Here is a 72,089-nt window from a genome sequence, read left to right as displayed (position 1 = left end):
TATGTTCCTCCACCATGTAGAGCAGACTACAGACAATATGTTCCTCCATCATGTACAGTAGACAATGGACAATATGTTCTTCCACCATGTACAGTAGACTACAGACAATATGTTCCTCCGCCATGTACAGTACACTACAGGCAATATGTTCCTCCACCATGTACAGTAGACTACAGACAATATGTTCCTCCATCATGTACAGTAGACTACTGGAAATATGTTCCTAAACCATGTACAGTAGACTACAGACAATATGTTCCTCCACCATGTACAGTAGACTACAGACAATATGTTACTCCATCATGTACAGTAGACTACGGACAATATGTTCCTCCATCATTTACAGTAGAATACTGACAATATGTTCCTCCACTGTGTACAGTAGAGTACAGACAATATGTTCCTCCATCATGTACAGTAGACTACAGCCAGACAATATGTTCCTTCACCATGTACAGTAGACTACAGACAATATGTTCCTCCACAGTATACAGTAGACTACAGACAATATGTTCCTCCATCATATACAGTAGACTACAGCCAGACAATATGTTCCTTCACCATGTACAGTAGACTACAGAAAATATGTTCCTCCATCATTTACAGTAGACTACGGACAATATGTTCCTCCATCATTTACAGTAGAATACTGACAATATGTTCCTCCACTGTGTACAGTAGAGTACAGACAATATGTTCCTCCATCATGTACAGTAGTCTACAGGCAATATGTTCCTCCATTATGTACAGTATACTACAGCCAGATAATATGTTCCTCCACTGTGTACAGTAGACTACAGACAATATGTTCCTCCACCATCTACAGTAGGCTACAGACAATATGTTCCTCCACCATGTACAGTAGGCTACAGCCAGACAATGTTCCTCCACCATGTACAGTAGACTACAGACAATATGTTCCTCCACCATGTACAGTAGACTACAGACAATATGTTCCTCCACCATGTACAGTAGCCTCCAGCCAGACAATTCGTTCCTCAACCATGTACAGTTGGATACAGACAATATGTTCCTCCACCATATACAGTAGAATACAGACAATATGTAACTCCACCATGTACAGAAGACTACTGACAATATGTTCCTCCACCATGTACAGTAGACTACTGACAATATGTTCCTCCACCGTGAACAGTAGGCTACAGACATTATGTTCCTCCACCATGTACAGTAGACTACAGACAATATGTTCGTCCACCATGTACAGTAGGTTACAGACAATATGTTCCCCCACCATGTACAGTAGACTACAGACATTATGTTCCTCCAACATGTACAGTATACTACAGACAATATGTTCGTCCACCATGTACAGTAGGCTACAGACAATATGTTCCCCCACCATGTACAGTAGACTACAGACAATATGTTCCTCCAACATGTACAGTAGGCTACAGACAATATGTTCCTCCACCATGTACAGTAGACTACAGACAATATGTTCCTCCACCATGTACAGTTGACTACAGACATTATGTTCCTCCAACATGTATAGTAGGCTACAGACAATATGTTCCTCCACCATATACAGTAGACTTCAGACAATAATTTCCTCCACTTTGTACAGTAGGCTACAGACAATATGTTCCTCCACCGTGAACAGTAGACTACAGGCATTATGTTCCTCCACCATGTACAGTAGACTACTGCCAGACAATATGTTCCTCCACCATGTACAGTAGGCTACAGACAAAATGTTCCCCTTCCATGTACAGTAGACTACAGACAATATGTTCCTCCACCATGTACAGTAGGCTACAGACAATATGTTCCCCTTCCATGTACAGTAGACTACAGACAATATGTTCCTCCACCATGTACAGTACACTACAGACAATATGTTCCTCCACCATGTACAGTAGACTACAGACAATATGTTCCTCCATCATGTACAGTAGACTACATGCAATATGTTCCTCCACCATGTACAGTAGACTACAGACAATATGTTCCTCCACCATGTACAGTAGACTACAGAACATTTGTTCCTCCACTATGTACAGTAGACTACAGACAATATGTTCCTCCGCCATGTACAGTAGACTACAGACAATATGTTCCTCCACCATGTACAGTAGACTACAGACAATATGTTCCTCCACCGTGTACAGTAGACTACAGACAATATGTTCCTCCATCATGTACAGTAGACAATGGACAATATGTTCTTCCACCATGTACAGTAGACTACAGACAATATGTTCCTCCGCCATGTACAGTACACTACAGGCAATATGTTCCTCCACCATGTACAGTAGACTACAGACAATATGTTCCTCCATCATGTACAGTAGACTACTGGAAATATGTTCCTAAACCATGTACAGTAGACTACAGACAATATGTTCCTCCACCATGTACAGTAGACTACAGACAATATGTTACTCCATCATGTACAGTAGACTACGGACAATATGTTCCTCCATCATTTACAGTAGAATACTGACAATATGTTCCTCCACTGTGTACAGTAGAGTACAGACAATATGTTCCTCCATCATGTACAGTAGACTACAGCCAGACAATATGTTCCTTCACCATGTACAGTAGACTACAGACAATATGTTCCTCCACAGTATACAGTAGACTACAGACAATATGTTCCTCCATCATATACAGTAGACTACAGCCAGACAATATGTTCCTTCACCATGTACAGTAGACTACAGACAATATGTTCCTCCATCATTTACAGTAGACTACGGACAATATGTTCCTCCATCATTTACAGTAGAATACTGACAATATGTTCCTCCACTGTGTACAGTAGAGTACAGACAATATGTTCCTCCATCATGTACAGTAGTCTACAGGCAATATGTTCCTCCATTATGTACAGTATACTACAGCCAGATAATATGTTCCTCCACTGTGTACAGTAGACTACAGACAATATGTTCCTCCACCATCTACAGTAGGCTACAGACAATATGTTCCTCCACCATGTACAGTAGGCTACAGCCAGACAATGTTCCTCCACCATGTACAGTAGACTACAGACAAAATGTTCCTCCACCATGTACAGTAGACTACAGACAATATGTTCCTCCACCATGTACAGTAGCCTCCAGCCAGACAATTCGTTCCTCAACCATGTACAGTTGGATACAGACAATATGTTCCTCCACCATATACAGTAGAATACAGACAATATGTAACTCCACCATGTACAGAAGACTACTGACAATATGTTCCTCCACCATGTACAGTAGACTACTGACAATATGTTCCTCCACCGTGAACAGTAGGCTACAGACATTATGTTCCTCCACCATGTACAGTAGACTACAGACAATATGTTCGTCCACCATGTACAGTAGGTTACAGACAATATGTTCCCCCACCATGTACAGTAGACTACAGACATTATGTTCCTCCAACATGTACAGTATACTACAGACAATATGTTCGTCCACCATGTACAGTAGACTACTGACAATATGTTCCTCCACCATGTACAGTAGACTACTGACAATATGTTCCTCCACCATGTACAGTAGACTACTGACAATATGTTCCTCCACCGTGAACAGTAGGCTACAGACATTATGTTCCTCCACCATGTACAGTAGACTACAGACAATATGTTCGTCCACCATGTACAGTAGGTTACAGACAATATGTTCCCCCACCATGTACAGTAGACTACAGACATTATGTTCCTCCAACATGTACAGTATACTACAGACAATATGTTCGTCCACCATGTACAGTAGGCTACAGACAATATGTTCCCCCACCATGTACAGTAGACTACAGACATTATGTTCCTCCAACATGTACAGTAGGCTACAGACAATATGTTCCTCCACCATGTACAGTAGACTACAGACAATATGTTCCTCCACCATGTACAGTTGACTACAGACATTATGTTCCTCCAACATGTATAGTAGGCTACAGACAATATGTTCCTCCACCATATACAGTAGACTTCAGACAATAATTTCCTCCACTTTGTACAGTAGGCTACAGACAATATGTTCCTCCACCGTGAACAGTAGACTACAGGCATTATGTTCCTCCACCATGTACAGTAGACTACTGCCAGACAATATGTTCCTCCACCATGTACAGTAGGCTACAGACAAAATGTTCCCCTTCCATGTACAGTAGACTACAGACAATATGTTCCTCCACCATGTACAGTAGGCTACAGACAATATGTTCCCCTTCCATGTACAGTAGACTACAGACAATATGTTCCTCCACCATGTACAGTACACTACAGACAATATGTTCCTCCACCATGTACAGTAGACTACAGACAATATGTTCCTCCATCATGTACAGTAGACTACATGCAATATGTTCCTCCACCATGTACAGTAGACTACAGACAATATGTTCCTCCACCATGTACAGTAGACTACAGAACATTTGTTCCTCCACTATGTACAGTAGACTACAGACAATATGTTCCTCCGCCATGTACAGTAGACTACAGACAATATGTTCCTCCACCATGTACAGTAGACTACAGACAATATGTTCCTCCACCGTGTACAGTAGACTACAGACAATATGTTCCTCCATCATGTACAGTAGACAATGGACAATATGTTCTTCCACCATGTACAGTAGACTACAGACAATATGTTCCTCCGCCATGTACAGTACACTACAGGCAATATGTTCCTCCACCATGTACAGTAGACTACAGACAATATGTTCCTCCATCATGTACAGTAGACTACTGGAAATATGTTCCTAAACCATGTACAGTAGACTACAGACAATATGTTCCTCCACCATGTACAGTAGACTACAGACAATATGTTACTCCATCATGTACAGTAGACTACGGACAATATGTTCCTCCATCATTTACAGTAGAATACTGACAATATGTTCCTCCACTGTGTACAGTAGAGTACAGACAATATGTTCCTCCATCATGTACAGTAGACTACAGCCAGACAATATGTTCCTTCACCATGTACAGTAGACTACAGACAATATGTTCCTCCACAGTATACAGTAGACTACAGACAATATGTTCCTCCATCATATACAGTAGACTACAGCCAGACAATATGTTCCTTCACCATGTACAGTAGACTACAGACAATATGTTCCTCCATCATTTACAGTAGACTACGGACAATATGTTCCTCCATCATTTACAGTAGAATACTGACAATATGTTCCTCCACTGTGTACAGTAGAGTACAGACAATATGTTCCTCCATCATGTACAGTAGTCTACAGGCAATATGTTCCTCAATTATGTACAGTATACTACAGCCAGATAATATGTTCCTCCACTGTGTACAGTAGACTACAGACAATATGTTCCTCCACCATCTACAGTAGGCTACAGACAATATGTTCCTCCACCATGTACAGTAGGCTACAGCCAGACAATGTTCCTCCACCATGTACAGTAGACTACAGACAATATGTTCCTCCACCATGTACAGTAGACTACAGACAATATGTTCCTCCACCATGTACAGTAGCCTCCAGCCAGACAATTCGTTCCTCAACCATGTACAGTTGGATACAGACAATATGTTCCTCCACCATATACAGTAGAATACAGACAATATGTAACTCCACCATGTACAGAAGACTACTGACAATATGTTCCTCCACCATGTACAGTAGACTACTGACAATATGTTCCTCCACCGTGAACAGTAGGCTACAGACATTATGTTCCTCCACCATGTACAGTAGACTACAGACAATATGTTCGTCCACCATGTACAGTAGGTTACAGACAATATGTTCCCCCACCATGTACAGTAGACTACAGACATTATGTTCCTCCAACATGTACAGTATACTACAGACAATATGTTCGTCCACCATGTACAGTAGGCTACAGACAATATGTTCCCCCACCATGTACAGTAGACTACAGACATTATGTTCCTCCAACATGTACAGTAGGCTACAGACAATATGTTCCTCCACCATGTACAGTAGACTACAGACAATATGTTCCTCCACCATGTACAGTTGACTACAGACATTATGTTCCTCCAACATGTATAGTAGGCTACAGACAATATGTTCCTCCACCATATACAGTAGACTTCAGACAATAATTTCCTCCACTTTGTACAGTAGGCTACAGACAATATGTTCCTCCACCGTGAACAGTAGACTACAGGCATTATGTTCCTCCACCATGTACAGTAGACTACTGCCAGACAATATGTTCCTCCACCATGTACAGTAGGCTACAGACAAAATGTTCCCCTTCCATGTACAGTAGACTACAGACAATATGTTCCTCCACCATGTACAGTAGGCTACAGACAATATGTTCCCCTTCCATGTACAGTAGACTACAGACAATATGTTCCTCCACCATGTACAGTACACTACAGACAATATGTTCCTCCACCATGTACAGTAGACTACAGACAATATGTTCCTCCATCATGTACAGTAGACTACATGCAATATGTTCCTCCACCATGTACAGTAGACTACAGACAATATGTTCCTCCACCATGTACAGTAGACTACAGAACATTTGTTCCTCCACTATGTACAGTAGACTACAGACAATATGTTCCTCCGCCATGTACAGTAGACTACAGACAATATGTTCCTCCACCATGTACAGTAGACTACAGACAATATGTTCCTCCACCGTGTACAGTAGACTACAGACAATATGTTCCTCCATCATGTACAGTAGACAATGGACAATATGTTCTTCCACCATGTACAGTAGACTACAGACAATATGTTCCTCCGCCATGTACAGTAGACTACAGACAATATGTTCCTCCGCCATGTACAGTACACTACAGGCAATATGTTCCTCCACCGTGTACAGTAGACTGCAGACAATATGGTCCTACATCATGTACAGTAGACTACTGGAAATATGTTCCTAAACCATGTACAGTAGACTACAGACAATATGTTCCTCCACCATGTACAGTAGACTACAGACAATATGTTACTCCATCATGTACAGTAGACTACGGACAATATGTTCCTCCATCATTTACAGTAGAATACTGACAATATGTTCCTCCACTGTGTACAGTAGAGTACAGACAATATGTTCCTCCATCATGTACAGTAGACTACAGCCAGACAATATGTTCCTACACCATGTACAGTAGAGTACAGACAATATGTTCCTCCATCATGTACAGTAGTCTACATGCAATATGTTCCTCCATTATGTAAAGTATACTACAGCCAGATAATATGTTCCTCCACTGTGTACAGTAGACTACAGACAATATGTTCCTCCACCATCTACAGTAGGCTACAGACAATATGTTCCTCAACCATGTACAGTAGGCTACAGCCAGACAATGTTCCTCCACCATGTACAGTAGACTACAGACAATATGTTCCTCCACCATGTACAGTAGACTACAGACAATATGTTCCTTCACCATGTACAGTAGCCTCCAGCCAGACAATTCGTTCCTCAACCATGTACAGTTGGCTACAGACAATATGTTCCTCCACCATATACAGTAGAATACAGACAATATGTAACTCCACCATGTACAGAAGACTACTGACAATATGTTCCTCCACCATGTACAGTAGACTACTGACAATATGTTCCTCCAGTGTGAACAGTAGGCTACAGACATTATGTTCCTCCACCATGTACAGTAGACTACAGACAATATGTTCGTCCACCATGTACAGTAGGCTACAGATAATATGTTCCCCCACCATGTACAGTAGACTACAGACATTATGTTCCTCCAACATGTACAGTAGGCTACAGACAATATGTTCCTCCACCATGTACAGTAGACTACAGACAATATGTTCCTCCACCATGTAGAGTAGACTACATCCAATATGTTCCTCCAACATGTACAGTAGACTACAGACAATATGTTCCCCCACCATGTACAGTAGACTACAGACAATATGTTCCTCCAACATGTACAGTAGAAGACAGACAATATGTTCCTCCACCATGTACAGTAGACTACAGCAAGACAATATGTTCCCCCACCATGTACAGTAGACTACAGACAATATGTTCCTCCACAGTGTACAGTAGAGAACAGACATAATGTTCCTCCAACATGTACAGTAGACTACAGCCAGACAATAAGTTTCCCCACCATGTACAGTAGACTCCAAGCAATATGTTTCTCCATCGTGTACAGTAGAATACAGACAATATGTTCCTCCACCATGTACAGTAGGCTACAGACAATATGTTCCCCTTCCATGTACAGTAGACTACAGACAATATGTTCCTCCACCATGTACAGTACACTACAGACAATATGTTCCTCCACCATGTACAGTAGACTACAGACAATATGTTCCTCCATCATGTACAGTAGACTACAGGCAATATGTTCCTCCACCATGTACAGTAGACTACAGACAATATGTTCCTCCATCATGTACAGTAGACTACAGACAATATGTTCCTCCACCATGTACATTAGACTACAGACAATATGTTCCTCCACCGTGTACAGTAGACTACAGACAATATGTTCCTCCATCATGTACAGTAGACAATGGACAATATGTTCTTCCACCATGTACAGTAGACTACAGACAATATGTTCCTCCGCCATGTACAGTAGACTACAGACAATATGTTCCTCCGCCATGTACAGTACACTACAGGCAATATGTTCCTCCACCGTGTACAGTAGACTGCAGACAATATGTTCCTCCATCATGTACAGTAGACTACTGGAAATATGTTCCTAAACCATGTACAGTAGACTACAGACAATATGTTCCTCCACCATGTACAGTAGACTACAGACAATATGTTACTCCATCATGTACAGTAGACTACGGACAATATGTTCCTCCATCATTTACAGTAGAATACTGACAATATGTTCCTCCACTGTGTACAGTAGAGTACAGACAATATGTTCCTCCATCATGTACAGTAGACTACAGCCAGACAATATGTTCCTTCACCATGTACAGCAGACTACAGACAATATGTTCCTCCATCATGTACAGTAGACAATGGACAATATGTTCTTCCACCATGTACAGTAGACTACAGACAATATGTTCCTCCGCCATGTACAGTAGACTACAGACAATATGTTCCTCCATCATTTACAGTAGACTACAGACAATATGTTCCTCCATCATTTACAGTAGAATACTGACAATATGTTCCTCCACTGTGTACAGTAGAGTACAGACAATATGTTCCTCCATCATGTACAGTAGTCTACAGGCAATATGTTCCTCCATTATGTAAAGTATACTACAGCCAGATAATATGTTCCTCCACTGTGTACAGTAGACTACAGACAATATGTTCCTCCACCATCTACAGTAGGCTACAGACAATATGTTCCTCAACCATGTACAGTAGGCTACAGCCAGACAATGTTCCTCCACCATGTACAGTAGACTACAGACAATATGTTCCTCCACCATGTACAGTAGACTACAGACAATATGTTCCTTCACCATGTACAGTAGCCTCCAGCCAGACAATTCGTTCCTCAACCATGTACAGTTGGCTACAGACAATATGTTCCTCCACCATATACAGTAGAATACAGACAATATGTAACTCCACCATGTACAGAAGACTACTGACAATATGTTCCTCCACCATGTACAGTAGACTACTGACAATATGTTCCTCCACCGTGAACAGTAGGCTACAGACATTATGTTCTTCCACCATGTACAGTAGACTACAGACAATATGTTCGTCCACCATGTACAGTAGGCTACAGACAATATGTTCCCCCACCATGTACAGTAGACTACAGACATTATGTTCCTCCAACATGTACAGTAGGCTACAGACAATATGTTCCTCCACCATGTACAGTAGACTACAGACAATATGTTCCTCCACCATGTAGAGTAGACTACATACAATATGTTCCTCCAACATGTACAGTAGACTACAGACAATATGTTCCCCCACCATGTACAGTAGACTACAGACAATATGTTCCTCCAACATGTACAGTAGAAGACAGACAATATGTTCCTCCACCATGTACAGTAGACTACAGCAAGACAATATGTTCCCCCACCATGTACAGTAGACTACAGACAATATGTTCCTCCACAGTGTACAGTAGAGAACAGACATAATGTTCCTCGAACATGTACAGTAGACTACAGCCAGACAATAAGTTTCCCCACCATGTACAGTAGACTCCAAACAATATGTTTCTCCATCGTGTACAGTAGAATACAGACAATATGTTCCTCCACCATGTACAGTAGGCTACAGACAATATGTTCCCCTTCCATGTACAGTAGACTACAGACAATATGTTCCTCCACCATGTACAGTACACTACAGACAATATGTTCCTCCACCATGTACAGTAGACTACAGACAATATGTTCCTCCATCATGTACAGTAGACTACAGGCAATATGTTCCTCCACCATGTACAGTAGACTACAGACAATATGTTCCTCCATCATGTACAGTAGACTACAGACAATATGTTCCTCCACCATGTACAGTAGACTACAGAACATTTGTTCCTCCACCATGTACAGTAGACTACAGACAATATGTTCCTCCGCCATGTACAGTAGACTACAGACAATATGTTCCTCCACCATGTACAGTAGACTACAGACAATATGTTCCTCCACCGTGTACAGTAGACTACAGACAATATGTTCCTCCATCATGTACAGTAGACAATGGACAATATGTTCTTCCACCATGTACAGTAGACTACAGACAATATGTTCCTCCGCCATGTACAGTAGACTACAGACAATATGTTCCTCCGCCATGTACAGTACACTACAGGCAATATGTTCCTCCACCGTGTACAGTAGACTGCAGACAATATGTTCCTCCATCATGTACAGTAGACTACTGGAAATATGTTCCTAAACCATGTACAGTAGACTACAGACAATATGTTCCTCCACCATGTACAGTAGACTACAGACAATATGTTACTCCATCAAGTACAGTAGACTACGGACAATATGTTCCTCCATCATTTACAGTAGAATACTGACAATATGTTCCTCCACTGTGTACAGTAGAGTACAGACAATATGTTCCTCCATCATGTACAGTAGACTACAGCCAGACAATATGTTCCTTCACCATGTACAGCAGACTAAAGACAATATGTTCCTCCATCATGTACAGTAGACAATGGACAATATGTTCTTCCACCATGTACAGTAGACTACAGACAATATGTTCCTCCGCCATGTACAGTAGACTACAGACAATATGTTCCTCCATCATTTACAGTAGACTACAGACAATATGTTCCTCCATCATTTACAGTAGAATACTGACAATATGTTCCTCCACTGTGTACAGTAGAGTACAGACAATATGTTCCTCCATCATGTACAGTAGTCTAAAGGCAATATGTTCCTCCATTATGTAAAGTATACTACAGCCAGATAATATGTTCCTCCACTGTGTACAGTAGACTACAGACAATATGTTCCTCCACCATCTACAGTAGGCTACAGACAATATGTTCCTCAACCATGTACAGTAGGCTACAGCCAGACAATGTTCCTCCAACATGTACAGTAGACTACAGACAATATGTTCCTTCACCATGTACAGTAGCCTCCAGCCAGACAATTCGTTCCTCAACCATGTACAGTTGGCTACAGACAATATGTTCCTCCACCATATACAGTAGAATACAGACAATATGTAACTCCACCATGTACAGAAGACTACTGACAATATGTTCCTCCACCATGTACAGTAGACTACTGACAATATGTTCCTCCACCGTGAACAGTAGGCTACAGACATTATGTTCCTCCACCATGTACAGTAGACTACAGACAATATGTTCGTCCACCATGTACAGTAGGCTACAGACAATATGTTCCCCCACCATGTACAGTAGACTACAGACATTATGTTCCTCCAACATGTACAGTAGGCTACAGACAATATGTTCCTCCACCATGTACAGTAGACTACAGACAATATGTTCCTCCACCATGTAGAGTAGACTACATACAATATGTTCCTCCAACATGTACAGTAGACTACAGACAATATGTTCCCCCACCATGTACAGTAGACTACAGACAATATGTTCCTCCAACATGTACAGTAGAAGACAGACAATATGTTCCTCCACCATGTACAGTAGACTACAGCAAGACAATATGTTCCCCCACCATGTACAGTAGACTACAGACAATATGTTCCTCCACAGTGTACAGTAGAGAACAGACATAATGTTCCTCCAACATGTACAGTAGACTACAGACAATATGTTCCTCCTTCGTGTACAGTAGAATACAGACAATATGTAACTCCACCATGTCCATAGATTACAGACAATATGTTCCTCCACCATGTACAGTAGACTACAGACAATATGTTCCTCCACCATGTACAGTAGAATACAGACAATATGTAACTCCACCATGTCCATAGATTACAGACAATATGTTCCTCCACCATGTACAGTAGACTACAGACAATATGTTCCTCCACCATGTACAGTAGGCAACAGACAATATGTTCCTCCACCATGTACAGTAGACTACAGACAATATGTTCCTCCATCATGTACAGTAGACTACAGACAATATGTTCCTCCACCATGTACAGTAGACTACAGACAATATGTTCGTCCACCATGTACAGTAGGCTACAGACAATATGTTCCTCCACCATGTACAGTAGACTACAGACAATATGTTCCTCCACCATGTACAGTAGACTACAGAACATTTGTTCCTCCACCATGTACAGTAGACTACAGACAATATGTTCCTCCACCATGTACAGTAGACTACAGACAATATGTTCCTCCATCATGTACAGTAGACTACAGACAATATGTTCCTCCACCATGTACAGTAGACTACAGACAATATGTTCCTCCATCATGTACAGTAGACTACAGACAATATGTTCCTCCGCCATGTACAGTACACTACAGGCAATATGTTCCTCCACCATGTACAGTAGACTACAGACAATATGTTCCTCCATCATTTACAGTAGACTACGGACAATATGTTCCTCCATCATTTACAGTAGAATACTGACAATATGTTCCTCCACTGTGTACAGTAGAGTACAGACAATATGTTCCTCCATCATGTACAGTAGTCTACAGGCAATATGTTCCTCCATTATGTACAGTATACTACAGCCAGATAATATGTTCCTCCACTGTGTACAGTAGACTACAGACAATATGTTCCTCCACCATCTACAGTAGGCTACAGCCAGACAATATGTTCCTCCACCATGTACAGTAGGCTACAGCCAGACAATGTTCCTCCACCATGTACAGTAGACTACAGACAATATGTTCCTCCACCATGTACAGTAGACTACAGACAATATGTTCCTCCACCATGTACAGTAGCCTCCAGCCAGACAATTCGTTCCTCAACCATGTACAGTTGGATACAGACAATATGTTCCTCCACCATATACAGTAGAATACAGACAATATGTAACTCCACCATGTACAGAAGACTACTGACAATATGTTCCTCCACCATGTACAGTAGACTACTGACAATATGTTCCTCCACCGTGAACAGTAGGCTACAGACATTATGTTCCTCCACCATGTACAGTAGACTACAGACAATATGTTCGTCCACCATGTACAGTAGGTTACAGACAATATGTTCCCCCACCATGTACAGCAGACTACAGACATTATGTTCCTCCAACATGTACAGTAGACTACAGACAATATGTTCGTCCACCATGTACAGTAGGCTACAGACAATATGTTCCCCCACCATGTACAGTAGACTACAGACATTATGTTCCTCCAACATGTACAGTAGGCTACAGACAATATGTTCCTCCACCATGTACAGTAGACTACAGACAATATGTTCCTCCACCATGTACAGTTGACTACAGACATTATGTTCCTCCAACATGTATAGTAGGCTACAGACAATATGTTCCTCCACCATGTACAGTAGACTTCAGACAATAATTTCCTCCACTTTGTACAGTAGGCTACAGACAATATGTTCCTCCACCGTGAACAGTAGACTACAGGCATTATGTTCCTCCACCATGTACAGTAGACTACTGCCAGACAATATGTTCCTCCACCATGTACAGTAGGCTACAGACAAAATGTTCCCCTTCCATGTACAGTAGACTACAGACAATATGTTCCTCCACCATGTACAGTAGGCTACAGACAATATGTTCCCCTTCCATGTACAGTAGACTACAGACAATATGTTCCTCCACCATGTACAGTACACTACAGACAATATGTTCCTACACCATGTACAGTAGACTACAGACAATATGTTCCTCCATCATGTACAGTAGACTACAGGCAATATGTTCCTCCACCATGTACAGTAGACTACAGACAATATGTTCCTCCATCATATACAGTAGAATACTGACAGTATGTTCCTCCACCGTGTACAGTATACTACTGCCAGGCAATATGTTCCTCCACCATGTACATTAGACTACAGACAATATGTTCCTCCACCATGTACAGTAGAATACTGACAATATGTTCCTCCACCATGTACATTAGACTACAGACAATATGTTCTTCCACCATGTACATTAGACTACAGACAATATGTTCCTCCACCATGTACATTAGACTACAGACAATATGTTCCTCCACCATGTACAGTAGAATACAGACAATATCTTCCTCCACCTTGTGTCATATAAATTACGGTCTTGCATTCGGGGCTTTCCGGTAGTGTTCGTGGTTTTCATATACATCGAGCATAAATTGTACAATTCTGAACTAACAAATATATTTTTTTGCCTGAACCAATGTATAATTAAGCAATAAAGCATGAGAAGCTGTGGTATACAGCCAAAATACCACGGCTAAGGGCTGTGTCCCGGCACTCAGCGTTGCGTCTTGCGAAATAACAGTCCTTAGCCATGGTATATTGGCCATATATCACAAACCCCTGAACTGCCTTATTGCTATTTGTAATGCCCTGGCCATAGAGAGGGGTTTTTGTTCTTTATTTTGGTTAGGCCAGGGTGTTACATTGGGTGGGCGTTCTATGTTAATTTTTCTATGTTTTTGTATTTCTTTGTTTTGGGCCGTGTGTGGCTCCCAATCAGGCACAGCTGTAGTTCGTTGTTGCTGATTGGGAGTCACACATAGTAGCCTGGTTTTCCTTTGGGTTTTTGTGGGTGAATGTTTCTGTTTAGTGCTTTCGGTTTCGTTGTTAGTACCTGACAGAACTGTCGGCTGTCATTTTGTTTATTTTGTCAAGTGTTCTCTTTTTGTATTAAAATTCATTCAAGATGAACACATCCTCCGCTGCACCTTGGTCTTTCTCTAACGACGGCCATTACACTATTATATACTGGTTACCAATGTAATTAGAGCAGTAACAATAAATGTTTTGTCACACCCGTGGCCTTCAGCCAATCAGCATTCAGGCTCAAACCACCCAGTTTATAATGACTAATATACGGCACCAGCTACACAAATATCTGATAGGGTCCATTATGTGCTACCTGGACGTTAATTAATTTTTTTGGTTGATTTTACTTGATGACATGGAATTATCCGCCGTTTTAATGATAATTCATTACACCATAATTAAGGGTCTTTCAATGGACATGAATACAAATTGTTACCTAATTAACCATTTGATATGTGTTATTTATTTCTGTACTAAAGCCCATTTTGACATGCACCTGTATTTCAGTCTACCTCAAACCTACATCACAATTTGGTTTTGTCAAGTCATTACTGGTAACAAATCACTGGTAACAAGTCATTAGCAATGGCTCTCCAATGCCTACTGTAATGTATTGATTAGGGTTGTTTCTCCTTGGCAACCTCCTGATATGATGTCACTCCAGTTCCTTCGGAGGCCAGTGACAGTGAGGAGCATGTAGAGGAGAGAGGAGACGAGGGCTGATGGACATGCAGCGTCACTGGCTCCTCCAGGGTAATTAGCCGTGCAGATAGAGGGCTGTTGACTCAGATCTCCCCTGATGACCAGACGTGTAACAGCCTGACTTGAATGGTCAGTGTCTGATAAACATCATTGATTTCTGTAGGCCAAGTTGTGATACTTGTCTAGCGAGCATCACGGCAGGAGGTCTAACACTACAGTCAAAGGAGTTGAGTCCCATATTATGCATATGGCTCATGCAGAAGATTGTAGATTCAGTATTTCCCGACAAGTAAAACTCCACACGTTCAATCTTGTAGAATATTGTTAAAGGGTAGGAAGCATAAACGTAACCTTAAGTAACATATGGATTTTCATTAGTATATGCGTCAAAAGTCCAAATGCGAAGTTACATCTCACTTTAAAAAAACTTGACTTATTACATAAAACCAATTAGAATTCCAGAGAATGCTGAAGTCATGTTGGAAAATGTTTGTCCGGGGTGTGATGTAATATGGAGGACCCAGCAAGCCAGCCTATTTGCACTCATAACTGCTCATTTCAATTACATTTTGAGCCAACTTACAAGTAAATACTTTATGGAATTATTGTTACAAATCAACTTCCAAGGTTTCTAGCCAACTAGCCTGCTAACGTTAGCCCTACCAGCCTGTTTACGTTACATTAGCATTGCATGAGTCAGCCAGTTGCTATCAACACCTAGCTTACAGCTACAGTACATTAAAGTAAACACCAGTTTGGAAATACATTACGCCCATCTAAACAGTTATCAAAAAATGTTAGCAATATGCAGTTATCTTAGCCAGCAAGCTAACCACCAAGATTGCCAGCCAGCTAATGTTAGCTATTTAGCCAACTTGTCATTAGCCTAGCCAGCCTAGCCAACCACCACAGTTATGGTCGGCAAGCCAGAGCCCAACAACTGGAGGCCAACTATAACACAACTAACACAACACAACTAAAAAATAAACACAGATCAAAAGCAAAGAGAGAGCAGAGACTTACAGATTGATGGCTGGGGCCGATTAAATGGTAAAACTTTTAAAAGAGTGTAGGCAGAGTTAGCTACTAAAGCGAGGGGGAGGCAGGCACTTCACCGGGCTGAGGAAGAGACAGTGAGGGAAATCCAATAACTATGTCAGTCAGCTAGCATGCTAGCACTAAGCCAATATGGAAAAAGCTTCCATAGCCTACTTCACAGAGAACATGCTGAAAGTTGACAAAACAAAAAGGAGAACAGACGGCATACTACACGATTACAGCAAGCAGTTATGATTTTCGCTTTAGTTTTGAGCCCACTAGATAACACATCCACAAAGTCCATGAAGAGCATGCGTATGCTAACATTAGCCAGCTTGAGCTAGCTAATGAGCTAGCATAAGAACTCGATAGCACAGAGTAGATTTTCCATATGACGTTGAGAAATACTGCGTGTTAGATTAGAAGATATCTGGAAATAAGATAATGAATATGTAATAACCGATAAACATAACTTTGTTTGTAGTTATTGGTACAAATTGTGACTACAACTCATTTACTGTCTTTGACTGCACTGTGACGTTATTTAATGAACTTTTGATAACCCTGTAAAGCTTGTGTCCATCCTTCCGCAAGCCCTATTGCCTCCTGAGTGGTGCAAATTACATGTTTGGAGGTGGCAGGTAGCCTAGCGGTTAAGAGCGTTGGACCAGTAACCGAAAGGTCACTGGTTTGAATCCCCGAGCCGACTAGGTGAACAATCTGAACAAACTAGGTGAACAACCCACTTAACCGTAATTGCTCCTGTAAGTCGCTTTGGATAAAAGCGTCTGCTTATTGACTTAAATGTAATTGTATGTTTGTCGGCAATTGTTCCCCTTGTTGTGTGGGATTGCATCCTTGCTGAGCACTTCACATTGTACTGAACACCTCTATCTAGGACGAACTGCTCACGTCCTGGCATTTAGATGAGTAGTGATTTCTACAGTAAGCACTTCTTAAATGTGTATGTTTACAGGGAGAACCTAGAAAAATAGATATGTTCCTATTGCTAATTCTAAATGGATTGATAATAGAACCCCAAAGTCTTCTTCCCTAAAATGGCCTCTACGCAAAACACCTATTTCCTCATCAAGATCTATAAAAAAAATACATCATTATCAAACGTTCATTGCCAAACGGCCGGTGCTAAATGCTAATAAAAAAGTGTGCATAATCTCTCATCACGAAGCCGAATGCCGAAGAGATGCGCTCAATCACGTCTCTGAGTTTATGTTTACCCTTTCCCGTTGGCTGCATTGTGGCGGACAGATGATTAGATGGAGGGGTTGCAAATGGTGGCAGCCTTCATAGGAATATTGAACTTCTGGGATAATGGCATGACGCACCCACACAGCACTGAGGCTCGGCTCTGACGGACGCCATGTCAATCACCTCCGGTGAGACAAACACAATGATGTCACACAGCTGGTCCTGCTAGGCAGCTGATGGAGATGGCAGACACCCGGCTCATTTTCCCCTCTTTCATTTGGTAGCATTATTGCAGAGGTAATGGCTATGAAACAAAAAGGCCTTAATCTAATCAAACTGGGGGCAAAATTAGGCCTTTCATATGGGAGTGTTTATTTCTGTAATTAATCTTACTTTGTACTGAGTCTATTGGATCGTCATTTTTTTTTATTTGGTGGTTTTGTGATTTTTCTGTTATTTTCCATCATTCCCTGAGCCCACTTTTTGGGGAAAGTGTGTTTTCCTGATCAATCAATGCCATAGCGTATACTCACAAAAATACACCCACTCACAACCCCCCACCCCTCCCATTGCCCTTACAAACCCACCCATACAAATGCAGAGCTAGATGACAACTCCTCTTCTATGTCGAGTATGTGGCAGGCACCCAGCTCTCCCAAACGGCAGGCAGTAGAGTGAAGGGTGTACAATAGGATTCAAATGAAGACTCCTCCACTCCCATGGGTGTAATCTCTCTTTGTTTACTCCGCCACAAGGTTATTTCCCTGTCTGTTTATGGATGACATGGAGTGTGTTAGAAAAACAGAGACTCCCACAAAATGTAATGCACCTCAATCAGTGGTGTCGGTAATTCAAGGACATCAGGTTCTATACTAAGTGTTCAAGTGACGACGCATAGCTATGGCTGTATAATATACTGCATCCTTGACTGTTCTCAGAACACTGTTCGCTCACAGTATGGCGATAAACACTACACTGTGAAAATGCCTGAATGAATTTGTGTGTCTGTGCGTGTAGGCTACACCATCAGGTGGTCTAGAGATGTCTTTGTATGTGGACAATGGACAAGTCTGGAGATGAGCACAGTGATATCAGGGTATCATATAACCCTTTGAGTGTGTTGCTAAGGTGCAATGGCCTTGATGGTGAAGAGGAATAAAGAGGAGAGGAAAGCTCTCCCTCTTTAGGCTCTCTGGGCAGACACTTACCTAATAGAATATGATATGATTATATTGAACAAAGCGCCGGTGTCAAACACTGTTCATTTTTCTGCCTACAGCCACTCCAGCAGTACAGATAGGCAAATGGGGACGGATGGCTGTCTGCTAGGCAGAGCTGAGATCGGGCTGGTATTCATTAAATCTCCTTACATGGTGCATATTTTCATTATTCACACAAAGGTACGTGTCGGCTAATCATGGCAAAATCGCCCCGCGTTTAAAAAGCCAACAGACAGACTCCATCCATTACGTCAATTATGAATTAGCACCTCTCCACGATCTCTCAGCTCGGAAACGTCTAGTGCTGTCTTAATTAGGCAAACACTGGGCATCAATTCCTTCTACCAACGCTGTCTCCGTACACTGCCCACTACACACAGACACTCACACACACACACACACACACACACACACACACACACACACACACACACACACACACACACACACACACACACACACACACACACACACACACACACACAGACACACACACACACACACAAAGGCACGTACGTACAAAACACACACGTCTGCACGCACACACGTGGAGAGCTCAGATTTGAAATGATGTGTGGGGACATTTAATGAGACAGTCTCTCATGTTTTGTCACGGTTTGACGATACATTACCGATCTTATATCTTCGCCTGTTTCAAGTGTAATATATATCACTGGGTGGCTTCTTGGAACGCCTTCACCGTATAGAACAGTCAATGTACTAATGCAGTGTTCCATACAGCAATGCACACTGCACCAATGACTCACTAAGTCTCACTAAGTTTTCTAGACTGGAAATGTATCTAATTGAAAGGGACAGTACTGATGGGTGCTGAGAAACATGCTTTTTTGTTGCAGATTTTGTAACATCTGAATATATACTGTACATAATTAGCTGGTATCCAGAAATATTCATTCATATTAACTAGTAATCACAACACATGGTTACTTCCCTGGCATTCATATCCACATCCTCAACAGAGTGGGTATTCATACTATGATATTATACTGTAGATGAACAGTGGTTGTGGATAGGACCTTAAGGTTCAAGCATGGGTCAAATTCAAAATATGATGAACTGACACTCAAATAAAGTTCATTGGTATTTTTTCCTGTTCACCTCTTCATTGTGTCACCCTTTCATTACCCTTTCATTACTGCGTGTACAAAAAGGCTGTCATGTTTGGGATACTGTCACTTTAAGATGAACCGCGAAGGACCCTCCCTCTCCCTCCCACCACCACGGTTACAGCCAATGAACATTGGGAAGAGTGACACGATCACGCTCACTTTCCATGGTTAATCCCTAGACTGGGTTGGCCTCTCAAGCTGCTCAATGAGTCATTGGATTGTCATCTACCTACTGCACACACTGAGAGGAGAGCAAGAGAAAGAGAAGCTTAGAATACCAAAAGAAGAGGAGGGAGAGAAAGAGAAAGGGCAGAAAGAGAAACTGGAGAAAGAGAAAAGCTGAGAGGAAGGAGGAGGAAATGATTGACACGGAGGAAGGGGGGAGGAGAGTGTCAGTGGTTGAGGGAAAAGGAGGAAGAATGAGAGGGAGGGAGGGGGAGAGAGAGAGAGAGAGAGAAAAAGAGAGTGAAAGAAGAAATGGAGCCTGGAGCGTTGTCTGCTGAGGATGACAGGCAGTCACAGAGCTGAGCCCCCGCGCAGAAATAAGTGAGTTAGAGCAGAGCTGCTGGCTCTGTAATAAAGCGTTTAATGGACAGACAGCCTCTCCTTACCTTCCTCGGGGTAACACTAAATCCCTCTTTATTGTAGTTTGCACAGATGTTAGTGAGTTATCCATTTCTCTAATCACACTGGATGCTGGCACATCTGTCTTGGTTTGAAAAACAACCCTTTCTTCCCTCCCTCTCTCACTATTCACAAACATGGTGTCTTCCTCCCTTCTCTCCCTCGGTGGGAGAAGGCAGTGAGTCATCCTAGGGTCACTCTCACCAATACAAATTGAATTCAAAACAATATTGCGGGCTGATTGAGGCTTCATAAAATTGTTGTCCCCTCTGGTCAAGTTTGCTTGATGGCAGAGGTAGTTTTGTTGGGTCTGGGCGTGATATTGCCGAGCAGTATGACATAAAGACACACATTGTCCTCAGGCCTTCATCAAAGTAACACAATTCACTCCTGTAGAGCACAGACTTCGATGTCAGATTGTCATTTGAGCCCACCGAATTTCATAAACCCCGGCCACAACATACACAAGTAAACACAATTAACTCATTGATACACAGCAAAGCCAGGTTGTAAAGTAAATATGAATTACTGAAATCCATATAGACCTCAAATACTGCCTGGAGGTAAGCCAAAGTAATCAAATTCTCAACAGAGAGATAAGAATGGGGGAACACTGAACATCATTTCTGAAAGGGACTACAGTAGGTTACCTCTGTCTTCTCAGAAATAGTTGAAAAACTTCTCCTCATACATAATAGAGTCTTGGCTCTTTTCTTTTAAATGTCTCAAGGGCTGTAGTTGTTTTTTGTTAATTCTTCCTTGTCTATTTAGTTTTTGTCTGTTTTTAGAATCGTCTCTTGACCAGACTGATGAGACAGGGCGTCACTGACGTTAAACATGTGATCAGGACTAACAGGGGGAGAGAGGGAAGAGAAATAGCGAGACCGATTCGGTATTCGGCGAAACGCAGACGCGTTGAATCTGGAACCATGACAAAAATGTGTCCGGCCTAATGATGTCAACTAGTCTTCTCACCGCCCCTCTGGCGAGAGTGGACGCCTGGGCGATTCTGCAGTCCTGTGATTCTCCTTGTCCAATCTGCTCCCACAGAGGCTCCACCTCTGCAGAACAGGGAAAGACCGAAACAGATACAGAGACACACTATTGTGTACTTTTAATCTCGGTGTTTTTTTGCCTTTCAAAAAGAACATCTCCAGGTTTCTGCCCATCCCTTCTGTCAAGAAAAAATAAACATAGCATACATGAAGAACATTTTCCATAAAAGAAAAATGGCAACGAAGAGTGAATTAAAAAGACAAATAAAGGTTGTGCTGTTGCTTTAAGCCTAACTAGGCGCTAAGGACTGGAAGTTGCAGAGGAGCGTCTGAAAGGTCATAGAAAGTTCAGCGTAAGGGATGAGTGATGGCCGTGGCGAGGGGGCTCTGTTGCCGGGCCTTGTTCTTTTCTGCGCGGCCTGTCGGCCCTCACAGCGGTAGCCTGCGTCTTGATGGATTGGCAGCCAATGAAAGGAAATGTCTCCCCTCTCCTCTGCCGCTGAGGCTTCAGCTAAAGCTGCTAGGCCCTCTCCCTCCCTCTCCACAACCTCCACCCCCCTCTGGGCAGGAGCAGGGGAGGCGGGGGAAGCAAGGGGAAAACAGAGGGTAAAGGTTTAAGAGCAGGACATCCCATGACCAGGTCAACGATTGAGGACGCCCAGTGTGGTTTGTTCGGGAGCTCAGGGCTTGTTATACCTGGCTGGACACAAAAGAGCCCTGAGCAGCAGGGGTGGGCTACTAAAATAAACATGAAAGGAGCAAGAGGGATGCGCCTCTGCCCTTTTGTTGCCTGGAAATGTAGGGCTCCCCCAGGGGGAGTGTCCGTGGTAAATGAGATGGTATGTCTCAGGCGCGCTTCCTGCTGAAATAGTTTTGATAAATAAATCACAGGGTTCGACGTGTTAACCGCTTAGCGACCTGTGGTCTACTGAGATAATCGAAACAGTGCTTACAGGGTTCTTTTCATTTTTTCTGTCGAGGGGTAGATCTAGGAAGAGCAGGGTAGTCATGTGACCCACTGTTTTGAGTAACTGTTCCCCTAGATTATCTAGTTCATATAACAACAAATCCCTAGATATCTAACAACAAAAAAACAGAGAATATGATGATCATAAATCAATATTACTAAAAGACAGTAAAATACAAACAGAATATTCTGAGATCGTGATGTAGACTGAACCTGAAATTCAAACAGCTTTGATGTGCAACAATGGAACTGACTTTCAACTGAATCAAATAGAGACAGCATAATATGTTTATTTGTCTACCCTCTAGCCTCTGGTTTAGTCTTTCCTCTCACTGAGGAGCGCCATTCGGGGCCCTACACGTCTCCTGTGGTGTCTCTCCTCTTGTGATGTTCAGAAAATGATTACGGTGTGGAAGTTGGTTTGTATTTCTGTTTGTGCAGGTCCCTTTAGACCTGGGTAATTGCCAGACATGATTGGGTAAGAAACAAGTGAACTGCGTATTAAGGATGTAGTGTAGTGATATCGAGACTAGTTCTGCTATGAATGAAATTAGTGGTGATATGTTTTCTTTGTTCCAGTAAATGCTGACCTGTCAAATATCACATCCGGTCGGTGTATGATAGCAGCAGATCTGATCAGTAGCAGTGTGTGCCGGTACATACAACAAACAGCAACAACCAGGTCTGTGAATCCCTAGTAGTAACTGCTTTTCAGTCGTCATTAGCACTGTCTGCATTATTCATGTGCTGTGTGCTTGGAATCAGACCGGCACAGGAAGAGTGAGGTTATAGAAGGTGTGTCTGATATTAAATGTATGTCTGTGGTCACATGGCCTTAGTGTGTGTGTGTGTGTGCACCTAATCTCTTTGTGTGTGTGTGTATGTGTGTGTATGTGTGTGTGTGTGTGTGTGTGTGTGTGTGTGTGTGTGTGTGTGTGTGTGTGTGTGTGTGTGTGTGTGTGTGTGTATGTGTGTGCACCTAATCTCTTTGTGTGTGTGTGTGTGTGTGTGTGTGTGTGTGTGTGTGTGTGTGTGTGTGTGTGTGTGTGTGTGTGTGTGTGTGTGTGTGTGTGTGTGTGCGTGAGTCTGGGTGTGCATGGATGAGGGGACAGGGATGGGGGAGGGAGGGAGGGATAGGGGGAGAGTGAGGGAGATGATTATGCCCATCTGTGGCGTATGCCAGGTGTGCATCCCCCTCCATCTCTCCCTCCATCCCTGCACGATTGTGATGCTCCGCTCACCGTCCCCCCATCACACTCCATCAGTGCACTCCAGCTGGCAGGAAACGCAGCAGCCACCGTTCTAACTGGTACCGAGGGGCACTGGAGCATCTCCTCACAGCATACCCCAGCTTAACTGTTCCAGCATTTCCTCACAGCATACGGCCACTGAAATGCTAGTATTTCTTTCTATACAGTCAAGACCCTCCCAGGCGCCATAGTGTTCGACACATCCAAGAGTCATAATGAGGTGAGCAGGCTTCCCACGGCCACCCTGTACCTCACAGCTGATCTGCTGGTAGTGTGCTGAGCAGGTACAGGATCAACGTGACCTATTTTCACATTCCGTAAGGAAAGCTATCATCCCAGGTACGTAACCTAAATTGCCCCAGTATAATAGCCAAGTCTATAATTGAAAAATATAAACTATGGTAAGCCGCCCCAGATAAGGGAACCAGCTAACCAAATAAAAAAAATGATTTGTTCAGGTTTACTCTGAATTATTATATGTAGATTCCCCTTTACTGGGAGCTATCACTGGGCTCTCTGCTAGTGGCTGTGGCACTTGGAGTGACCCTTTAGTATTTCTGAGGATAGAGGAAATTCTAGGCTTTCCTGGTGACAGTTAATGCACCTTGCCCTGGAAACGTACAGTGGATGTCCCCAGGTGTATGGTTATATTTGCCCATGCCTGGCCTTCTTGGACACCATGATACAATACTGGTCCTGGGCCACAGGGAAAGGAAATTCGTTTTAGAGGTCATCCCACAGTCACAGACACTTTTTCATGACGTCACTTGTGTTTGGTGATGCCCCCACGTGGCTTAGCTACAACATGGCACAAATAAACACCTACAATCACACAAACACATACACCTTGCAGCCGCCCCCACATCGAGAGGACGAGGCTCTTAAAACAAGCGGCGACGGGCAGATTGATCCCAGAGTGAAAATGGGCAATATTCCCTCCGCATCGATATCAATAAACCTCTCAGGCTTGAGGCTTTGCAGGCCTCTTTTTGTTTCTCTTCCGAAGAGAGAAGAAAAAAATCTATAGACAATTGATGATGTCTGGAAGAAAGGCTCTATTGGAGTATATCAAACCAGGCTATCGGAGGGGGAAAGTTTGCCCTGTAAATTAGACTGTTTGCTCCAAGTTCAGTGATAAAGAGAACAGCATAAAAAGGCCTTTTTTGAAACGATGGTCAGGGAGGAGCTAGGGACAGCCCAGAGAACACCCTTTGTTTTGGAGGCTGGTGACGCCTTGTGATTATTACCATTTTCATATGTTGTCATCTCTTTCCCGTTATATGGACAAGCAGAAAGGAGAGGGGGATATGCCAAATGAAATACAACAACCAGTGACCCTGAAAAATGTCTGACGTTTCTTTCTTTCTTTTCATTAACAGAAAGCTGCTCCCCCCCCTCTCTGTCTCTCTCTCTCTTGCTTGTCAGCTGATAGAAGAGTCTCTCTGACTCTACATGAAATAAGGTCAATCACTGATATAATGAGCAGGGTAATTTATCCCCAGAGAGAGGAGCTTTGGGCTCTCATCAAATTAGCCAACCCTTTCTACTGATTTACTCTACTGCTCCCCGCCCCTTTCTGACCCCACCCCTCTCACCCCCAAAACATACCTCCAGCCCTACCATTGCGCTACAACAATACAACACCCTGACATATTGTAGAACCACCCCCCAGGCCAATCTTAACCCAGCCTAAATGTACAAATTGGGTTGGGAGTGTATGGTTGTTTTCATACATGCTAAACAATACACCGGTTAATACAGTGGCTGAAAGACGTCATTTTTCTTCAATTTCTCGTCTCCTTCTTTTCCTTTAAGCTCTCTGGTTTGATGAGACCTAAGCGGGCCATCCCCAGGATAATTCTTCAAATACCAATCAAAACTACCGTCTAATTGTAGTCTGGGCTCCTAATTATGCATTGCTTTGTTTTCTAGGCATGCATTTCAAAGACACATCAAACACTTTGTGTTATGTAAAGAGTAGAGCAACAAAAACACACAGACCTACTTAAGACCACCAAGATCTATGCGTTGTTTTGGCATGATAATAAGGATACGGAACAAAATAGATTGTGAGACGGAGAATCAAAAAAGCAGACAAATAATGATATATGAATATGTTATGTACAGTGTGTAGCATCTATACAGTAGACATCATTCATTAGTCAGTGTCAAGCCTACATTCTATAGATAGAGCAAAAGTAAAGGAGTGTTAATGTAAATGATGTCCTGTATGAGTTAAATCAGAGGCAGGCTAATAAACACAACCACATCCCTACTCTGACACGTCTGCACACGGGAACAAAGACTCTGCTTTATGCAGGAGGACAGGTAAAAACCGACAAATGCAAGCCAAACACTTAACATAATTGGACCTGACTCCTCCATATACTGAGTCTATTTCTTATATCGAAACAGCTAATTGGACTTTACGGTTATTTAAACCACTAGTGAACTCTCGGGAAACGCGGTGCCGTCAAACTCAAGCCCACAGTGCCGAGTTGTGTTTTGGTGGCTTGGGACTATCCGACAGGTAACATTGAAGATGATGACAAAAATGAGAACTAAATTGGTAGCTCCAAAGCAGCGCGGTGACATGCTCATGCATGGACAGGTGTGGTGGCGTCTCTCGTCGCTGTTTCAATGGGCTTTGAACGCAACCGTCACTGTAATTCTCACTGCCGATCTCTTCAGGTTAGCATAAAATGTTGACGTTTTTGTGAGAAGTGAATCGGATCTGGATAAAATGAGGGATGAACTGTTTTCTGTTTTTGTTTTTTGACTATAAAAAAATATACCCCCCCCTCCCTCCCCCACACCCCCACCACACCCCCACACCCCCAACACCACAGGCATACAACACACATCTCTCTATTGCACCTTCACTCAGTCCCCTCTTTGCTCAAACGTCTCTACCACTTGACCCTTGACCTCTTCAGTTCAAACACAGCACCCTCTCTATATACAGTCATATACCATTCTATATACTATAGCAACTTTCCCCATCTCTGCCTGCCTCCCCAAGCCTTCAGCATGATTCCATCAGCACAGCCTCTAATCCACTTACTTAATGAAATACATAATTAACATATTATAATTGCAGTAAAGATGGTTTTGACAGAAATCATTTCCCGTATCTAATACCATGATAATTTAATCTGTTCCCCACTCTCTGACACGACCCCTCATGATTAGGTTTCGGCCGTTCATTTTTGGTATGTCCGTCTCTGTCTGTGTGCCTTTTTCCTCTGCGCTGTCTGTTTTGTCATTGTTAGTATTCTCCATTGTTCTCGGGTTGTGATTGATTGACAGGGCCTCAGAGGAAGGATATGTGGCAGAGCTCTGAGAGTCACATGACACAGCAGATGGCTGAGGAGAGATTCAGAGTGTGCTCTCGCCATGTGTGGTCCCGCTCTTCCTCTGCAGACATATTTACCCGAACACTGCCTCTGCAGGGAGGTAGGGGTGATGGGGAGAGAGAGAGAGAGAGAGGAACAGAAAGAGAGGGGGGGGTGAGGGTTATTTGAATTGGGACTGATGAACTGCACTGTACAACACGTCATTTGCACTGCACTTGTCCGGTGTACAAACATGTTAGTAAGATAAATACGTCCATTCATCTGGCTGATCTAGTCCCCATGCCTTTGAGGAGGCCAAAGTCGTCAAATAAAGTGAATATGTAGGTCTCCTACAACAGTGAACTAAGATGAGCCTCGAGATGCATTACAGCACAGATACTGTAGACTAACAATGACTGATTATTGCAGTAACAACCTGCCAGCTCGAGGGGATGTCCGTAATGCGATTTCTTTGGACTGCCATCTATCCTGACCAATAGACAACTGACCCTGCTATGCCCCCCCAGGTCACTGAGAGTTCAGGAAGCAGAGAACAGGCATTAGGTAACAAATACATGCACAAATGACTGATTTAGAGGATTATTGTTCCTCTGTATTAAACCTTCTGCTACTGTAGTTAAGTAGATATTTGATTTTAAATGAAGCTGGGACTGACGTACTGTACACAGAGGGGGGAAAAGCAGGCTGTGCATAGACTCACCCACTACACGGCATCCTCCAGGACCCCAAGACAGACACCAAAAGATATTAAGAGAAAGTGAGACAGTGTGTGTGTGTGTGTGTGTGTGTGTGTGTGTGTGTGTGTGTGTGTGTGTGTGTGTGTGTGTGTGTGTGTGTGTGGAGATTGTGGCGTGCGTGCGTGCGTGCGTGCGTGCGTGTTGTGTGTGTGTGTGTGTGTGTGTGTGTGTGTGGAGCGAGAGGCAAAGAGGGAGAAGGTGTAGTGAGATGGCAAGAGAGAGAGATGGAGGGAGAGATGGAGAGAGGGTGTAGTGAGTAATGAGCACTGTGCTCCCAGAACAATCACTGGCTCCAGAATGCTGTGTGTTTTCACCTGATGTATCGTCTCTGTTGTGGGAGGGCTTGTAATAAGACCATTTGGGCCTCTCATTTGTGAGCATTAGAGGCAAATATCTTACAGTGCCCTTAAAAGTGCCTGGAGGGCTAAAAAAAAACAGCAATTCTACTGCTCATTTGTACAGGGTGACGTGAGGGAAAGTCACAGTCACCCCACTGATTAGACTTTAAAGAGTAGAATCACCTCACTGCTCCTCTCAGGAGTCATGGTCTGGCCCCGGACTCTAAGCTACCCTGGTGTTTTAACCGGCTGCCTCTGTTTTACTGTAAGACTGATATGTTAAATAGTGTGCTATCTGAATGCTTTGTCAAGCTGTTTACCTAGTCTGGCCATAAATTAATAGCATATGGATTGGTCAAATACAATGTCATGACAAAAATGTTTAATGAAAACTATGGATACATGTGCACACTGCAGAGACATACCTGGTTATGTTGCTTGTTATAGCATCTCTTTATTTTGTATAAGCTTGACTGATACTATGTTATGACTTTATCATGGAGTCTCCTGACAATACAAAAGTATACCAAATAGCAGATGCATAGATGATGCAAATCAGACGTCTTGTGTTTGCTGTGCAAAAAAAATATGCAAATATTAGGACCAAAGAGTGAGCTAATGTTTAACGTTTCAGAGAAGAAATGGGCACTTTAGCAGAGATCTCTGCAGGGAAAATCTGTTCTCTCCAAAACATAACAACGTAATCAGCCGTGTGTCTCTCCTCAGGATAGAGAGAGATTCACATTCACTTTACTGAAAAAAGGGCCAATTTCATGGAAAAATAATCTGTCATGGTGTTGAAAGATTATGCTTATGGCTGAGAAAAGGGGTATTATTATCAACAACAAACGCATCTTTATAAATGCACACATGCTTACACACACACACACACACACACACACACACACACACACACACACATACACACATACACACACACACACACACACACACACACACACACACACACACACACACATACACACACACACACACACACACACACACACACACACACACACACACACACACACACACACACACACACACACACACACACACACACACACCGTCATCCCTCCCATCAGGGTCATTCAGCGGTAGTTTAATTCTGCCTGTTCCTTTACTCCCCTGCAGAGGACTGAGAAGGAAGGTGTGTGTGTCTGTGCGTGCATGTGTGCTTATGCGTGTGTGTGTGTCTGTGTGCGTGCGTGGAAGGGGGGTTAAGGGAGGGGGATAAGGACTCTGTGAGTGGCAAGTGTACATGAATACCACCACATCAACTGCCAATATGTTAGGAAGCCTTGGTAACAGCTTGCAGTCTCCGGGGAGCGCTGCAGCACTTCAGCTGAGTATCAGATGGAGAGGAAAACAATTTCTGGTGCCAATAATATAGCGCAGATGAAAAATGTTTTAATATTTGCAGCTGCTTTATGGCAGGCGCAGTGACAGTGATGGAGTCAATGTCAGCTTTTTCCCTTTAAATGTCATGCTCTGTCTCTGCTCTCTCTGTCTCTCTGTCGGTCTCTGTATGTGTGTGTGTGTGTGTGTGTGTGTGTGTGTGTGTGTGTGTGTGTGTGATGGTGTGTATTTGTGTGAGTGTATACGCATGATTGTGTGTCTGAACGTATGTGGTTTTGTGAGTCTTTGGCATGTATTGATGTGTGTGTGTGTGTGTGTGTGTGTGTGTGTGTGTGTGTGTGTGTGTGTGTGTGTGTGTGTGTGTGTGTGTGTGTGTGTGTGTGTGTGTGTGTGTGTGTGTGTGTGTGTGTGTGTCTGTAGCAGTTGAGTGATCAGACTGCTCCACGTCATTGATCACTATTCTTTTGCGTAATGGGAGGCATGCTTGATGCCCAAATCTGAGAGTAGACTGCCTCTCCCTCCCTGTGTGCGTAATGAAACATTTGGCCCTAAACCGCCCCTCATTGTCGCCTTTGCTCCATTTTTTCTTCCTCGTCTTTCTTTCTCTCTCTGTCTCTTTTCTCTTCTTCTCCATAAAGATACTGCTCTCAGCTGTCAAATAAAACTCCCCAAACCCGGCAGCCATCATTTAGATAATCATTTGCTGCTTTTTCCATTTTATTCATATTTGATAATTTTTTATATGCAGTGAGACGGAAATGATAAATTATATAGCATTGTCTGCTTCTCTGAAATAAAACATGTTGCTATATTCCCCGAATCAGCACAATGTTAACAAATAATACTACTCTACTACTACAACTACTACAACTAAACTCAGCAAAAAAAGGAAATGTCCTCTCACTGTCAACTGCGTTTATTTTCAGCAAACTTAAAATGTGTAAATATTTGTATGAACATAACAAGATTCAACAACTGTGATATAAACTGAACAAGTTCCACAGACATGTGACTAACAGAAATTGAATAATGTGTCCCTGAACAAAGGGGGGGTCAAAATCAAAAGTAACAGTCAGTAGCTGGTGTGGCCACCAGCTGCATTAAGTACTGCAGTGCATCTCCTCCTCATGGACTGCACCAGATTTTCCAGTTCTTGCTGTGGGATGTTACCTCACTCTTCCACCAAGCTACCTGCAAGTTCCCGGACATTTCTGGGGGAATGGCCCTAGCCCTCACACTCCGATCGAACAGGTCCCAGACGTGCTCAATGGGATTGAGATCCGGGCTCTTCGCTGGCCATGGCAGAACACTGACATTCGTGTCTTGCAGGAAATCATGCACAGAACGAGCAGTATGGCTGGTGGCATTGTCATGCTGGAGGGTTATGTCAGAATGAGCCTGAAGGAAGGGTACCACATGAGGGTGGAGGATGTCTTCCCTGTAACGAACAGCAACGTTGAGATTGCCTGCAATGACAACAAGCTCAGTCCGATGATACTGTGACACCTCCCCAGACCATGACGGACCCTCCACCTCCAAATCGATCCCGCTCCAGAGTACAGGCCTCGGTGTAACGCTCCTTCCTTCGACGATAAACGCGAATCCAACCATCACCCCTGGTGAGACAAAACCGCGACTCGTCAGTGAAGAGCACTTTTTGCCAGTCCTGTATGATCCAGCGACGGTGGGTTTGTGCCCACAGGCGACGTTGTTGCCGGTGATGTCTGGTGAGGACCTGCCTTACAACAGGCCTACAAGCCCTCAGTCCAGCCTCTCTCAGCCTATTATGGACAGTCTGAGCACTGATGGAGGGATTGTGCGTTCCTGGTGTAACTCGGGCAGTTGTTACCATCCTGTACCTGTCCCGCAGGTGTAATGTTCAGATGTACCGATCCTGTGCAGGTGTTGTTACTTGTGGTCTGCCACTGCGAGGACGATCTGCTGTCCGTCCTGTCTCCCTGTAGCGCTGTCTTAGGCGTCTCACAGTACGGATATTTCAATTTATTGCCCTGGCCACATCTGCAGTCCTCATGCCTTCTTGCAGCATGCCTAAGGCACGTTCACGCAGATGAGCAGGGACCCTGGGCATCTTTCTTTTGGTGTTTTTCAGAGTCAGTAGAAAGGCCTCTTTAGTGTCCTAAGTTTTCATAACTGTGACCTTAATTGCCTACCGTCTGTAAGCTGTTAGTGCCTTCATGACCGTTCCACAGGTGCATGTTCATTAATTGTTTATGGTTCATTGAACAAGCATGGGAAACAGTGTTTAAACCCTTTACAATGAAGATCTGTGAAGTTATTTGGATTTTTACGAATTATCTTTGAAAGACAGGGTCCTGAAAAAGGGCTGTTTCTTTTTTGCTGACTTTATTGCTACTACTACTACTACTGCTACATCTACCACAACTACTGATTGATCCTTGGTGGCAAATTAGTAGAAATCCTGATATTCCTTATTGTCCCTTAGACCAACCTCTATAAGCATATGTACTGCATTACTTGTTTGTTCATAAAGGTCTCTAGGGGTCATCTTTAGTGTTTAGTATTGTAAGATGACCCCACCCAGTTCTCTCTGACCCAGACTTGCACCCACTTAGGAAGTCGAAGGGTATATCAGCTGCCATTGTCGTCCACTCTGTAGCTCTACCTCCTGTTACTAACCTCATGCACACTAGAAACAGGCATGAAGTCACACTGACACATTACAGTACATAAAGGGAGACCCGTATGTGCAGATATCTCCAGGCTATGGCAGGTACATTGTTGAGGGACTGATAGGAAGTCAGACATTCAAGTAGAGTAATCACACAGGACACTAGGGGCAGTGTTGACAAGCGTGATAACAAAAACATCCCTGACCTTTCTCACAACAAAGCTGAACAATGCTCAATTGACATTAGGTATGTGCAGCCATGCTGTTTTCTATATAGCCTACTGTATGTGTGTGTATGCGTGCGTTCGAGTGTGTGTGTGTGGTGGTGGGTGTAGGGATGTAATAGTACAAGCCCACATGGGTGGCCTAAGGATGAGAAAAGGTCTGTGTCTTTCATTGACAGAGATTCAGGGGACTGTATCAGTAAACAGAATAGCCCTGCAGTACCCATACAGTATTTACCAGTCCTGCTCTACAGAGATATATGTTCATACGGAGGACAAGCAGTTTGAATCCAGAGGCGCACACAGCAGAGAGGGAACGGGGGAAGGCTAGGAAGGGGGATTGTGCCCCCCTGCTGAGTAGCGGATGGGGGGGGGGGGGGTGTTATGTGTGTAATCCAGTCCCTGGCGTCACAGACCAGCTTGGACTTCTCACCTATAATACCATCCTGTTCCCCAGTCCAAAGACTCCCGCTGGAGGTGTGAGAGACCCAACAGCGGTGGCTGCAGTGGCTCAGTCAGTGAGGTCATTAAACATCATTTTCACCCAAAATATCCCACCCAGTTAGTTGTTTTGTTTGCTTCGAAGGTCGGATCTGCCTTTCTTACTTTGAGATCCTGCCACTCTATTTACCTGCTTGGGACAGAGCATTGAGACCATCCATCAGTGTTTAGATAGACGTTGACATGCTCTCTCTCTCGATACCACAAAAGGAGTGACATAACAAAACAGGAGCAACTGAAGGATCTGACATTCTACAATGTATTCTCCTGTCTTCCTCCATCTTAGCTTCAGAGTCTGCGCCACTACACAACTGGGTTTAACTAAACCGCTTAATCAGTGAACGACTTTAGCGAACACAGTTAAAGGGGAATAAAACAGGTAGGAGTAATAGCAGAAGGAGAGATGGAAATGCTGAGGAGACTGTTTGGAGCCTCTCCTGTGTAAAATAAAAGCAGGAAGAGGCCATTAAAAGTGAACAGAGGTAAGTGATGTACTTGTTTCCATTCTGTTGCTGAGGAGTTAGCCAATCATGTTCTTCGTAGAGATTGAAAACGGAACATCTTCACAAAGTGGCAAATTAAAGCCTCTCTGTTGACAAACACAAAACAGAAAGCAAGTAGTACAGTGCATTCGGAAAGTATTCAGACCCCTTTTCCACATTTTGTTACGTTATAGACTTATTCTAAAAGGGATTAAATAAAACATGTCCTCATCAATCTACACACAATACCCCATAATGATGAAGTGAAAACAGGTTTTTAGATTTTTTTGCTCATTTATAAAAATATTAAAACAAAAATACCTTATTTACATAAGTTTTCAGACACTTTGCTATGAGACACTAAATTGAGCTCAGGTGCATCCTGTTTCCATTGATCATCATTCTACAACTTGATTGGAGTCCACCTGTGGTAAATTTAATTGATTGGACATGATTTGGAAAGGAACCCACCTGTCTATATAAGGCCCCACAGTTGACAGTGCCTGTCAGAGCATGAGATCAAAGGAATTGTCTGTAGAGCTCCGAGACAAGATTGTGTCGAGGCACAGATCTGGGGAAGGGTACCAAAAGAATTCTGCAGCATTGAAGGTCCCCAAGAACACAGTGGCCTCCATCATTCTTAAATGGAAGACGTTTGGAACCAACAAGACTCTTCCTAGAGCTGGACGCTGAACTGAGCAATCAGGGGAGAAGGGCCTTGGCCAGGGAGGTGACAAAGAAACCGATGGTCACTCTGATAGAGCTCCAGAGTTCCTATGTGGAAATGAGAAGGTACCTAAAGGACTCTCAGACCATGAGAAACAAGATTCTCTGGTCTGATGAAACCAAGATTAAACTCTTTGGCCTCAATGCCAAGTGTCTCATCTGGAGGAAACCTGGCACCATCCCTACGGTGAAGCATGGTGGTGGCAGTATCATGCTGTGTTTTTTTTCAGGGGCAGGGACTGGGAGACTAGTCAGGATCGAGGGAAAGATGAGTGGCTTTGGTACAAGTCTCTGAATGTCCTTGAGTGGCCCAGCCAGAGCCCGGAATCAGATCTAACATCTCTGTAGAGACCTGGAAATAGCTGTGCAGCCACGCTCCCCATCCAACCTGAAAGAGCTTGAGAGGATCTGCAGAGAAGAATGGGAGAAACTCCCCAAATACACGTGTGCCAAGCTTGTAGTGCCATACCCAAGAAGCATCAAGGCTGTAATCACTGCCAAAGGTGCTTTAACAAAGTACTGAGTATAGAGTCTGAATACATGTAAATGTAATATTTCAGTGTTTTTATTTTTAATAAAGTTCCCAAAAATATAAAAACCTTTTTTTGCCTTGTCATTATGGGGTATTGTGTGTAGTTTGATAAGGGGAAAAAAACGATTTAAACAATTTTAGAATATGGCTGTTAACGTCACAAAATGTGGAAATTTCAAAGGGTCTGAATACTTTCCGAAGGTATATTGGAGTGACTGGTGCAATAATGTCACTCAGTATCTTCTGTCTTGAGAATAGATTTTGAGACACTCTTTAGACACTTGAACACCCCAAGTGAAATCATATCACGCTAGAATTGATGCAAATTCTCAGTCTCTGAAGCATAGGAATAACAATCATGACGAAACAAGCGTAATGCATGATGGGAGGGGACAGGTTTGGAAAAGTCCAGCCTTCAAATGTCAAGGCAATACACTGTAACGGTTAACGGTCTTCAGATGAGTTGTTTTGGCTGTGAAAAAGCAGTGTTTTTTTCTCGTTCAAGGTATGAGTAGCTTAAGCCAGAGGCTTTGTGAGACATAAAACAGGCCAGCGTTACAGCCCCAGCAGGGTAATCGCCTCGTATCTGCCGAGGACAATTCAGCTCCACGCCGTGGGGTGCCTCTCCGCTCCCTGTCTTTGGCTGCATCCCAAAACGAATCAGGCTCATCTGCTGGACACCGTATGGGAGAGAGAGAGGAGGGCCGCAACACACACAGAGGACGAGAGGGAAAGAGAGAAAGAAAGAGGGAGGGAGGAAGAGAGAGAAATGAGAGGGAGATGAGGGATATAGAGCGAAAGATACAGAGGGGGAGGAGTGGAAGAGAATGTGAACGAGATACGGAGACAGAGGGCTCAAAGCAGTCATCATCTGGTGGCTTCCAAGAGGGAGGAGAGTGTGGCTGCCACAGGGATTTGTGTGTTTGTAAGACACACTGACATCACAAGATTGTCTTTAAAAGAGACACACACACACACACGCAACTCTGTACGCAGACACAAACACACAAACACGAACAGCACAATCACAGTCTCAGTCCCTTGGAGAGACAGTTAAAAAGCTTTAGAGTCCCAAGCCAAAGTCCATCAGCCAAACATCAGCAGCTCTATCCTTCAGGGGCCTGGCAAGACATTCGGCATTTCGAGCTGTGCTTGATTGTTAGCAGTTGGGTTGTGCTTGTTCTTTTGATGCAGTGTGAATTTATCTGTTCAACACTGGGGGTAACAAACAGAGGACGTGTTTTTGATGATTGAATACGAACCAGAGGGGGTTTAGTTGTCAAACTAACTAAGCGCCATGTTTTGCTGTTGAAACAGAGTCTTATTTTGGGTTGTACCGTCTTCGATGACTTCTCATAAGACACAGTCTAATCAAAATAGGCTGGATCTTCAACATTAACATCGATGGACAGCAATAAGCGTATAATGGTGGGTGTTTGCGTGTATGTGTGCTCGTCCACTGTCTGCTGTTATATTTGCCTTTTTATGCCGTGTATGTGTGTGTGTTGCAAACGCTGAGGGGGACTGAGTGTTTTCTGACGCCTGTCTGGATCAGGCTGTCTCGCTGGGGCATGAAGGTGTCATCAGCCTAGGCCTCAGCACCACAGCCCGTCAGCAGGCTGGACCTGTACAGCGTGATGAGCTGACAGCTGGCTTAAGGCTGTCTCAGGCCTGCCCAACGAGAGAGCGAGAGAAACACCTGAACAGCACTGCCCTGTGCCACATAACACCCACCCTCACAGATATCACAGTGGGTGCAAACTTTATATTCACTCAAGCAACTTTAATAGACTTGCAGAGAGATGTCTACTGCTCTACTCTATGATAGATGTGACTGAGTGGAAAAGAACAACAGAAATGATCACAGGTCCAAAATGAACAACCCAGCTGTTACAGTAATAGCCTTGGATCTCTATCCTTTCTGGTTTTGGTTAACATTTTTTATTTTATTAGGATTATATACAAATTATTACACAAACAGTTGGTCTTGTAAATACATTTTTATCGTGAAAACTTCAAAACAAGGACTTGTATCCTTCCAGTCTGTGTGGCCCTGGGTTTCAGTATAAGCTGGTGTTAGGAGGAATCCCACCACCCCCAGTATTCGCGCTCACTTCCTTCAGCAGTATCATGTTCATTTTCTGGGTGGCAATAAATATTAGAATAAACTCAAGTGGAGCTTGGCTGGCTAGGGCTTCTGTTTGCTGTCTGCTCTAGTTGCCACGGCAGCTGAGTGACAGACCAGCTGAGGGGGGTTGGATGAGAGGGGTGACGGGGTGAAAAAACGAGGGCCTCTTTTTTCATCATTCATTTCTTCTTTTTTTTCATCAAGTACATTTAGCCGGGGGAAGGATGAACATCACAGAGCAGCAAGCCCCGTTGCGATTGTTGATGCACGTCAATAAATCTGATTTTTAATTATCGGACACATGACAAGAAGCCATGACAGCATCCCCCATCCATTCCTTAGCAGCCCTCAGTTCACTAGAGAGCATTCTGTCAGCTCAACTCTGAAACAGAACAGCGCTCTGAGACTAGAACCAACGCTGTGTTAATAACAACAGCCCTGTAAAAATATATACACATCAAAATGTAACTGCTGCGGTGTCGGCTGCATGAGCACATAGCAGACATGGGAAGTGAACAAGCTTTTACTAATTCTCCTCACAGAACACAGACAAGCTTCAGTGTTTGTTTGACTGTTGCAAAGCTGGTTGGGTGCACAACCAATGTAAGACGTTAGACAGGATGGGTGGAGCCACTGAGGGAGCTTGTCTATCCCACTCTCCCGTACAAACAGAACAGGTTTGGGCTTAGAGACCTCAGATCCAAGTCAAAAGCAGGGAGGTAGAACTTCAATTGATTTAAGATGCACGTACACACATTTTATGTTAGCCATAAAAGAATAATAACTTATTTCAATGCAGTTGAGTCTGATGTATTATGGAAAAAGTAACCCTCAAAACAAGACTAAACATTTGTGCATTGAACTGAGTCCAGGAATCTCTCAAAGCCCTCATATGTTAGCGTTTTTGGTCAGTTTTAAAAGCTCTCCCCTTTGAATCCCCTTTCATCTAGGCTCTAAACATCCACATGTATGCCCTGTTTCCCTAATGGCGGGTAAGTGTGAAGCTTCATTTTGGGCGTGGGTAATGTCACCCAAGGGAGATTCCTGCACCAGTTTACCACTAACCTCAAGCACAGACAACACCGTGTAAAGGTGAAGTTAGACTACGCAACTTTGTTGTCTTCTTCTGCCGTTAGTAAAAGTAGTAGAGACTTTGCACTTTGATAAGTAGCTTATGAAACAATAATGCTGACGTCAGGAAGCAGCTCAATCATTCTTAGAAATAAGACAATGTTTAGAAAATAATTGGACAGCACAAAGATTTGACTTAAAATTATAATTTTATCGAGACAGATAATTTCATAACAAGATAATTTCATATACTGTAATTGACAGTTGACAGTAATGAATAGTCCTTACATTACAGTTGCATCACATTTCACAAACTGAACTAGGGACCCAGAACATAATTTGCCGTTGTTAGCATTGCCATGTAGCCTGAGGTATTGTGATATCAATTAATACCTTGGTTGTTTAGCAGATATCAAGTGTCCTTTTAAGAATGTCATAATAGGATTTATGATTCCTGTCTGTTTCTGATTGTAGAAATGAAACACTTGGTCCACTGATGGGAAAGAATATCTCTTTTATCTTCCACAGTGCTTAGATAAACACCAGATGAACTTCTTATTTTTTCTTCCTCAGACTCCTAACGGCACAATGTTCTTGCACTCGATCACCCTGTGAAGATTTACTAGTGCCCACCGATGACATGTGTCTGTGCCTGTTCTCTTTCTCTCCCCCCTACTCCGCCTCCCATCCCGTCCCGTCCCACCGCACGGTGATCTCCCCCTCCATGTTTTTCCCCTCTCAGCTACAGGAAGAGAGATCTACAGGCCAGGTGATTTACGAGTGCTTAGCTCACTAATTCTTTCCTGTACAGGCGAGAGGCATACATGTTTTGTCGACAGTGGCTGGCGTTAGCTGCAGACCCTGATGCGTCGTAGTACATGTACAAGGTGCCTCTGTTTCCCTCAGTCGAATTTATGGACAAACACAGCCCTCCTGAGCCCATATCTGTCACGACTTCCGCCGAAGTCGGCCCCTCTCCTTGTTCGGGCGGCGTTCGGCAGTCGATGTCACCGGCCTTCTAGCCATCACCGATCCACTTTTCATTTTCCATTTGTTTTGTCTTTGTTTTACACACCTGGTTTCAATTCCCCAATTACATGTTCATTATTTAACCCTCAGTTTTCCCCATGGGTTTTGTGCGTGTTTGTTTTATGTATTTCGGTCCTTGTGGGCTTGGTATTACTACATGTACTTGGTAATTTTGAGTAAAGTTACTTTTATTACTCATCTCTGCTGTCCTGCGCCTGACTCCTCTGCACCAGCTACACCCAGACCTTTACAATATCTCAGTGGTGAGTCCAAGCTAGCAGCCCCCCCCCCCCCCCCCCCCAATGTAACATCAGCCCCAGGGAATGTATACTTTAACTGAGGACAATGGGAATAGTACTGAGCGGTGGTTCTGGCCTGAGATCAGTTAAACTATCATAAAGCATTATAACCACAATGACGCTATTTGAAGTGAACTTGTGTAACTCGGCTTCTTGAAGATGGCAATATCAAAGGTGTTATCAATTGTTTTTGTAAATTTGGCATCATTACTATTATAATAAGGCACTGCGTTGTTTTATACAGCAACATCACTGTAGAGGGAGAAACATTTCAATTGGATTACTAATTAAGAATACAAAATTCAGCTGAGGCCTTCACTCATGTGATTTCAAAGGCTCAATAACTCAATAACTATGGCGTTATCAGTGTGTGTTCAAAGAGACTCATGCCTATCAAGGCTGTAACATGTGAGTGTTTTTGATCAACACTCAAGTAGAAAAAACATGTTTTTAGCTAGATTTGGAAGACATCCAGCTCTTACAGATGAGAGGGGGAGAAACAAAGAACACGAGAGAACGTAAGATGTGCTGTATGTCTCAATTCTCTGGTACATTTCATAAATGTACCAGAGAAATGTGCCAAGATCCAGCTAGAGAGGTATTACTTTGAGTCAGGCTTTATATTCGTTCTGCCTGCCGTTCGTAAATGTGAAGGGACACGTGAGAAAGAGCTAATTTTGCACAATTGACTGGCTAACCTTTTTGGATCAGTGGAATTATGGCCTGGTTAATCAGTCATGATTACCATTTACTGAGGCCTGTGGAAGTGGGCTCCTAGTGCCGCTTATTTATTTATATATTGGAGTTTTCTTTTCCTGGTTTGTAATACATTAAACTGTCAGTCTTGTCATGCTGACGGGGTCACCACCGCTATTCATTAACGACTTGGGAAAATGAGTAGATGTCTGCCCCTGTTCTCTCTCTCTCTCTCTCTCTCTCTCTCTCTCTCTCTCTCTCTCTCTCTCTCTCTCTCTCTCTCTCTCTCTCTCTCTCTCTCTCTCTCAAGATTCCACAGTTCTCTGGCCCTGTAATTGTGGCGGGTGGCCCATGGTGGCAGTGCTGTGCTCTCTTTCTCAGGAGTTTTGCAGTGGTGGAAATATGGATGTCGGGAGAGAATGTGGCAGATGGCTGACAAGGCATTTTTACCCATAACGCCCCAGTAAAACTTTAACTCCCAAGATTTAGTGCTAGCGCTCTGCACTTAGCAAGCTGCAGCCGCGGGCATATTTTTTCAAAAGTCCCAAACTGATGGTTCTGCAAGCTGCACATGAACATGCTTTATTGATTGCGTTGTTAAAAGATTCAAAGGGTCAGTATCATTTAGCAAAAGACAGTTTTAGAGGACAAATAAAAGCTAAAAATTGCTCAAACGTTGTGGCGGGCATCATTGATTTTTTAAGGGAAAACAGACTACAATTATTAATCGTGTCATAATATTGACTGATGACAATTTTGAACAATAATTTAGAAATGGCAAGGTTTCTACGCAACTACAACAATTATGGCGTCTAACTCACTCAGGAAATGTCTCTCAGAGGACCAGGCCAAGGTAATATTTCTCTCTGAGGCTATGCAAATTAGTAACAGTCCATTTTTCATTTTTAATGACCACGCAATAGTGGTGTCTGCTAGAAGTTGTGGCACTAGGATTGGTAAGAAAATGTTATTTGGTATTCTATGTCAGGAACTCTGAAAGATGTCTTCAATAACCATCTACATGGGGAAGTTAAAATGAACTACTTCACAAGGGCATGCAAATAGTCGCTATCACTGACAATGACTAACCACAAACCTATCATCTAAATACCAAGTTTATTAAAAACCTTTCATTTGAATTCATTATTTGTACCAGTTATGTGAAATGATCTCCTAGATAGGCGGTGTGGTGGTTATTGAGCCCATGATGACTGTAGTGGTGGAGTTGTCACATTGTGCTGGATCGGAGGACAGTGAACAGAGCCAGGGACAGAGCCAGGGACTCACCAGGAGAGTCATCTCCATCTCAGCAGCAGACGCCAGCCTGGTCCGAGGGGCCACATGGAGGAAGGGAACGAGGTGGCATTACGAGGCTCAGGTGACAGAGGCACACATCTGCACCCGGCAGCTAGCGCTTGTAGAGTTTGGGTTGGGCGGGCGTTGGGGTGAGGGGATGGAGGTGGTGGGGTAGGTTCTGTTGTTTATGACACACAGCTGCCAGTGTCTCTACTAGGGGACCAGTAAAAACTGGAAGAGGAGACACAGTCGTAACTTGTGAGAAGAAAATACTGAACTCCCTGACTCCCTCTCTGTCTCATTCTCTTCAGTTCTCTCTCTTCCTCTGTCTGTGTGGACTCTGTCTGGTTGGAGCTCTGCTCTGTTAGAGACCTACAGACTGCAGTTACCCAGCCTTCTCTCTCGTCACTCGTCTGTACGACACTTTTCACCTGGACCGTTGCTTAACTTTTCCACATACTGGCTGTTGTCGATCAACTCAGTTTGAAATGACATACTACAAGCACGCTAAATGACCTTGCAGATACTCAGTCCGACATCTACCCTTACCACATAAAATAATTTCATGGAAACTTCATTACGGAAATGTGATCCTATCATAAATCAACTTCTCCCATAGTGAATTTAAACTCTCAGTGATTCAGTGAATCAGCCCCCCCCTCCCCCCCCACACACACATTGTTTACTACTCATTCAACAATGAAAAAGTAAGACAAAGTAAACTCTGATTTCTATCAACCAATTATAAGGACAAACGGCTGATAAATAGCCTAACGTGGAAAAGATCGAGCCAGAAGTGTCTTCACGCTATCCAGTCCCCACTCAGCCCACACAACCCCCTTAGCACTATTATCTGTGCATGCCGTTACATTGGAACTTACCTGATGTCTACACTTCTGGAGCAACTCCATCCATTCACCCTGCGACATAGAAAAATGGGGCAGCCTGTTGGCCTGAACACACACTGAATTCACCAGTTTATCTCCTCACATTAACACGATTGAAAATATGAATACCTGAATCTTATCGTAGGTCCACTTTATAAAAGAATCCATCATAAGATGCGTGACGTATTTATCACGTCAGGGGGGATAGGTGGCATGCCTGAGATTTCATTTACCGTGCATGGTCAGTGCAAACCTGGCCAGTTACATTGAAGTTGTTTTTATATAAAAAGATTTTAAAAAAATTCCATCTAGCTTTTCTCCCCCCTTTGTTGCCAAGTCATTCTTGAAATTAACTCCCACTCCTGAGAGCCAGAGTCTTAATCGGATAAAAAAAAATAATGACATCATTGGGATCAGCAACATTTACTGTATATAGTCACCGTGTGTGGAGGTGTGATGTGCAGACTGATAAATGTACTGAAATTACTAAATTCTTTCTCTTTTAATAAGTCTGTCATCTTCACAGGCCATTTGACCATTACGCTGTTGAAGTCATTTTTTTTGTTGAAAAAGGTAATATCATCAGTCGTTATAATCATTTAATACATCTTTTTACATCCTTATTCTTCTTCGTTGGCTTGGACCTTGTGCCAAAGCCCATTTCTACCATTCTCTCATGGTAAATACACTTTACTGGAGGGCAAGGTAATGGGACTGTTGCCACGTACCTATAGGTCGATGTGGGTGGTAGAAGGGTGTTTACACAGCCAGTTGGGAATTTACAGATGGAGCATTAGTGTCATTAATCCGCCATGTCTGGATCTTTCTTCAACTGATTCATTGTTTTATACGCGGGAGAGAATTAACAATGGTTGTTGTTGAAAAAATGCTGTTTGCCTTATGAATGAACTACACTACACTTTCTACTCTAACAATTATGTATCCCTGAATCAGAAAATACTATACTCACGTGCAATGGGATTATTGACAGACTTTTGAAAATGTCGGGAGAAGTCCGAGGTTATTATGACATTCATGTTTGACAAAAGGCCAATGATGAGATTCAGACATACCTCCGCCATTTAGTCCTAACCATTTGTCTGAAAAAAAGAAGAAGTCAAATCAAATAAAATCACATTTTATTGGTCACATACACATGGTTAGCAGATGTTAATGTGAGTGTAGCGAAATGCTTGTGCTTCTAGTTCCGACTGTGCAGTAAAATATAACATGTAATCTAACAAATTCACAACCACGACCTTATACACACAAATACACACAAATGTAAGGGATGAATAAGAATATGTACAAATAAATATATGGATGAGCGATGGCGTGCGGCATAGGCAAGATGCAGTAGATGGTGTAGAATACAGTATATGCATATGAGACGAGTAATGTAGGATATGTGAACATTATTAAAGTGACGTTGTTAAAAGTGACTAGTGATACCTTTATTAAGTCTGTTTATTTAAGTGGCCAGAGATTTGAGTCTGAATGTTGGCAGCAGCCTCTCTATGTTAGTGATGGCTGTTTAACAGTCTGATGGCCTTGAGATGGAAGCTGTTAAACAGCCTCTCGGGTCCCAGCTTTGATGCACCTGTACTGACCTCGCCTTCTGGATGATAGCGGGGTGGTTGTTGTCGTTGATGATCTTTTTGGCCTTCCTCTGACATCGGGTGCTTTAGGTATCCTGGAGGGCAGGCAGTTTGCCCCGGTGATGCGTTGTGCCCTCTGGAGAGCCCTGCGGTTGAGGGCAGTGCATTTTCCGTACCAGACGGTGATACAGCATGACAGGATGCTCTCGTTTGCGCATCTGTAAAAGTTTGTGAGTGTTTTAGATGACAAGCCAAATTTCTTCAGCCTCCCGAGGTTGAAGAGGCGCTGTTGTGCCTTCTCACCACGCTGTCTGTGTGGACCATTTCAGTTTGTCCATGATGTGTACGCCGAGGAACTTAAAACGTTCCACCTTCTCCACTACTGTCCTGTCGATGTGGATGGGGGGGGTGCTCCCTCTGCTGTTTCCTGAAGTCCACGATCATCTCCTTTGTCTTGTTGACGTTGAGTGAGAGGTTATTTTCCTGACACCACACCCCGAGGGCCCTCACCCCCTCCCTGTAGGCTGTCTCATTGTTGTTGGTAACCAAGCCTCCCACTGAAGTGTCGTCTGCAAACTTGATGATTGAGTTGGAAGCATGCAAGGCCACGCAGTCATGGGTGAACAGGGAGTACAAGAGAGGGCTGAGAACGCAACCTTGTGGGGCCCCAGTGTTGAGGATCAGCGGGGTGGAGATGTTGTTTCCTACCTTCATCACCTGGGGGCGGCCCGTCAGAAAGTCCAGGAACCAGTTGCACAGGGCGGGGTCAAGACCCAGGGTCTCGAGCTTAACCTCTATGGGCTAGGTGGGACGAATTCGTCCCACCTACGTAACAGCCACTGCCAGCCTGTGGCGCGATTTTCAAAACCTTAAAAATCCTATTACTTCAATTTCTCAAACATATGACTATTTTACAGCCATTTAAAGACAAGACTCTCGTTAATCTAACCACACTGTCCGATTTCAAAAAGGCTTTACAACGAAAGCAAAACATTAGATTATGTCAGCAGAGTACCAAGCCAGAAATAATCAGACACCCATTTTTCAAGCCAGCATATAATGTCACCAAAACCCAGAAGACAGCTAAATGCAGCACTCACCTTTGATGATCTTCATCAGATGACAACCCTAGGACATTATGTTATACAATACATGCATGTTTTGTTCAATCAAGTTCATATTTATATCAAAAACCAGCTTTTTACATTAGCATGTGACGTTCAGAACTAGCATACCCCCCGCAAACTTCCGGGGAATTCGCTAACATTTTACTAAATTACTCACGATAAACGTTCACAAAAAGCATAACAATTATTTTAAGAATTATAGATACAGACCTCCTCTATGCACTCGATATGTCCGATTTGAAAATAGCTTTTTGGTGAAAGCACATTTTGCAATATTCTAAGTACATAGCCCAGGCATCACGGGCTCGCTATTTAGACACCCGGCAAGTTTAGCACTCACCATAATCATATTTACTATTATAAAAGTTTGATTACCTTTTGTTGTCTTCGTCAGAATGCACACCCAGGACTGCTACTTCAATAACAAATGTTGGTTTGGTCCAAAATAATCCATCGTTATATCCGAATAGCGGCGTTTTGTTCGTGCGTTCCAGACACTATCCGAAATAGTAAAGAAGTGTCGCGCGCATGGCGCAATTCGTGACAATAAAATTCTAAATATTCAATTACCGTACTTCGAAGCATGTCAACCGCTGTTTAAAATCAATTTTTACGACACTTTTCTCGTAGAAAAGCGATAATATTCCGACAGGGAATCTCCTTTTCGGCAAACAGAGGAAAAAATCCCAAAGGCGGGGGCGGTCGGGGTCACGCGCATAAGGCCAGTGTCCCTTGATCGGCCACTTGAGAAAGGCGATAATGTGTTTCAGCCTGGGGCTGGAATGACGACATTCTGTTTTTTCCCGGGCTCTGAGCGCCTATGGACGACGTGGGAAGTGTCACGTTAGAGCAGAGATCCTTAGTAAATGATAGAGATGGAAAAGAAGTTCAAGAAATGGTCAGACAGGCCACTTCCTGTAAAGGAATCGCTCAGGTTTTGACCTGCCATTTGAGTTCTGTTATACTCACAGACACCATTCAAACAGTTTTAGAAAATGTAGGGTGTTTTCTATCCATATGTAATAAGTATATGCATATTCTAGTTACTGGGTAGGAGTGGTAACCAGATTAAATCGGGTATGTTTTTTATCCAGCCGTGTCAATACTGCCCCCTAGCCCTAACAGGTTAATGACGAGTTTGGAGGGTACTATGGTGTTATATGCTGAGCTGTAGTCAATGAACAGCATTCTTACATAGGTATTCCTCTTGTCCAGATGTGATAGGGCAGTGTGCAGTGTGATGGCGATTGCATTGTCACTGGCCCTATTGGGGCGGTAAGCAAATTGGAGTGGGTCTAGGGTATCAGTTAGGGTGGAGGTGATATGGTCCTTGACTAGTCTCTCAAAGCACTTCATGATGACAGAAGTGAGTGCAATGGGGCGATAGTCATTTAGTTCAGTTACCTTAGATTTCTTGGGAACAAGAACAATGGTGGCCATCTTGAAGCATGTGGACACAGCAGACTGGGATAGGGATTGGTTGAATATGTCCATAAACACACCAGCCAGCTGGTCTGCGCATGCTCTGAGGACGCGGCTAGGGATGCCGTCTGAGCCGGCAGCCTTGCAAGGGTTAACACGTTTAAATGTTTTACTCACGTTGGCCACGGAGAAGGAGAGCCCACAGGCTTTGGAAGCGGGCCGTGTCAGTGGCACTGTATTGTCTTCAAAGCAAGCAAAGAAGTAGTTTAATTTGACTGGGAGCAAGACGTCGGTGTCCACGACGGGGCTGGTGTACTTTTTGTAATCCGGGATTAACTGTAGACCCTGCCACGTACGTCTCGTGTTTGAGCCGTTGAATTGCGACTCTACTTTATCTTTATACTGACGCTTTGCTTGTTTGATTGCCTTGCGGAGGGAATAGCTGCACTGTTTGTATTCGGTCGTGTTTCTGGTCGCCTTGCCATGATTAAAAGCGGTGGTTTGCGCTTACAGTTTCACGCGAATGCTGCCATTAATCCACTGTTTCTCGTTAGGGAAGATTTTAATGGTCACAGAGGGTACGACATCTCCGATGCACTTGCTAATAAACTCACTCACCTACTTAGCATATACATCAATGTTATTGTCTAAGGCTATCTGGAACATAACCCAGTCCACGTGATCGAATCAAGCGTGGAATCCGATTGGTCAGAGTAGCATTTTATTGACCTGAGCACAGGCGTTTCCTGTTTTAGTTTCTGTCTATAGGCTGGGAGCAACAAAATGGAGTCATGGTCAGATTTGGCGAAGGCCGGGGAGGGCGTGGGAGGGCTTTGTATGCGTCACGGAAGTTCAAGTAGCAATGATCCAGAAAGGTACCAGCTCTTGTCGCGCATGCGCATTCGATATGCTGATAAAATTTAGGAAGTATGGTTCTTAGGTTAGCTTTGTTAAAATCCCCAGCTACAATAAATGCAGCCTCGGGATGTATGGTTTCCAGTTTACATTGATTCCACTGAAGTTCTTTCAGGGCTGACGAGGGACCTGCTTGCGGGGGGATATACAAGGCTGTGACTATAATCGAAGAGAATTATACCATCCCTGTCGGCACCATCTTGCTAAAGACAGTTTTAAATATATTAAGAAATACCATGGTGTAGTAACATCGCGATGCTTCCCAGATATCTCCATTGTAGAATACAAATAGAGTAAACACACCCAGCATCATCAGGATTAGCACGAGGCAAAGCCATAACAACAAAGGTGATAATATGTCCGAATAGAACGCTGGAAGCTTGCTTCTCGATAGCCGTGAATGAACTGTACTGAGTTAAGCTTACACTGCATCCCGGGTGGTTTCATTGTGCTAACTAAATACAAGGGGACTTAATCAAGCTTAAAAATAACAAACAAACAAATAAAACAGGGGTCCTCTGAGAACTCATTAGAGCCCTTGTCGAACTCCGAGAGACTACATAATTACTTACCAAAATAAAAATGCAAAGCTATTTTGTTTGTATTTCATTCACTTTCTGATTACTGATGAACGAAGGTCATTGAAACTTAACTTTTATTTGAAAAGTTTGATTCAGAAAAGGCATTATTGTGAGAAAAGGCATCCCATTCCTCCTGCCAGAAGAAGTGAAAGGCTTGCTTTTGTACATTGCACAAATGGAATATGAGTCATTGCTTATGTTGATGTTCTATATTGATTGAGTAGAAAAGGGGAAGAAATACATGTACTTACTTCCTTCATTAAAAGACAGAAAATCAGACATACTGACAAGGAAATGAAACAAGTTCAACCAGATTTCTATAAATAAATCTTTTTTTGTCATTTTAATTACTGGATCAACAGCGCCTCAGATGAGTGGCCTAGCCATCAATCTTTAATTAAAGTCACGCTTTGCAGATTGCCACGATGCTGTGCCTGATTGAAAAATAAGCGGAATGATATTTCTATTAGAGTTTGTTTTATTAATAACACGTCAGAGGTTTAAAAACATGTCCAAAAGGGACCCAATCAAAGGGAAATGATAGACAGTCTACATTTCAGACTAAGCAGCGGGAGTTCTTTTTTTCATTTTAAAAAAAAAATTCTTAACCCCATCAACCCCTTCAAATGTTAAGGCCTTCAACATGAGGGAAATTCATCTGAAGTACTCCAGTCTAAGCGTCTATAGCTGTCAAGTAATGAGAAACATACCAGCAAGCCAGTCGAGTTGATTATTTCAGTGGTACGCATACCACTCTACTTCTCTCTCAATCTATCTCACTCTCTAACACACACACACACACACACACACACACACACACACACACACACACACACACACACACACACACACACACACACACACACACACACACACACACACGCGCGCACACTCGCACGCACACACACAGGGTTGGGTAGGATACTTTTTAAATATAATCCGTTACAGTTACTTGTTACCTGTCTAAAATTGTGATCTGTACCGTAACTTTTGGATTACCTAAACTCAGTAACGTAATCTGATTACTTTTAGTTACTTCATCCGTAAAACACATAAGAAGAAAAAAAAGATAATTGCCAATTTAACAACATTTATTGCAGGATGTTTGAGCCACTAAGCAGAGTCACATTAGAACACATCACAAAACATTGTGACAAAAATGTATTTAAGCCCTGTATACCTGCCTCTAACATGCGTCCTTCATCTTGATCTTGTCCATATACACCTGTAAGATCTGATCACAGTCAGACTACAATGCGTTTTTTAATCGTGTACACCTGTCTAAAAATGTGGGTGCAAACACAATGTGCAGGACAAAAGATGCATGTTAAAACCAGGTGTAAGTAAGGGCTTAAGTAACACAGCAACATGGATGGTGCTAAACACTTATCCCACGGGATACCAGTACAAAAAAGTATGAAGATATATGCATTCACTACTGTAAATCAGTCTGGATAAGAGTGTCTTCTAATTGACTAAAATGAGAAATAGAAATATGAAGATGTTTTTTTTTACAACATGCACAATGTAATCACACATTTAGTCCACCAAGTAGTTTTTTAAGTTTACGCAAAAAAAAGTGCAGCTAGATGCAATAACCCACATATCAGACATTTGATTGCAGTAGGCCTATTCTGAAGCCTAGTCAGATGATTGAAGGCAGAAATTGCTGTGTATCGCAGCAAGAGAACATGCTCTAGATGAGCATCAGACATCCTGTTTTGATGAGGGGTAAACAGCTTTCCAACATAGCTGAAAAGGTGCTCAACTGGGGCACTGGATGGCAGTGTAGTGTTATACTTCAGAAACAAGTTCCGGACTGTGGGGAACGATTTCAAGGAGTCCAAAGACTTGTCTTTGTCTTCGAGGTACTTCCTCACCTCATCCTCTGCAGTGCTACTGGCCTTGCTGTAGCACCTCCAAACACAAAAACATTGTCTTCTGACTCGTTCTGTGCTCCCTCGTCAACATTTTCGGAGTGTGTATTCTCCATAGAAGCTGCGATGTAGTTTGCTGCTCACAACCAGGTCTTCACAGCTTTGCCCCAGCTGGTCATCTGTGAGGGCTATGAGTTTGGAGATGGCACGATAATCTGAGCTCCATCTTCTCACATGATATAGTTACTTTCATGCTTGCAATGTCCTCTATTGTCTCTGAAGCTATTGTGGATCTGTGTACTTTGTTCCAAATGCTGGAACATTTTGACATTGCACTACTGCACAACTTTTGTGATGGACCTTGGGATGCAACTTTGTCCACCTTATTGGTGGCGATGAGGTTGAGGGTGTCTGCCACACAACGTTGATGTGGAGGGAGAAAAAAGTTCAGTTCTTGCTCAACCTCCTCAAGAATCGCACCCACATCATCAAACCTCATTCCATCATCCGTCTCATCTTGCTCTGCAGTATTTCCACTGAACTCCCGGAATGCCTTTACAAAGATGCTTCCATTGTCTGTCACTGTGGCCCTCACTTTGAGCTGAATTTTAAAGTCTGCATGTATTTCACTTAATTAACGTGGCAGCAATCACATCGTAGGTATGACGTCCTCTCAGTCTCGCACAAGCCAAAGCAGCTGACTTCCTCTCCAAGGTGTCCTCCTTGATCCAGTGGCATGTCATGCCGAAGAAGCTTCTGTTATGGGCAGACCAGATGTCTGCTGTGGTGCAGACTGACTTTACGCTCTGCAGTTTGGTGGAGAGAGTTTTTTTCATAGACTCAACTTCCCTTTCAATTAGTTGCATCAAAGTCTTTCTTAATATGACCTTTCTCCCACCACTGATTCCTTCTACTAACTTGCGGATTGAAGACACCTTTACTAGTGAAAAGGGTTGCACATCCTCTATGATGAAGTCAAATACCAGTTGATTAACCCGGCTTTGTGAGATTTCCCTTTTTGGCCATCTGTAGATGGCTGTGCATCTCTGCACTCCTCCATGTCATCTGGCTGCTTTTTCCTGCTCAGGGTCTTCCATTGATTGTTATGCATCCTCTGAAAAAACAAAATGTAATTACTTAACTATCATATACTTACTGTCATGCCTTGATCTGTTTCACCTGTCTTTGTGATTGTCTCCATTGCCCTCCAGGTGTCACCCATCTTCCCCATTATCCCCTGTGTATTTATACCTGTGTTCTCTGTTTGTCTGTTGCCAGTTCGTCTTGTTTGTCAAGCTTATCCGTGTTTGTCCTGTCAGCTTCTGTCTTTTCCCAGCCTCTCTTTTTCTTGCCCTCCTGGTTTTTGACCCTTGCCTGTCCTGACCCTGAACTCACCCGCCTGAATACTCTGCCTGCCCCTGACTCTGAGCTCGCCTGCCTTCCTGTACCTTTGCCCCATCTGGATTTCCGACCTCTGCCTGACCTGACCCTAAGCCTACCTGCCTGCCGTCCTGTACCTTTGCATCTGTTGCTGTAATAAACATTGTTACTTCGACACGGTCTGCATCTGGGTCTTACCTTATCCTGATAACTACAGTATAAATAAAATAACAGTGGTGAGCACGTTGTTATTGTTTCAATGAAGGATTGTAGCTTTACCCAACTTTTGTCCGCCCTTTTTTTCACTTTCTATAGCCTGCCCCTGTCTGATAAACACAGGGGTGGGGTTGGAACATGTAACCAATCACACATGGACAAAGCTGTGGATGCAAGGATGTCTTTGGTGGTTTATATTGTTTGTCTAGAAATACTCAAATATATATATAAAAAAGATGGACTAATACAGTATAATATTTGAGTTATGATTGAATAATACATTGATTTATTTGGGTTGAAAAAACAATTGAACAGCAGAAAAACTGCAGTGTGGCAATTTTTGATTTGTGTAGAATGTTACTCTGAAACCATAGCTAGCTAGCTAACTAAGTTAGCAACAACCCTGACAGTGAGCATCTTGTTATGTTGGGTTACAGAGTGCAGCTAGCTTTCAACAGTTTTTTTAATCTTTTGATTTAGCTACGGTAGCTAGGCTATGAAGCCCAGTGAATCTAACCCAACTATCTACAACTGATTTATCTTAGTTAAAATAGATTTAATTTGTGAAATTGTTAACAAATTAGCACAATAGCATACTTGCTATGATATCTTGCTAACTACAGTAGCTAGCAACCGACAGAGCAAACTTAAGTGACCACTAGTCCACATAGTGTAGGAGAGTTGGCAAGCAAATGAGCAAACTAAACAGGCTAGCTAACTAGAAATCTGACTAACTCGCTAGCTAGTACTCTCTGAAATCTCCGACCTATGCTGGAACACTGGTAACATTGTAGAGACAACCTGTCTGTCTCTAGAGACTAGCAAGCTAACCAAGCTAACGTGCCACACCTGCCAATCGTCATCAGTGTTTCTTCAGGTTCGATGTTGAGTCTCTGGATGTTGACAGCAGCTTTACAGAGGGAAAACATAGTTTGCATTGAACTGTTACATTCCTGCCCTCTTCTTTGAACACAAATTGTTCTTTGAAACGCCACCCAAAAAATGCCCTGTGTCCACGCGCCGTACCTTTCTATTTTGTGACCGTGTATGTTGCTCAGGAGGGAAGATCAAAGTAGCACTTTTTCGGTTGACGTTAATATGAAAGGTAATTAAGAAAAACAGGCAATTGATTCATGGACATTTTTTTTCTGCAAACATCCCATCTAAATTTGAAAGTAATCCTAGAAGTATTTATCTATTTTTTCAAAAGTATCGGTGACCTGATTACAATATTTTTGCTTGTAACATAATGGATTACAGTTACAGGTTTTTTGTAATCCTGTAACGGATTACTCCCCAACCCTGCACACACATATAGAGTGCCTTGCAAAAGTATTCATCCCCCTTGGCATTTTCAATTTACTAGTTTAAAAAAATTATAAAGAATAAAAATCGGAAAAGTGGGGCATGCATATGTATTCACCCCCTTTGCTATGAAGCCCCTAAATAAGATCTGGTGCAGTCAATTACCTTCAGGGGTCACATAATTAGTTAAATAAAGTCCACCTGTGTGCAATTTAAGGGTCACATGGTCTCAGTATATATACACCTGTTCTGAAAGAATCCCAGAGTCTGCAACACCACTAAGCAAGGGGCACCACCAAGCAAGCGACACCATGAAGACCAAGGAGCTCTCCAAACAGGTCAGGGACAAAGTTGTGGAGAAGTACAGATCAGGGTTGGGTTATAAAAAAAGATCCGAAACGTTGAACCACAACAAACCTCCCATCGAGGGCTGCCAACCAAAACTCACAGACCAGGCTAGGAGGGCATTAATCAGAGAGGCAACAAAGAGACCAAAGATAACCCTGAAGGAGCTGCAAAGCTCCACAGCGGAGATTTTAGTATCTGTCCATAGGACCACTTCAAGCTGTACACTCCACAGAGCTGGGCTTTACAGTAGTGGCAAGAAAAAAAGCCATTGCTTAAAGAAAAAAACAAGCAAACACATTTGGTGTTCACCAAAAGGCATGTGGGAGTCTCCCCAAACATATGGAAGAAGGTACTCTGGTCATTGAGCTTTTTGTCCTTTTTGTCCATCAAGGAAAATGCTATGTCTGGCACAAACCTAATACCTCTCATCACCCTGAGAATACCATCCCCACAGTGAAGCATGGTGGTGCCAGCATCATGCTGTGGGGATGTTTTTCATTGGCAGGGACTGGGAAACTGGTCAGAATTTAAGGAATGACGGATGGCGCTAAATAGAGGGAAAATCTTGAGAGAAACCTGTTTCAGTCATCCAGAGATTTGAGACTGGGACGGAGGTTCACCTTCCAGCAGGACAATGACCCTAAGCATACTGCTAAAGCAACACAATTTAAATGTCTTGGAATTGCCTAGTCAAAGCCCAGACCTCAATCCAATTGAGAATCTGTGGTATGACTTAAAGATTGCTGTACACCAGCGGAACCCATCCAACTTGAAAGAGCTGAAGCTGTTTTGCCATGAAGAATGTGCAAGAATCCCAGTGGAAAGCTTGTAGAGACATACCCCAAGATACTTGCAGCTGTAATTGCTGCAAAAGGTGGCTCTACAAAGTGTTGACTTTGGGGGGGTGAATAGTTATGCACGCTCATGTCTTCTGTTTTTTTGTGTTATTTCTCGTTTGTTTCACAATAAAAAATATTTTGCATCTTCAAAGTGGTAGGCATGTTGTGTACATGAAATGATACAACCCCCCCCCCCAAAAAAAAAAATATATATATATTTTATTTCCAGGTTGTAAGGCAACAAAATAGGAAAAATGCCAAGGGGGTGAATACTTTCGAAAGCCACTGTACACCTCTCTATTTCTCTCTCCCACACGTACACTTCAATAAAGTGATTCATGACTTTCAAATCCCTGAAATGATTTTCATAACCCCTCTCTGCACTGCCCAGGAAGGGACAAGGACAAGTCCCCACAATACACCCCAACAACACAACACCTGCACATGGACAGACAGCCAGCTGTCTGAGAGAGGGAAGAGGGAGGAGGGACACGCTAGTGGCCTGACCCTAAATGCACTCTCATTCTCTTCTCATCCATATTTGTTTAGTATGATTAGAAGTTCATTGCCAGCATTGATGTCTTGTGAACTTGTATAAATGCATTGGCTCGTTGAATGAACCTTCCTTCACTTATTGACATTATGCCAATGATCATCACCTGAATAGTGATACTTCTGTTGCATGTCTCATTTGATTGTCTACAGTGTTTCTTTATCCTGGTCCTGGGGACCCAAAGGGGTGCACATTTTGCCCGAGCACTACACACCTGATTTCCCTAATTGAAGGTTATTGGAATCAGTTGATTATTGGAATCAGGGTCACAAAGACTAGGACGAAGAAACACTGGTCTACAGTATATCATTCATTAGTGTCCTCATTTACCGCAGTAACATGTCTCTGAGAGTCAAACAGCAGAGTCACTGTGATGCCTCTCTTTTAATCTGTGGCACCTGTTTTTTTAGAGGAGCTCAACAATGCTCTTGACCTCAATGCTGCATGTTTGTTGTGTTTGGTAATTCCTCTTCCATCCCTCCCAAGATGAACCCTCTGGTTTATTTTTAAGTCATCAATTACTCAAACTTCGCCAGGCTATCTCTCCCCTACCATCTGGGCTCCATACCCTTCTTTTAAAGGCTGCTCGAATAATGACAACCTTCTCTCTGCCATTAATTTATGAGCCTAGAGAGCTGTTTTTCATGCCTTATCATGCACCTCCATTTGATCTCGCATATCTTTTTTTCCCCCTGCATCTGCACACCCGGCTACATAAATCTCTCAGTCTCACACCCTGTCACCATGCCAAAAGATGCACGGGCAGAGAGTCTTTAGTTCCCTTACAAAGCAAAGGAGGAAAATGGAACAATAGTGACCTCAGGTTCTAAACATTATCTCAGAGGCAGCCAAAATGAGAGTTGGAGACATAGGGTACTGATTCACTTATTATGCTGATGTTGTCTGTCGACGTGGGGGTACATGATGCAGTCTGGCATTATGCTTACTGTGCCCTGTGACCTCACTCAAAACCTCAGCTGACCCCTAAGTGGATGAGACTGAAATAGAGACTCATACTTTTATTTCCCTATGATAACCATTGCTACTTTTGTTTTAAGTTTTCCAACTAAAAAAGGATAAGATCAATGGAAACAGAATACAAGAAAGCACCTGCTGCACCTGGTCAGTGCAAAAGGAATATGTAAAGGAGTTATTCAGTAAGAGAAAACAGGGAATGATTCTGAACCCCTTAAGGATTGTTAGGCCTGCAGTATGTACTTTGTGTCAGTGTTGTGTATGTGCGCCGACAATACCCGGCGCTTTGCATGGACTCTATTTTCATATTTATTTTGCTCCTAATGAAATCATGAGCAAATCGCCCAAAGTGCTGACAGAAGCTCAAGACCTAAAAGCCAATCCTCTCAGGGCCTCGTTTAGAGACGGGCTGAAAGAGACTCTCAAACAAGCTTTTATTGTGTTGTGCTTCTCTTCTCTGTCTTCTGTGTTGCTGCCTCTCGGAGGGATCTCGAAAACGTCGCCTCAGCTTTCGAAACCAGCGGCCAATACACTATTGACTTAATCTAAGCCTTGCTAAAGGGTAAAAAAGTACAAACAATATTGTAAACTTCTTTGCATCTCTCGCAAACGACGGGCCATATTTTCTTCCCAAAATGACACTTTAATTAAACAAATTACTGCGCCATGGGAGAAGGACCTTCAAGAGCACGATAAGACTGAGGAGATAAACCTTTAAAGGGAGTGTTTATCAAAGACGCAGGGGTTTAAACCTTTAATAGGTAATGCCGAGATAAGTAAGCCTTTGTGATGTTACTGGTGCAGAGATATTTTTAAGCGAGGGGGCTTATTGCAGAGAAAAAGGAAACGGGATCAAACCAGAGTCTTAAAGAGTCAGTGATTAAGAAAGGCAGAGGGGACGACCGGCGTCCCTCTCAACTGTAGCCTTCGTCTTGTTGCTATTCATGGACCTTTTGAGTGTGAGTTCCGATTTCTTTCAAAATAGCGTTAGCCTCAGCTGCTGTGTATTCTTATTAATAAAATTGCTTTTATGATAAGGGTATCAGCAATTTTCACGGATTAACAAGAGCCCAAACATTGAATAGTGCGCATTGTCGTGGTAGCTTAACCTGTCATACAACATTGGCTCATGCTGAGAGTGCAAAACTTTTTACCTCTTGAATTTATTTTCTGACAATCTATAAAACTCCCTCTCGGAGTTCACCAGTAAATCAATAATCTGTTTTGGTATTGTGGATGTTTTTTTTGCTGTTGACTTTGAACCCACGTATAACTTTGTAATGGAAAGAACATTGGTGCGTTTGAGTGCGTTTTTACAGTCCTACTCATCATAGGTTTCCATTCTCTATGTTCATCACTCACACAACAACGTCCAGAGACCCCTTCACTCTTGTCGTGTCACAGACCGAGACATGCTTTGTTGTAGTGCTGTTATATGACATTCACTTATATGACTGTTGTTCTTTTGAGTGTGTAAATACAATATGCTTACTCAAACAACATGATTCATCAGCTGTTTGAAAACTGTCATAGACGGCCTCCTATAAAGCTAAGAGTACAGTGTCATTGTTCCGAAATCCAAGAGAGAAAGGGTATTGTACACTGAGTGTACAATACCAGTGTACAAAACATCTCTTTCTATGACATAGACTGACCAGGTGAATCCAGGTGAAAGCTATGCTCACTTATTGATGTCACCTGTTAAATACAATGCAATCAGTGTAGAAGGGGTAGAGACATGTTAAAGAAGGATTTCTAAGCATTTACATTTAAGTCATTTAGCAGACGCTCTTATCCAGAGCGACTTACAAATTGGTGCATTCACCTTATGATATCCAAGCCTTGAAACAATTGAGACATGGATTGTGTATGTGTGCCATTCAGAGGGTGAATGGGCAAGACAAAATATAGTATTTAAGTGCCTTTGAATGAGGTATGGTAGTAGTTGCCTGGCCCACCTGTGTGAGTGTGTCAAGAACTGCAACGCTGCTGGGTTTTTCACGCTCAACAGTTTTCTGTGTATGGTCCACCACCCAAAGGACATCCAGCCAACTGGACACAACTGTAGGAAGCACAGGAGTCAACATTGGCCAGCAGCCCTGTGGAACACTTTTAACACCTTGTAGAGTCCATGCCCCGACAAATCGAGGCTGTTCTGAGAACAAAAGAGAGTGCAACTCAATATTAGGTGTTCCTAATGTTTTGTACATTCAGTGTATATACCATTAATCATTGTAATTCTTCATCTCTGTATATTCATTTTGTGACTTTAGCTGGAGTGATTTAGATTGAAGTGATTACATAATTCATAATATCAAGAAACAACAAAAAAGGTAAAAACTGTGATGATGTAATGGATATTTGACTTTTGTGTAAACGCAGCCACATTTAATTAGGCGTTGCAGGGCTCCAATAGGGTGCATGGCTTAGGCCTCCTTAAATGACAGGACTGCATGTGTTTCAGGTTATGTAAGCATGTGTTAGGCTGCAGCTCCGAGACGCCACTAACCTACCCAATTGTCTGCACCGCGGCCCAGGAACTGTCTCTGAAGAAAAAATTGGAAAGAGAAAGAAAGCAAAAGCTGTGAGCCTTTCATTCTGTCTTGGGCTGAAACTATTCCTCGGCAGGGAGGAGAAACAGTGTCATAACCCCTTACACACACCAACCACCACACACCACTGCAAAGGAACATACAAACTTAACAGGACCCTGGTGGGGGAAAAAGTGTTGTAGACCTAAAGTTCACTTCCTTTACATACTGTGGCCCTCATATTTCCCTGTAGGAGGGGAGCAACCTTTTCAGAATGCCTCTGCAGGGGTCACGGACCACCGTAGCGTGTGTTCAAAGCGCGAGTAATGATCCGTTTCTGTAAATGTTTTGCTTTCTTTTTTAATCATGCAGAACACTGGCTCTTTCTCTGAGCTATTATGGGAGATGTTGGACTACAGAACAAGCTAAAACCATGAATATGACAATAGAATACAAATGATGTTCCTAATAATATGCAAATGATAATTTACACATTCCTTCATTTCACTCATGGACATCAATCCAATCTTCAGATAAGAATTTCCTTTATAACCAAAACTATTATTCAGACACAACAGCACAAAAAAAAGCTTTCTTCATCAATACCACTGTGATCCTAGCCTGTCAGTTACCTGCGTTTGCCACTTCCCTCCAGCATAAGCAAGCGTGAAATGTTTACCTGAACACATTTCTGTGGGGAAGCATGGAATAGGAGCTGGCACAAGCTGCATAGGAGGTACATGGATGTGACAGATATATAAAACAGGGTGAGAGAAACAGAAAGAAAGAGAGAGAGAGAGAGAGAGAGCGAGAGAGAGGTGTGTGTGAGAGAGAGAACTGCCACTTGCCATTGCGGCAGCACTCAGCAGAGGTATGTCTTTAGAGAGGGATAAATTCAACCTGATTTCCCGTCCTTTTGCCTTCAAAGCCCTGGCATTGCCATGCTGTTCACGACACACACTAGCTGTCAAACTCTTCTTTCATCTCCAAACATCAAAGAGGCCGATTGATTACTCTAAATGGCCATTACCAAACATCCGTTGCTTCCTCACTGAGAAGCAGACCTGACAAAGAAGAACACAAAATCCCAGGCTGGAAGAATGAAGGGACAGAGAAAAGCTCATTCAAAACCCACACAGAAATAAAATGACCTACACTGTATGTTCACAAATAAGACACCCTTGTCTCATCCGTGGAGGGACCGAGATCTCAAAACTCAATCCCCTGAGATTCCCCCTGTGATTACAGAGGAGTTCTCCTCGTTGTCAATGGATCCCAAGCTGAATTTGCCCTCACATCTCCTTCTGTGAGACACTTGAACGAGGAAAGCATGCGCTCCGAGCTCCACAGCTCTCTTCATCCACTTGAGAACACAGTTTGGGTGGGTGTGATGTGTTAGCACATAGACAGAGAGGACTAGGGCCATGGTTGCGATTAAATCACTGCGAAGACTGAACTGCACTACCACAGTCCCGCCCACTGATGACGTCACGCTAGCAGGCTGGAGCAGTGGGGCTGTATGGATGCAGTGGGGCTGGGTGGATGCAGTGGGGCTGGGTGGATGCAGTGGGGCTGGGTGGTTGCAGTGGAATCTGAACAGAATATTCAGATTCTCATAAGCGAGATTTACATTTACATTTACATTTAAGTCATTTAGCAGACGCTCTTATCCAGAGCGACTTACAAATTGGTGCATTCACCTTATGATATCCAGTGGAACAACCACTTTACAATAGTGCATCTAAATCTTTTAAGGGGGGGGGGGGGGGGGTAGAAGGATTACTATCTACCTACACTGTAACAAATTGATGTACTATTGTAACAAATGTATGTACTATTACAGCAGAAATCTTAGTTAGCTACTAGAAGTCTATATTACAGTACAGGACTGTAAAGAGCAATGCATTGTGGGGGTTCAATGGCATTTTGACACACTGTTAGCAATTGCTGTAATTCTACATGACAATGTTACAGTAAAGTACTTTATTAGTACTGTTTGGCTGTATACACACACGCACGCACGGACACGCAAACACACATTGGTCATCAGAGAGACATTTCCTGTGCAGGAGAGTGTGCTGCTGTCAGCCTCCTCCATCTCTGTGGCAGAGAGGAAACAGATTTATGACCAGCCATTAAAGTGTGTCATTATGAAGTGCCCTGTTCTCCTGTTACAGAGCACCAAACAGACACACCACTGGTCAAATGCTTCCTACACACCAGGCAATTGTTTAGAATACTACTGTCATGCTTGTAGAGCTCGACTCGGCTTGGGTCTAAAATAGTAAGCACAACCTGTTTCGTAAGTGTCTCACCGAAGATGGTACTCATTATTTTCCGATTATGTCAAACATTATGCAAATTGATCTGTATACCATGTCTGCTCAATGCCTGCCCTCACAACCCACACATGTACGCACACACACTCATACACACTGCAGAGAAACGAAACCCAAAGCTAAGCACTCATAAAACTTGAATAAAACATCCATTTCCTTGAAGACGCCTTTCTTGTTTTTCTCTGAGACAGATGGTGGAGCAGGCATGTGTATATTCGACATTTTATCCCACCCAGATTGAGGCCGGGGATACTAAAAAAAACCATAAAAATATAAGATGAGCGGATAGAGCTAATAATATAATCATTGGAAACACCTGCAAAGCGTGCAGATGGGTGATTTGAGGCGGCTGGTCCGTCAGTACCGTGGTCCCGCCTCCCCATATGGAGCGTTGTGATGGCAGGGCATCAGACGCTCAGCCTGCTTCCCTCACACAGTCCTCACACAGCCTGCGAGGAGCATATGCATAGAGCACTGGGGTGCGCTGCCATGTGTCACAGCCTATCCCGGCCCCCCCCCTGCTGAATCAGTGCAGGTACTGTCCCGCTCACCACACCGCCTGCTGTCAAGGATGTGTCAGGCTCCCTCCCCCTCTCTTTTTTATCTCCCCCTCTTTCCTTCTCTCTATCCACCATATATGTCCGTCCTATTCCCTTCCGCCCTCACCCCACAACTGCTGTTGGAATTTCAAGGGAAATCAATGCTGGATTTCAACCTTCGTGAATTTCATTCCAGCATGTGCTTTTTCATGCCGTCAGGGGTCATTACACTGTGTACCACACACCCCCGCAACTGTCGAGGTCACCCTAGATGCAAAGTTCTCACAGCCTCGTTGCAAAATGTGTAGAATAGCATAAGATTAGCTATAAAACTGCAAACCGATTGGGGCTACTCCCTGGCAGATGATTACACGGGTTGCTTTCTATAATTAACATTCCATTCTTTATTTTTCCATATTTTTTCATTGTTTCTGCTTTATGCAAGGCAATTGACAAGCATTAAAAACTTTGTGGATGGAGCCTCGTGAGTGGCGCATCGGTCTAAGACACTGCATCGCAGTGCAAGCTGCGTTGCTACAGATGTGGTTTGAGACCCGTGCCGGCCGCGACCGGGAGACCCATGTGGTGGACCAGGCGCATGCACGCTGACACGGTCACCAGGGTTATTGTGTTTCCTCCGACACAAGATGTTTTTTGTGGATGGGTATAATTTGTATGTATAAAATGTGTAATAGTAATATTTAAAATTACTAAATTGGGTAATTTTGTATACATTTAATTAAATTTGCATCTGGCTGCTTCTGGGGGGATTCTGCTAAGATGTCGATTCAATCAATTCCGCCCAAACCCCCCCCCCCCCCGAAGAGGGCCGATACCTCATTGCTGGCTGGGCACATTCCTCTCTTGCTAGATGCACAATTAAAGGGGAATTACACTAAACAATCTAAATTTGTCAATTTATTTTTCCAGACCTCAAAAATTGTCTTCTGAAGTCAGAACATCAATTTTCGTTGTTTCTCTAGGAATAATTGTAATATTGAGAGTCAAAAATAAATAAAACCAGGAAAAATGAAACAGAGAAAACATAATTCTGGAAAATACAAAATATAATTGTATGAGGCCCCCTTAGAGTTGTTTATTAACCATTATTTTACCAGGTATATTGACAGAAAACTAAAAATATTTTGGACCCGGGAAAGAGTTGCAGGGTACAAGAGAAGAGAAGAATGTGCCTATTTGAAAGCTAAAAAATGAGTAGCTTGCGATATGTGTCTTTTTTTTTAAAGTAGCCCGCATGCTAGAAAAGGTTGTAGACCCCTGCTTTAGATGCTGTAACACCCTGTGGAGATTGGGCCTGGGTGATCAGGTTACTGTAAACTTGGTATCGTTTCATTGGTCAATGGTGATTGGTTTAGGTTTGGAAGAGTTACACCCTCAGATCTTATAAATGGAATGATATCCCTTTGTTCTGTCTCTTATCCTGTATCCAGTCCATGGAGGAAGGTTGTCTGATCAATTTTCATTTCCTAGGCTTCTAGGCTTTTGGCCCTTGTTAATGTTTTGTCTTCTAAGTTAACTTTAGGATGTATATGCCTAGAAGTATGCTTCGTTAATGCCAGTGTTGCCTTGAGATTAATCTCTACGCCTTGTATGCGACTCTATTCATTTTACAATGATATTAAATCTACTTGCTTTGATATTCGATTCTCATGACCATTCCTTGATCTTAGTCAGCTAAACACATAGTACTTGTTTAGTGGAGTCAGATAAACATTTTAATAGGCACATTATGGGTTGCATGTGCGGTGTATATAATACGCATATATATCAAATATTACCCCACTACAGTAATATGTGTAGAATTGCTGGAAATGCGTTTTAAAATGCAAAATTCTCTCGGCCTCCTTGCAAAATGTGTAGAATAGCACGAGATTAGCTCTGAATCTGATACGCTACTGGGTCATTACGGCATTCAACGCCGACAAGAGAACAAAGGAGAAAGATTAAAACACTTGCCATAGTAATATTTAGTGACGCAAATGTGATATCATGACACTGTTTGAAATTGGAATTGAATCCCTTGGAGAGAAGAACTATTGATATACAGTACCTGCGTTGTTGATGATGCGTCATGACGATCCTGTTTCACCTATGGACCGGTGAGTGAGTCGATAGCCTAATCTGTTGTTTGTTCCTCACTCGCTGTAATAGGTTATGCTTTCAATATGTTTCTACGTGTAAACCTTCTCCCCCGTTATCTCTCCTGGCTACTCAAACAAGCCTGGAGAATATGGAATAAATCTCCAAAATGAGAAACGTAGGTCCATGACAAGCCCGTCGGCCATTTGTCTAACGTCCAGACTTACTCTACAATCGCCTGTAAAAGACCCCCATGAGTTAATCTCCCTCAGATCTCACCAGAGCCTGATTTATACCTTTATTTAATCATCTTTTAGAATGCAATTACTAAGTTGTTTTCCTGCAGCCCACACGAAAATATATATATACACTCTGAAGAGAAATCCCTTTGAAGATATCAGAAGAAAGTGAACACAACTCAGCGGTGTCATCAATTTTATGGTGAGGCGATATTTTGTTTAAGGAGTCACAAAGAAGAGACACTCCTGGCTGTTGCTGTCACAAAGTGATAACTTTGGAGGCGTCTCAAGAGCGACTGACATTGAGATGCACTTTAAAGAGGGAACCAGGTTATTTACACTCGTCTGTCCTGCAGACAGTCAACTTCCTTTAGTTTATAGAGGAACTTTGAAGGACCTCTGGTCACCAAATAATTGTACTCCATAATATAACATTATAACACTGAAAGCCAACAGATCCATATTTGATTGTTGAGACAATTGTAGTATGTTCCTGTTTTTGAGTTTTGAGTATGACAAACACTGTACCAATTATTGCCATTATAATTTAATTAGGATTGCATTTGTTTATGGATTGACATGTTTTCAGCCATTATCATACATTTTCTGGTAAACACAAAAACATAAGTTCAGACATGCAGTGACATAATACACTTGCATACACACTGGCACACACTGGTACACACTGGTACACACTGGTGACACATGGTACTGTAGTTGATTAGTGCCTTGTTGCAATGTTCAGATTAGATTTGTCTTTTTTCAAATTTTGACGATTGGATGCAACCTGGCCCTGTCGTTCACGGACCAATAACAAGCGCGGTCGTCAAGGACGGTGCTGTCGCTTCACATTAAGTGACACGTAAATCCACAGTTGGTGGAGAGACTCTAAATCGGAGGCATGGGCCTGACATAAATTCACCATGAAAAGTCTCTGTCTTCAGCTACATGGTCCAAAGGACAGTCCTACCTACTGTGGCTGTGAAACAGGTCTAACTATCTACACGCATGCCTAAACAAACATGCACGGACGCACGCATGCATGCACACACGCACGCATACATGCACACACGCACACACGCATGCATGTACACACACACACACACGTAATACGTTATTGAGTTACATAATGCAAATATATGGCGGACTGGAACAATCAGGTTTGAGGAACGTGTAGATCTTAATTGTACACTTGGATTAAATGAAACCATGTTTTCATTACTTACAAAACAGTTGCATTTCATAAACAATGCTCTTCCTACTGTACATGTGCAGATGTGCACGCCTTGTGATTATGATTATAAAGAAAAGGGAAGAAAACATAATTGTCTTGAAGAGAACTTATTGCATGTGACTTCCATATAAAAGCGGATATTGATAAGGAAAAAAAGTTTTGTAAATACTTTAACTCATTTAAGTGTAATGTGGAAGAAATTGCCTCTTGTGTGCTGGAAAGCTTTTCATTTAAATCAGGAGGAAAGGCAGCCATCATAATATTTAAAATTAGACTTTAATATTTCATTCTCGATGTGAGGGTTTATTCTCATTAAACAGCCGAGGCTTGTTTCTGCGTCTTCAAATGTCAGAGAGGGAACGTGAGAACGAACTACCATTTACTCTTTAGGAGAAGCTCTTAAGATGATTTCCTATGTCAAATATCCTCACGTGTGTCATGTGGTGGCTTTAGAACATAGGCTAAATCATACATACATGGTTGTACATTAGTAATAGGAACGTTTTTCAGTGTTCTCGTTCACAGCGGAATGTCCTCGTTGCAGATTTTGCTTTACCAATTTAGTCGCAAGAACCGCGTAGAGTTATGTGAATCACCGATGAGAGGTGAAGGATCCTATCAAGTTTGTTTGATGTTCACTTTGCAGCTCTACATGTGTACTTCAGTGTTATCCGCCATATGGTATCTGTTTAAACGTCCCCCTCCCTCTCCTATAACACATTGATAGCCCACACAAAGACCCCCTTGCCCACTGGGAATTGAGCATTGCTATTGGTTTATCACTGTCCAGTGTGCAATGGCCACAGTAATTAGAAAAGCTTGGACATGCATTTGCAGTGTCCTGGTTAGGCCCGGATCACCAATAACAGCATTCATTGTTTTCTAATCAGGGGCCCTTTGGCTGCTCCGATCAGTCAGTAAATAATGGAGATGTCAATACTTTCAGCCCAATGTCTCACAGCCCCCGCTCCCTCGCACCATAAAAACCCTCATTAATCACACATTACGTTTGAAAAGAGTTCAAACTGTCAAGCTCTGAAACCGCGCTCCCAACCCGCCCCCCTTTAACACCCGGCTCCCACTACATTAGTGGTCAACCAGCCAAAATCTCCTCTCGTCATGTAGGCACTTCCATTGATTAGCACTTCTAGCCTCTGTTCTGGACCAGGAATTACCCTTCTAATCTTGTAGTGAGTTATTTGCTGGAGACCAATCACCCTGTTCAGGCGTATTGCCCTCGCTGTAGCAGTGTGAACTTGATGTCCTGAGAGCACCCGCTTTGCCATTTTTCTTATTCAAGATAATCCATAAGGACAGGGTTCATTGCATATGATCGCTTTATCCATGTCAAGTGTTGCAAACTAGATTTTCGAGTTCATTGTGCTCCAGAGGCACTGCAATCCAAGATAAAGGTCCAAGCACAGGCTCTGGCAACTCAACATTGGCTGACTGCCATTATGTCCAGTGAAGAATCATGAGCACTCACCAACAGGATTATCCCAATTGCCACTGTTAGCAAATAACACTGTAATAACAGTGATGGGAAACTAGCTCAAGAAAACTAGCACAAGGATCATGTCATTGATTTAGAAACTAAGGAAATGTAAAGCTAGTCTGCTGAGGGAAAAGACAGACATACTAGTCGTCGTTTTTATTTTAACACTTTCAGTACTGCTATATATTACTTATTGTGTGCCTCAGGTTTTTATGTTGTTTCTAATGCTCCAAATGTTTCCTCATAATTAGGTTGAGAACCACATGAAAGCTATATGTTACTGTACAGGAAGTGATTCAACATTCTCCCCTGTCAAACATCTTCCTCCTTCGCAGCTCTAATGAGATTTAGGGTTTAACATCAACTTGAACATAAACTGTTGTTTAGATTGGTTTCCCTCCATTTGGCAAGCCTTTGAAAAAAAATAAATGAGTGACTCCCCCTCTATGTCTGATCTCTGTCTGTAATTTACTTACTTCTCCACATCATGAACTTGTTAGTGATCTGCTTATAGTACAGGATATGATCTGGGATACTGGAGCCCATGTCTGTGACGACAGTCCTACAGCAGCCATTTTGGAGCAGCTCAGGTCTGAGAAAGTTGATTATCTTAAAATCATTCACTCAACCCTTTTGCCATGATTTTGAGCAAGATAATAGATGTTTCAGTGGCTGTGTCCAACCCTTTTTAAAATTTCCGCCTAAAATGACATTTGAAATGCAAGAGAAAGAAACAGCAGGGGTTCAAACTTTAGAACCCAGTTTAATGAAGCTGCCAGTTGAGGAATTGTGAGGCATCTGTTTCTCAAACTAGACACTCTAATGTACTTGTCCTCTTACTCAGTTGTGCACCGGGGCCTCCCACTCCTCTTTCTATTCTGTTAGAGACTGTTCTGTGAAGGGAGTAGTACAAATTGTTGTACGAGATCTTCAGTTTCTTGGCAATTTCTCACATGGAATAGCCTTCATTTCTCAGAACAAGAATAGGCTGACTAGATTCAGAAAAAAAGTATTTGTTTCCGGCCATTTTGAGCCTGTAATCAAACCGACAAATGCTGATACTCCAGATACTCAACTAGTCTGAAGAAGGCCAGTTTTATTGCTTCTTTAATCACACAACAGTTTTCAGCTGTGCTAACATAATTGCAAAAGGGTTTTCTAATGATCAATTAGCCTTTTAAAATCATAAACTTGGATTATCTAACACAACGTGCCATTGGAACACAGGAGTGATGGTTGCTGATAATGGGCCTCTGTACCCCTATGTAGATAATAAATAAAGAATCTGCTATAATAGTCATTTACAACATTAACAATGTCTACACTGTATTTCTGATTAATTTGATGATATTTTAATGGACAAAAAAAAAGTTTTTCTTTCGAAAACAAGGACCTTTCTAAGTGACCCCAAACTTTTGAACAGTAGTGTAATTATCTGTTCAGCACTTTTGAAATGTACAGCAACAGAATTCAGAACATGGGGCGTTCTTACAGTATTCTCCCTGTACACCAAGTCAGAACAGTAGGATGAACAAAGGGGTATTTAAGCAGACAATGAAAGCTCTACAATATTCAATGATTACATTTACCTAAAACAGGCTGTAGGCTACATGTGCACCACCAAGTCAGAACAGTAGGCTAAGTTATGAGGGGAAAAGGGACCAAATTATTAGGGTGAGGGTCATGTGCTACTGACAGCCTACTACACAACATACACTTAGTATTACTTTGCTCAAGTATACATAGTATTACTTAACTCCAGTATACATAATTCCCTGGCATATTACATCATTTATGCAGCAGCATACAACATTTTTGGACTCACCTTGTTGTGCTGTGCTCACTTGAACAGGAAGGTGGGGCGGCGGTCCTTCGTGGGAAAATTTCTTTAAGACCACTGGGAAATTGGAAAAAAACAAGGTTGAATCATGACGTTACTGATCTTCAGATCAGAGCTCTAGAAAGAGGCCAGAGTTCCCGACTTAGAATTCCGAATTGGATGACCATTCAAATTGTATTTTTCCTGTCGGGGCTAATTTTGTTCGGAGTTCCCAGTTGCTTTGAACTCACTGAAGTCTGAGATTTCCCAGTTCTGAGTTTCCAGTTGTTTTGAAAGCGTAAGAAGTCATGCTGGATTGACAGCATGGCCATTGTTGAATGCTTATCCTTTAAAACTTGGAAAAGAGATCCTTAAACCCAGACTTGGACCGCACATCCACTCCACTGAATATCAGGCTAGTGTGATTGCTTTCTAATGCTTGCAGTTAGCCACCGATTCCTTCCAAACCTCTCATTGTTGAATTTGCTATTTCCAACTTGTTGTTTAATGTTTATGTCCAATGACCGATGAGCACCGATATGTTTTATCTGTACTTTTTCTTAAAGATTTCTCTTCATATGACAAGGATTGAAAATAATTTGCCAGTAGATTGTCGACTTGATTCATGATGATTCATGATGATGACTGCTAGCTATGGTGTTGACCTGGTCAGTCCAATTAAAGCTACTGTAGATATGTGATTTGGCGTCATTCTATCTGTGGCCAATGACCTTGAGCCTTCTTGGGTGGGCACTTATAATGTAACTCTATGGCAGCACCCAAAGGGCTTGAATTTTTGAGCTCCCCTGTTGATTTTGCAGTCACGTAGTGTCCCCAGGAGTGACAGAACATTGAGCCAATCACGGCGCAACTACAAAACATTACCAACCCCTACACTCCGTATTTTCAGCTAGTTGCCCCACCACCACAGAAAGTGGGCTAGGCTGAAACACCTGCACTTTAGAACTGCCTTACTCAAGAAAGCAAAAAAGAGACAATGTTTGTATGCGGCTTCATTAACTCTTTATTTTTAATATTTTTTACATTGTTTGTAAACTGATATGTGACAGTTAAACAAGGGTGTCCGCTGTCAACACATCTATTCATCATGGCCATCGAAATGCTAGCTATTAAAATCAGATCCAATGACAACATTAGAGGATTAGAAATCCAAGGCTTAAAAACAAAGGTGTCCATGTATGCTGATGACCCAAGTTTTAAATTAAGTCCGCAAGCTAGATCCCTGCAATGTCTCACTGAAGATCTAGATAACTTTTCTGTACTCTCTGAACTAAAACCTGTGTACAATATTATGTATTAGATCTTTAAAAAATACAACTTTTATATTACCCTGCAGTTTACCTATAAAATGGGCTGATGGTGAAGTAGACACTCTGTATTCATATCAAAAAATATATAAATAAGTTCTCCATAATGAATTTCAATAGAAAATGTGTAAAAATAGACAAGATCCTGCAACCATGGAGAGGTAAATACCTGTGTATTCATGGAAAAATTGCCCTGATTAACTCCTTAGTCATATCTCATTTTACTCACTTACTTATGGCGCTGCCTGCTCCTGATGATTCGTTTGTGAAATCATATGAGAAACAAATATTTTGCTTTATCTGGGACGCTAAATCAGACAAAATAAAATGTGCCTATCTATATAATGAATATGAATTGGGTGGGTTGAGATTATTAAATATAAAAGCGCTAAACCTCTCTCTAATAGATTTACTCATTCAAAAGGTTTATTTGAACCCTAAATGGTTCTCAAGTAGATTACTAAGAAAGCTCATCCATTGTTTAAAAATGGCCTTTTTGCCTTTGTGCAGATTGCCATGTCTCATTTTTGATTAACTGAAAATGCTACTTTTTTCAAAGTATCTCTCTTTTTCAAACAAGCATTGCAGAGCTGGCTACAATTTCAATTTCATCCCCCTGAAAAGATAGAACAAATATTACAACAAATATTATGGCTGAACTCAAATGTGCTGGTTGATAAATACCTGTATTTATGGGAAATATGTTTTAAAGGGGTATTTTGTTCTTAAATGATATTGTAAATTGGAATGGTAAAGTTATGTCCTTCATGGAGTCATCAGAATTGTACGGGAAGGTCTGCTCAATCCAAGACTACAACCAATTGATTACAGCATTACCCTAAAAATGGAGGAGGCAGGTGGCATTGGGAGGAGGTAGGGAACTGGTCTGTCTGCCCAATATAAAGTATCAAAACTGGCGGAGGAATAAAAATAGCATAAATAGGAAAGTATACCAGTTTCATTTGAGGACAAGGATGTTGACAACTGTGCCATTAAGATTTCAAAATAGTTGAGGAGAGATTTCTGATGTACCGATTCCATGGTACAGGGTGTGTGAGTTGATATATAAAACAACGCAAGATTCAAGACTTCGTGCTTTTCAGCAAAAATTATTATATAGAATTCTTGCCACCAACAAAATGTTGAATATTTGGGGCATAAAGTCATCGAAGCTCTGCAGATTTTGTTGTGAGGACACAGAATCAATAGACCATTTATTTTGGTATTGTCCTCAGGTAGCTTGTTTCGGGTCTCAGGTTCAGGAATGTCTGAAAATGCATAGCATTGATCTAAAATTGACCCTAGATATAGTACTGTTAGGAGATCTGGAGAGACCGGGTCAGTCAATTACTAATATACTAATAGTCTTAGCAAAAGTATTTATCTTTAACTCGCAATCTGTGGATTCTATTTGATTAGATAGATTGAAATTGTACATTAAACATCACATCATAGTTGAAAGATATGTGTTGCGTAGAAACCCAATGTGGGTGGCCAGCAGAGATAGGTGGGATGGGCTGAGGGAAGCTGAGGGTTGGGATGTGGAATTGGAGACAAGTGGGAGTGGAGTTGCTGTATGGGAGATAGAATGATGGTCAAAGATAAAAGTTTAAATAAAAAATCATAATAAAACATAATAAAAAGTTAGTTTGAATGACACTGAGGGGCAGTGTTTTCACAACTGAGGCTGATGCCGTGTTTGTGTTTGTATACATGCATATACACACACTCATTCAAATAAACACATAAAATAACACACACATACATGTAATAATGCGAGACATGCACACAAACATATATAGTTGGCATTGCTGTTATGATTTTAGTTGTCCTTGATGTCATTTGTTTTACATTTATTATTTTGTTTTATAATTTTGTTTCATTGTTGTTTGCTGTTTTCTTCGGTCTTTTCCTTTTTTCTCTTTAGTTCATTCTCTTGGTTGTTGGTGCATTGGGGGATTCTTGCAGGTGGGGAATGGAATTAATTGTATTTTTTAATTGTTTATTTTTCTTCTTAGGGGGGGCTGTGGGAAGGGTCTCGAATGGTTGAGGGACAGCTATTGGGGAACTGTGGGGGGGATCTTGGAGGGTTCGGGTTCACGTTTTTTGGCCTGGTGGTAGATTTGTTAGTGTGTCCTTGAGCTGGGCATTGACCCTGGATGCTTCTGTGTGTCGCTCTGAATGGGAATCTGTTGGATGACTGGTATGATGTAGTTGTTGAGCGGCTTCACTGCAAGTGTATTGTATGTTTCGATTAAAATATTTTAAATGTCTTTTTTAACTGATATGTGACACGTATTAATGCTAAAATAACATGCAAAACAGGCCCCAAATAATTGAATGACGAGTTGCCACTGTTTATATACATCACAGAAGACTGAAATATAACAAAATCATTTCACCTAGTAACACCAGATTTTTGGCTTTTTTTTGTTAATAATGTTGATTAATTATGAAATAATGAAAAATAGGAATATCATTCCACCCATGAGGCCACTAGATGGCGATTTGATTAGTTGACTGTCGATGATTATTAAGCATATTTTTTCACTTAATCAAACAGCTTACTATTTAGGACACAAGTATGGGTATTCAGACACGACCAGTTTATTATATTTACTTCATTTTTTTCCCATTTTAAAATTGTACCAGAGAATTCCTCCACAATCACCCAACCTCAACCCAATTGAGATGGTTTGGGATGAGTTGGACCGCAGAGTGAAGGAAAAGCAG

Source organism: Salmo salar, chromosome 11 (genome assembly GCF_965601325.2).
Source record: "Salmo salar chromosome 11, fSalSal1, whole genome shotgun sequence".
In the NCBI taxonomy this organism is placed as follows: domain Eukaryota; kingdom Metazoa; phylum Chordata; class Actinopteri; order Salmoniformes; family Salmonidae; genus Salmo; species Salmo salar.
Note: the sequence above shows the minus strand (reverse complement) of the source record.